The sequence below is a fragment of the Scyliorhinus torazame genome, chromosome 10, assembly GCF_047496885.1.
Source record: "Scyliorhinus torazame isolate Kashiwa2021f chromosome 10, sScyTor2.1, whole genome shotgun sequence".
NCBI lineage: Eukaryota > Metazoa > Chordata > Chondrichthyes > Carcharhiniformes > Scyliorhinidae > Scyliorhinus > Scyliorhinus torazame.
In genome coordinates, this window is record NC_092716.1 from 13857623 (window position 1) to 13929711 (window position 72089).

Here is a 72089-nt window from a genome sequence, read left to right on the forward strand (position 1 = left end):
TAAGCAGGAACTGACGCAGCTCATCACTCACGAAGGAGGAACCCCGATCGCTATGGATGTAAGTGGGGAAACCAAACAAGGTGAAGAGGCCATGCAGGACCTTGATGTCTGTGGCAGAGGTCATGTCAGGGCATGGGATGGCGAAAGGGAAACATGATAATCATCAATGATGTTGAGAAAGTACACATTACGGTCAGTGGAGAGGGGGGGGCCCTTTGAAATCGATGTTGAGGTGCTGAAAGGGGTGGGAGGCCTTTACCAGGTGTGCTCTATCCGGCCGATAGAAGTACGGTTTGCACTCCGTGCAGACCTGGCAGTCCCTGGTCATGGTCCTGACCTCCTCGATTGAGTAAGGCAGGTTGTGGGCCTTGATAAAATGGAAAAAACGGGTGACCCCCGGGTGACAGAGGTCATTGTGGAGGGCCCGAAGTCGGTCTACTTGTGCGCTGGCACATGTACCGCGGGATAGGGCATCTGGGGGCTCATTGAGCTTCCCAGGTCGATACAAGATATCATAATTATAGGTGGAGAGTTCGATCCTCCACCTTAGGATCTTGTCATTCTTGAGTGTCGAATTTTGGAGCCCTGGCGGGTACGGGAGAAGAAAGCCACGGGCCTGCCTGCAGAGTTGAGGGTAGCGACCAGAGCAAAGTCAGGCGCATCGCTCTCCACTTGGAACGGGATGGACTCGTCTACTGTGTGCATCGTGGCTTTGGCAATATCTGTTCTGATGCGGTTGAAGACCAGGCGGGCCTCAGCTGTCAGGGGAAAAATGGTGGATTTAATGAGTGGGCGAGCTTTGTCCGCATAATTGGGGACCCACTGGGAATAATAGGAAAAGAACCCCAGGCATCTCTTCCGGGCCTTGGGGCAGTGGGGGAGTGGAAGTTCCAGGAGGGGGCGCATGTGGTCGGGATCGGGCCCTAGGACTCCGTTTTCCACAATGTAGCCAAGATGGCTCGGCGGGTTGTGCGGGAAACGCATTCCTCCTTATTGTATGTTAGGTTAAGGAGCTTGGCGGTGTGGAGGAAATGTTGGACGTTAGCGCCATGGTCCTGCAGATGGTGACATTATCCAGATACTGGAACGTGGCCCGCAGCCCGTACTGGTCAACCATTCGGTCCATCTCCCGTTGGAAGACCGAGACTCCATTGGTGTTGCCGAAGGGGACCCTGAGGAAGTGGTAGAGGCGGCCATCTGCCTCGAAGGCAGTGTATTGGCGGTCCTCCAGACGGATAGGGAGCTGGTGGTACGTGGACTTCAAGTCAATAGTGGAGAAGACTCGGTACTGCGCAATCTGATTGACCATGTCAGATATGCGGGGGAGCTGCGTGTACCGGTTGATGGTCTTACTGTAGTCGATGACCATCCGGTGCTTCTCCCCAGTTTTGACGACCACCACTTGGGCTCTCCAGGGGCCTCTATGATCCCTTCCCGCAGGAGTCGCTGGACCTCCGACCTGATAAAGGCCTTATCCCGAGCACTGTATCGTCTGCTCCTAATGGCGACGGGCTTACAGTCCGGGTGAGGTTAGCAAAGAGCAGGGGTGGGGCGACCTTAAGGGTCGAGAGGCTACAGACGGTGAGAGGGGGCAGGGGTCCATCGAATTCCAAGGTAAGACTTTTGAGGTGGCATTGGAAATCTAGACCTAGTAGTAGGGCAGCGCAGAATTGGGGGAGGACGTAGAGCTTGAAATTTTTGAACACGACACCCCGTACTGTAAGGGTTACGACACAGTACCCACGGACTTCCACGGAATGTGATTCGGAAGCCAGGGAGATTTTCTGGGTCACGGGTAAAATTGGGAGGGAGCAGCGCCGTACCGTATCTGGGTGAATGAAACTCTCCGTGCTCCCGGAGTCGAAGAGGCAGGTCGTCTCGTGGCCGTTGACCCGGATGGCCATCATGGATTTAGTGTGGTGATGAGGTCGAGATTGGTCGAGGGTAATGGAGGCGAGCTTTGGAAGGTGGGTGGGCTGATCGAGGGTAGTGGAGGCCAGCGTATGATCTGGTGAGCAGGGGTTCCGGGAGACGGTGGGGTGATTCCAAGATGGCGGCCCCCACGGATCGCACGTGGCGGGTGACGTTGAAAATGGCGACCCCCGTGGGTCGCATGTGGCGGGTGGCGTGAAAGATGGTGGCCAAGGAGGCGGCACGCATGGGTCGCACGTGGCGGGTGGCGTCGAAGATGGGGGCGGTCCCCGCGGGCTACATGCAGCACTGCTGGGTTTAGAAACAGGTCGGGCCTGGCAGACTTTAGAGAAGTGGCCCTTCTTTCCGCACCCATGGCAGATCGCGCTCCTCGCTGGGCAGCGTTGTCTGGAATGCTTACTCTGGCCACAGAAGTAACATTTCGGGTCACCAGAGTTGGCGGGTCGCTGCGTGGCACAGGCTTGCGGCACCCCTGGGTCGGGTGATGGCGGCGCCCATGACATCCACAAGGGTGCCGCATGGTCTGAGGTGTAGGCATCCATGTTATTGACGGCCACTTCCAACGAGTCCGAGAGTCGTACTGTGTCTTGGAGGTCGAGTGTACCCCCTTCTAGTAGGCGCTGGTGGATGTAATTAGATTTTATGCCTGCGACATAGGCGTCCCGGATCAGCAATTCGGTGTGCTTGACAGCCGATACCGCCTTACAACTGCAGTTTCGGCCGAGTACCCGCAAGGCACGCAGAAATTCAGCTTGCGATTCTCCGGGGCGCTGTCGCCTCATGGCAAGGAAATGCCTAGCGTACACCTCGTTGAGTTCCTTAACATACTGCCCCTTCAACAGTGTTGTCGCATCCTCGTACGAGGTAGCGTCTCTGATAAGAAGGAAAACATGCGGGCTCACCCGGGAGTTGAGGGTGAGTTGAGCTTGTGGGTCTCAGCGACGGCGGCGGAGGAATCAATGTAAGATTCATAGCAGCTTAGCCAGTGTTCAAACGTGGCAGTGGCGCCGGCTGCTTGGGGGTCCAGCTCCAGGCGATCAGGCTTGAGTGATGGATCCATCTTAAAATTTTAGCTAATTAAATTGATGTACCATCAATGACGACAGACGAGAGTCGGAAGAGTAAACTGTGGCTTTAATCAGCTAAAAGACACCTGCTGGCAGCCCAGAATGAGGGCAGGGCTGGAGGTTAGCTACCTTTATACTTGAGCCCGAGGGGCGGAGCCAGCAGGGACAAACTCAGACATGTAACAAACAGTAAGAACAGTAAGTACCATAAGTAAGAACAGTGTGTACAATGTAATACAGTGGTTCACCACAAGGGTGACAGGGTGATAACCCTAGAAGCCGAGGTCAAAAGGTTAGTAACGGCCCAGGGGAGCCGAAGAGGGAAAGTGGAGGACCAGGTGCAGACGGCAGAATATTAAAATAGTGGGTCTGCCAGAGGGGATAGAGGGCAGAGACCCAACAGGCTACATCACCCAAATGATGGGCAAGCTAGTGGGAAAGGAGGTATTCCCAAACCCACCGGAAATAGACAGGGTGCACAGGTCGCTCCGACCCAAGCACAAAGCCGGGAACCAGCCCAGAGCAATTATTGCCAAGCTGCACCGGTTCGAATACCGGGAGAGAATCCTAAAGTGGGCCCGGCAAATGAAACAGAGCACGTGGGAAGGGAAGACCATAAGGGTGTATCAGGATATTGGGGCGGACCTGGCCAAAAAAAGGGCCGAATTCAACAAGGCGAAATCAGCACTGCACAAAAGCAAGGTAAAATTTGGGATGTTATTCCCGGCCAAACTCTGGGTAACATTTGAGGGGAATGAGCTGTATTTTAACACCTCAGTAGTGGCTGATGAGTTTGTTGGAGTGAACAAGCTGTGGGAGGAGCACACGCAACTGCAATGAAAGACATGGGGACGGAAAAGGAGGGAAAACCGTAACAAAGAGCGGAGGACAGACCGCAAACAAGGACAATGGACTCATGAACTGAGCACATGTGTGTTATGCCTTGTGCGGGACTGTGCTGTCTTGTCTCAGAGCTTGTCTCCTCTCTCAATGCAATGGGGGGGAGCGGAGCAAGGGAAATGAGGGTGAGGAAAGCAAACAGGAGGGCGAGACAAGGGCCAGCAGGAGAAAGGTTAAACAGGGCCAGAACTGGGCGAATACTGGGAGGAGGGCCACCGTACTAGCGAGGAGGGCCAGCACGGGAGGACAGGAAGGAAGGAGGGCCGCGGCGCCCCTCTCAGGGAAGGGGGAGCGCCTAGCACAAGGAGGGGAGGGCGGGCAGAAGGGGGGGAGAACGCAGGGGGTGGACAAAGGTACAGGGCTGGGGGGGGGGGGGGGTGGAGAGGAGTCTAGGGGAGAACTCAGAACAAAAGAGAAGCAAAGAGAAGGGTGAGATAGTCAAGCAGTCTAGACATAGGCCTCGACGGGCATAGAGCAGGGCATGGAACCAAGAGGGCGCCGCAAACAGCCACTCGAGAGGGCACCAGGGCGGAGGGAGACCCCGGAGTGCAGGGGTGCACCCGTGTGGTGTACACAGAGCTGGTGGTCGCATTGGGTGCCCCCTGGGTAAAGGGAAACCCCTGAGCGCTGGGGCCCAACCCCATGGTGAGAGCTGTGACCCTGGCCATTTTGGATGGCCCCCTAGCAAAGGGAAACCCCGGCATGCAGGGGCGCATCCACCTGGTAAGTATGAGTGATCCCACAGGACTGTGGGGTCAGAAACCCCCCACCAGGATTGTTACCTGGAACGTAAGGGGACTCAACGGCCCAGTGAAAAGATCCAGAATCTTCACCCACCTAAGAAGCCTAAAAGCAGACATAATCTACTTACAAGAGACGCACCTGAGGGAGAAGGACCGACTGCTGGTAAGGAAGGGATGGGTGGGACAGACGTACCACTAATGCTACTGGACGAGGGCTAGGGGGGTAGCAATATTAATTAGCAAAAGGACGAGGTTTACGGGAACCAAGACAGTTACAGACCCAGGGGGAAGGTACGTTACGGTCAGCGGTATCCTGGAAGGTGCACCTGTCTTACTGGTAAATGTGTACGCTCCCAACTGGGACGACTCAGAATTCATAAAGAAGACCATGGTGGAAATCCCCGATCTTGAAACACACCGACTGACTATGGGGGGAACTTTAACTGCGTGCTGGGCCCACTGACCGACCGATCAAACCCCAGAACGGGGAAAACGTCTGGATGGGGAGGGAGATAGGGGCCTTCATGGAACAGGGTGGATCCATGGAGGTTCCTGCACCCGGAAGAAAAGGAGTTCTCGTTCTTTTCGCAGGTGCACAAGGTATACACCCGTATCGCCATCTTTGCAGTGGGGAAATCGGTGCTTCCAGGGATCACAGGAACAGACCACTCCGCGATCGTTATCTCCGACCACGCTCCACATTATATGGATGTGAGGTTGGAGACAGGCTGGGCCCAGCGCCGCACATGGAGGCTGGACACGGACCTCCCTCCTGGCCGACAAGGCTTTCTGCCAAAAAATATCGCAGGCCATAGGCGATTACTTTAGTAACAACCAAAACGGGGAGGTCTCAACCTCCACGTTCTGGGAGGCACTGAAGGCCGTGATCAGAGGAGAGATCATAGGCTACAAGACAAGTAGAGATAGGGAAGAGAGGGTGGTCAGGCAACAGCTATTCTGGAAGTCGAGAGAAAATACTCCGAGGCCCCGACCGTGGAGCTGCTGGCGGAGAGGAAAAAGCTGCAAATGGACTTTAACCTGCTATCCACTAGGAAAGCAGTGTACCAACTTGGTCAGACACGGGGGGACCTTCTGCGAACCCGGAGACAAGGCTAGCCGCCTATTGGCTCACCAGCTGAGAAAGCAGGCAGCCACGAGGGAAATAGCGCAGGTTAAGGATAGCAGAGGCAGACTGGTAACAGAACCAAAGGAGGTCAATCGGGCATTCGAGACCTTCTACCGGAGACTGTACACCTCCGAGCCCCCCGACGGGAAGCAGGAATGAAACAGTTCCTAGACAGACTGGAACTACCAGTGGTGGGGGAAGACAGACGGGGGGAGCTGGAAGCACCATTAGACCTGGGAGAAATCATGGAGAGCATCAGCTCCATGCAGGCGAGGGAGGCACTGGGACCCGACGGGTTCCCAGCGGACTTCTACAAAAAATTCGCACCAGGTCCTGGCCCCACACCGAAGGCACATGTTCGCGGACTCACTGGCAGGGGGCACCCTGCCCCCCACGCTAGCGCAGGCCACAATTCACTGATACCCAAAAAAGATAAAGAATTGACGGAATGCGGATCATGCAGACACATTTCACTGCTGAACGTGGATGCAGAAATACGCGCAAAGGTCCTGGCCAAAAGGCTGGAGGGCTGTGTACCAGAGGTGGTCGCAGAGGACCAAACCGGCTTTGTCAAGGGTAGGCAGCTCACAGCAAACACCAGGCGGCTGCTGAATGTGATAATGACTCCCCTGCCCCCCCCACCCCGGGGTGAGAACACCAGAGGTGATCGTCTCCCTGGACGCAGAAAAGGCCTTCGACACAGTCGAATGGAGCTACCTCCTCGGTTTGGGCTAGGAGCGGGTTTCACCACCTGGGTGAGGCTCCTGTGCAATGCTCCCAAAGCAAGTGTCCGAACTAACACCACCAGCTCTGAATACTTCCAGCTACAGAGAGGAACAAGACAGGGCTGCCCCCCGTCCCCACTCTTGTTCGCGCTAGTGATCGAACCCCTGGCGATAGCCCTGCGGGACGCAAAAAGCTGAAAGGGAATCCGGAGAGGAGACAGAGAGCAGAGTCTCACTCTATGCAGATGACCTGCTCCTCTCTGTCTCGAAGCCACAGGAGGGACTGAAGGCAATACTGCAAATACTGAAAGTGTTTGGAACCTTCTCGGACTACAAACTTAACCTGGGCAAAAGTGAGACATTCGCAGTGAACCCAAAGGGGGGAGGGACAGAGCTGAAGGGGCTCTCATTCAAAACGGCCCAGAACAGATTCCGTTACCTGGGGATCCAAACAGCCAGAGACTGGACACAGATCCATAAGTGGAACCTGACCAGCCAAGCTTGCTGGGTTCTGGACATCCTTCTCTGAGGCAATGTCCAAAGTTGTGGGGGTGAGGGTGAAGCCATGTCCAATAGTGGCAATCTTCGGAGTATCGGAGCAGCCAGAGCTACACATGGCGAAGGGGGCCAAAGCCCTTGCTGTCACCCCCACCCATTAGTTAATTAGTTTTGATCATTTGTTTTATTCAGACACGGTTATATGCCTTCACGGTTCAGTATGTGGCACACAGGGGCAAAATTCCACTTTTCTTGCTCTGGGTGTCAATGGGGAGATTAACATTGACTCAGGCACCAGGCCAAGCTCCCCTGTTTATCTCTGAAGTGGCCGACGTGTCATATTTCACATCCAAGCGAGCCTGTGTTTAAGATTTTGTTCAAAACTTGGTACCACCAACACTGCAGCGCTCCCTTAGTACAGCACTCGAGTGTCTGCCTCGGTCTTTGTGTTTAATTCTCAAGTGTGGGGCTTGAAACCATGGTGGGGGGGAGTGCTTTGCACTAATCTCCTTGCTCAGGGACAACAGTGCCTACCTGCCGAGCCACAGCTGCCACAATAAACCCGGTCAATTTTACACTTGCAATGAAGTGTCCTTCATCCGCGGACCTGGAAAATCCTTTCCTTGCCATGCAGCCACAAATTTTGACCTCCATTGCTGAAATATCTGCATTTTGTATCACATGAAACGTTTTGCAGACGTGACTAGCTATTCGGGCAGATAATTTGTTGTAATTACCCTGAGTCATCAATCATCCCCTCCCTGTGTGCAGGATTTTCCAGCCCTTCCCACCAGCAGGATATTCCGGTCCCGCAGAAGGTGACCCCCCCCTCGCGGCAGGTTGCCCCACTGTGGGCGTGATTCCCCCGAAAGATTTCTAAGTGTGGTAGCGCGCGGGCACTGCTGCGAGTTGCCCGCCGCTCAGCCCAGCGAGGCCGGGCAACGCAATACAACGGTTATTGATCCACTTATCGAAGCCCCACGGGGTCCTCGCTGGGTTGGAATGGCCGAGTCGCACAGGGTGGCCCCCCACCCCCAGCGGACTGCCTCACCCGTCTCCGACCACCCCACCCATGGCGGCCTACCAGCCGAGGGTGCTCTCCTCCCCCGTTGCCCATCTAAGCACTGAGGCGGCAAGCCCATTGCTTCTTAGCAAAGATGGTTACTCACCTCCTCGACACCCCACAGAAGTCCTCCACCATTGTTAGAAAGGAGTACTAATCGACACCTTGCTGGGGAGGCTGTCGGATTTGGGGTGTATCCTGCTAATTGTATGGAAATAGTGTTTAAATGGTGATTATTGGCTTCTCACCACGCTAGTGCGGGAGCGGGCCGGACGCATCGCAAACAGTTTGGCGCCTGCCGCAGTTCTCGTTTTTGGCCTCTCTCACTATTCACCGGCCTTGTTACGCTCTCGCTCGAGCGCAATGAGGCCAGAGAATCGCATCCTATGTTTTATTTCTGAAAAGGAAATTAGTAATTTAAATGTTGTTTATAAACCCTTACGAATGCTGCAGACATTTAGAGAAATATTTATTAGCGTTAAGTGTTGTTATAATGATAATATTAGTGTTGAAGAAAACACAATTACATGGTGGCAAAATTGTTTTTTAAAATAATCTGGACCAAACGCATAATTTGTCAGTTAAGTTGATAATTACGTTACAAGTGCCTTTAATGCTCTTCTATTATTAAGCTCAGCTCCTCCTAGATGATCGTTGATTTAGCAGCATTCTGGTTAATCCGTACCAAATGCTTTCTATTTCTTTCATTTGTTTCTGATACTGAGGTCAGCGAAATACATAAAATAAAGCAGCTGTGATCGAATCAATGTTTCACATAAATTTATTGTTACTTCTTTGCTTTTGGATTTTCGAAGCACATCATTTATTGTGGCTTTGCTCCCCCGCAGCCACTTTAACCCTTCATACGCTCTTCATTACTTCATAGCATTCAATGTCTTACGTTAGACATAGGCCTCATTGTTTTCCTTTCCCAAAATATATTATGAACTCACATAGCTCCACATTAAACTGCCTCGACCACCTGGCTGCCCATTCCATTCATTTATATCCATCTGAGGTCCTTTGCGGTCCTCATTATTATTTTTTAAACTTGTACTTCTTGTATAATTGGCAATCTTTGAGATTGTATTGCCTCTACCCAAATTACCTGTTTACATGAAGAATAAAGGTGGCCCCAGCATTGACTCCACTCTTTACCTTTCTCCATCTATTTTCCGCCAAAATCGCATTCGGCGCGGGGGCGGGGAATGGCCATTTACCCGGGAATCCCTCGTGCGCAGTCTACGCGGCGTGGCTAGAAGGCTATTGACAGAGGCTCCCCCGCGATTCTCTGCGCGAAACCGTCTGAGTTCCCGCTGGCGTGGTTCTAACCACGTATCGGCTGTCGGGATCCTCGGGTGTCTCAAACCGTGACCGGCCTGGAGGGGGGTGGGGGGATTGATCATTGGGGGGGAGAGCCTCATGGACGGCCAGGGGCGTGATCGGGCGTCACGGACCCGCGGGCACGCACAATCATCTGCATGGCGGTCCGCGGTGCGAGTCCACCATGTCGCCCGCTGCAGGCCATCGCCGTGCGCAAGTGCGGACTCCCGATCAGACGTGCGGGGCCCCGTATCCGCAGCTAGAACTGCGAGGAGCACTCCGGGGCCCTGCCAGCCCCCTGCAGGTAGGAGAATCGCTCAGGACTTTCTTCAGGAAAGTCCAGAGTGAAACGCAAGCATCAAACCGCTGGCGTGGGGACATAGCCCCATTTTTGGAGAATTCAGCCCCCTATCTTTTGCCTGTCTACCAACTCACTCCCCAAGTTGCTACACATGCTATAATAGAAACTGCCTAAATGTTGTTCACCAGTGTCTTGCTAAACTCCATGGGCTGAATTTTCAGGTGGGCAGGGGACAAGTTACTCCCCTCCCAAAAGAAAACTCAGTCCGTATAATAACATTGTCCCACAGCGATAACATGCTCAGGGCAGTCTTTACAAATTAGGGGCAGGACAAACAGAATGGAGGAAAATTTAATCCATAATACTCAGCATGCTCAGAATTACAACAACAACCAATTGAAGATTGTCCGTCAGGCTCACAGAGTGGCATATTTGCGTGTACTGATAGCAAATATATTATTACATAAGTTCCTGCTCTTTGCGGACACTTTACACACATTGCGTCTGTTTCAGCGAAACAAAATAAGTGACAAATCTGTTAGAGTTCTTTGAGGAGGTAACAAGGAAGTTAGACAAATGAGAACCAGTAAACGTGATTTATTTAGATTTCCAGAAGGCCTTTGACAAGGTGCTGCATAGGAGATTGTGAAATAAATTAAGTGTCCATCGTGTTCAGGGTAAGATCCTGGCATGGATAGAGGATTGGCTGACTGGCAGAAGGCAGAGAGTGGGGATAAAGGGGCCTTTTTCAGGATGGCAGCTAGTGGAGTGCCTCAGGGGTCTGGCTGGCACCACAAATTTCCCAATGTACATTAATAATCTGGAAGAAGGAACTGAAGGCGCTGTTGCTAGGTTTGCAGATGATACAAAGATCTGGGGCGAAATTCTCCGGAAACGGCACGATGTCCGCCGACTGGCGCCCAAAACGGCACAAATCAGATGGGCATCGCGCCACCCCAAAGGTGCGGAATTCTCCGCATCTTTGGGGGCCGAGCCCCAACCTTAAGGGGCTAGGTCGGCGCCGGACGAATTTCCGCCCCGCCAGCTGGCGGAAAAGGCCTTTAGTGCCCCGCCAGCTGGCGCGGAAATGACATCTCCGGGCGGCGCATGCGCGGGAATGCTGTCAGCGGCAGCTGACGGCATTCCCGCGCATGCGCAGTGGAGGACGTCTCTTCTGCCTCTGCCATGGTGGAGACCGTGGCGGAGGCGGAAGGGAAAGAGTGCCCCCACGGCACAGGCCCGCCCGCGGATCGGTGGGCTCCGATCGTGGGCCAGGCCACCGTGGGGGCACCCCCCGGGGCCAGATTGCCCCGCGCCCCCCCAGGACCCCGGAGCTCGCCCGCGCCGCCTTGTCCCGCCGGTAAGGTGGGTGGTCTAATCTATGCCGGCGGGACAGACATTTTAGCGGCGGGGCTTTGGCCCATCCAGGCCGGAGAATCGCGCGGGGGGGCCCGCCAACCGGCGCAGCGCGATTCCCGCTCCCGCCGAATCTCCGGTGCCGGAGACTTCGGCAACCGGCGGAGGCGGGATTCACGCCAGCCCCCAGCGATTCTCCGTCCCGGCGGGGGGTCGGAGAATCTCGCCCCCATAGTGGGACAGGTAGCATTGAGGAAGCAAGGCAGCTGCAGCAGGATTTGGACAGGCTGGGAGAGCTGGCAAAGAAGTGGCAAATGAAATACCATGTGGAAAAGTGTGAGGTTATGCACGTTGGAAGGAGGAACTTAGGCATAGACTATTTTCTAAATGTGGAAATGCTTCGGAAATCAGAAGCACAAAGGGGCTTGGGAGTCCTTGTTCACAATTCTCTTAAGGTTAATGTGCAGGTTCAGTCGGCAGTTAGGAAGGCAAATGCAATGTTAGCATTCATGTCGAGAGAGCTAGAATACAAGACCAGGGATGTACTTCTGAGGCTGTATAAGGCTCTGGTCAGACCCCATTTGGAGTATTGTGAGCAGTTTTGGGCCCCGCACCTGAGGCCTTGGAAAGGGTCCAGAGGAGGTTCGCAAGAATGCTCCCTGGAATGAATAACTTGTCGTATGAGGAACGGTTGAGGACTCTGGGTCTGTACTCGTTGGAGTTTAGAAGGATGAGGGGGGATCTTATTGAAACTTACAGGATACTGTGAGGCCTGGATAGAGTGGACGTGGAGAGGATGTTTCCACTTGTAGGAAAAACGAGAACCGGAGGACACAATCTCAGACTAAAGAGACGATCCTTTAAAACAGAGGTGAGGAGGAATTTCTTCAGCCAGAAGGTGGTGAATCTGTGGAACTCTTTGCCACAGAAGGCTGTGGAGGCCAAATCACTGAGTGTCTTTAAGACAGAGATGGATAGGTTCTTGATTAATGAGGGGATCAGGGGTTATGGGGAGAAGGCAGGAGAATGGGGATGACAAAATATCAGCCATGATTGAATGGTGGAGCAGACTCGATGGGCCGAATGGCCTAATTCTGCTCCTATGTCTTATGGTCTTCCGACAGCCAAATTTCAATCAATGTTGGGCAGTTAACTGTCAGTCACCATCAACTAGTGAATTCTCCATGACAGTGCCTCTCCCAATCAGAGATCATGTGACCACCAATCTCATACAGGTAATTTGTTGTTGTCTTTGATCTTGGCATTTTTGCAAAGTGTCCTGGTGAGTGCAAGTCAAAAAGCTTCACCCTGTGAATACTCAAGTTCTCTACCACCATGTCACTATTTCTGACTAATCCTTCTGTTAAAATTGTGAGGCCAGAACTTTCTATGGGTGTAAGGGGGTCTCTCGGGGATCAGAGTCCCCCAGGGCGTTTCACTCTGGGCAGGGTGGCACTGCTGGTGTCACCTAGGCACTGCCAGCCAAGCACCACCAGCATGGCACCCTGGCAGTGCCACTGCCCATGAGGTGGTGTGCAGTGAGTCCACAGATTCCCTTATAGATGGATTGGGAGGGTCCGGGGGTCATGTCGGGGTAGGGGATCGAGAGATCAGGGGGCCATTTAATAATGGCGACCTGATCTCCTCCTGTACTGAGGAATTCTGGCGCGTGGAACTCCTCAGTGCAGGAAACAGGACTTATTGTTGCCTCAGCGGGGCATTCTCTGCTGTGGCCCCGGATTGCAACAATGTCCCGTTCAATAGTGTGATCTTCCTCGGCGCAGCGAGCGCCGGGTAACACCCGACTAAATACGCTCGACATGGGACTCTTGCAAACTGGTTAGATTCCGCACTGTCCAGTTTGATTCAAATGCCAGAAGAAAACTTTTACGATGGGTGAGCAACCAGAAAGGCTGAACAATATAAATGAAAAACCTTGCATATTCTCCAAAAAGCCAACAGTTCAAAATGATAAAAGCAAATTACAGTGGATTCTGGAATCTGAAATAAAACAGAAAGTAGTGAACAATCGCAGCAGGTCTGAAAGCACCTGTGGAGAGAGAAGGGAATTAACGTTTCGAGTCTGGATTACTATTCATCAAAGCTAGAGAGAACTGGAAATGGGGTCAGATTTATACTGGTGTGTGGGGCGTGGAGCAGTGGGCTGGATAGGGGGCCAGCTATAGGTGGAGATGGACAAAGAACATAAGAACTAGGAGCAGGAGTAGGCCATCTGGCCCCTCAAGCCTGCTCCGCCATTCAATGAGATCATGGCTGATCTTTTGTGGACTCAGCTCCACTTTCCGGCCCGAACACCATAACCTTTAATCTCTTCATTCTTCAAAAACTATCTGTCTTTACCTTAAAAACATTTAATGAAGGAGCCTCTACTACTTCACTGGGCAAGGAATTCCATAGATTCACAACCCTTTGGGTAAAGAGGTTCCTCCGAAGCTCAGTCCTAAATCTACTCCCCCTTATTTTGAGACTATGCCCCCTAGTTCTGCTTTCACCCGCCAGTGGAAACAACCTGCCCGCACCAACCCAACTATTCCCTTCATAATTTTATCTGTTTCTGTAAGATCCCCCCTCATCCTTCTAAATTCCAACGAGTACAGTCCCAGTCTACTCAACCTCTCCTCATAATACAACCCCTTCAGCTCTGGGATTAACCTAGTGAATCTCCTCTGCACACCCTCCAGCGCCAGTACGTCCTTTCTCAAGTAAGGAGACCAAAGCTGAACACAATACTCCAGGTGTGGCCTCACTAACACCTTATACAATTGCAGCAGAACCTCCCTAGTCTTAAACTCCATCCCTCTAGCAATGAAGGTGTGAAGGACAGAAGCCAAAAGGAATGTAAATGGTTGTGATGAAGGCTAATAATGGTGCTGATAGTGGCACATAAAGAGATTAGAATGTGCTGATGGCAGAATAAAGGTGAGCAGTGTGTCAAAGGGCAACTAGGAACAGGAAACAGATGGTCCTAGTGGAGTGGGGGGGGGGGGGAAACAATGGTGAGGGAAAACAGATAAGAGGAAGAAATTAAAATAAATTGATAGAAATAAAAATGTGGTGGAGGTGGAGGAGAGAGTTCACAGTGTGAAGTTTGTGAACTCAATGTTGACTTCTGGAATGCTGTAAGGTGCCTAACCTGAAGATGAGGAGCTGCTCCTCCAGTTAGCGCTGGGCCTCACTGGAACATTGCAGCAGGACAAGGATGGGCATGTGGACATGAGGGCAAGACGGTGAGTTGAAATGGCAAGTTTTCAATTCCTCGGGATACACATCTCCAAAAATCTGTCCTGGTCCACCCACATCGACGCTACCACCAAGAAAGCACAACAGCACCTATACATCCTCAGGAAACTAAGGAAATTTGGCATGTCCACATTAACTCTTACCATCCTTCACAGATGCACCATAGAAAGCATCCTATCAGGCTGCATCACAGCCTGGTATGGCAACTGCTCGGCCCAAGACCGCAAGAAACTTCAGAGAGTCGTGAACACAGCCCAGCCCATCACATGAACCTGCCTCCCATCCATTGACTTGGTCTACACCTCCTGCTGCCTGGGGAAAGCGGGCAGCATAATCAAAGACTCCTCCCACCCGGCTTACTCACTCTTCCAACTTCTTCCATCGGGCAGGAGATACAAAAGTCTGAGAGCACGCACGAACAGACTCAAAAACAGCTTCTTCCCCGCTGTTACCAGATTCCTAAACGACTCTCTTATGGACTGACCTCATTAACCCTGTATGCTTCATCCGATGCCGGTGCTTATGTAGTTACATTGTATACCTTGTGTTGCCCTATTATGTATTTTCTTTTATTTCCTTTTCTTCTCATGTACTTAATGATCTGTTGAGCTGCTCGCAGAAAAATACTTTTCACTGTACCTCGGTACACGTGACAATAAACAAATCCAATCCAAACGACAGGAAGGTCTGGGTCCTGATTGCGGACGGACCGGTCCTGCAAAGTGGTTACTCACTCTGTCTTTAGTCTCTCCAATGTAGAGTAGTTCAAAATGATCCTGTTCTTAGGCCTGTGGTGGCAGAAAACAAGGAGTTCATTTTGTTATTTGCTCAAAGGATTTAGCATCTTCGGTTTGGCCACAATAATCTTGCCCATCCCTAATTTCCCTGGAGAAGGTGGTGGTTAGCCACCTCGAGAATTGCTGCAGACCACCTGGTGTAGGCACACCCACTGTGCTGTTAGGAAGTGAGTCCCACGATCTTGACCCAGTGACAGTGAAGGAACGGTGATCTAGTTCCAAGTCAGAATGGTGTGTGGCTTGGAGGGGAACTTGGAGGTGGAGGTGTCACCATGCGTCTGCTAATAATGATAATCTTTATTGTCACAAGCAGGCTTGCATTAACACTGCAATGAAGTTACTGTGAAAAGCCCCTAGTCACCACATTCCGGTGCCTGTTCGGGTCCACTGAGGAAAAATTCAGAATGTCAAATTCACCTAACAGCCTAAATTCACCTAACACCACGCCTTTCGGAACATGTGGGAGGAAACCGGAGCACCCGGAGGAAACCCACGCAGACACGGGGAGAACGTGCAGACTCCGCACAGACAGTGCCCCAGCAGGGAATCAAACCAAGGACCCTGGCGCTGTGAAGAAACAGTGCTAGCTACTGTGCTACCGTGCCTCCCTGATTACAAGTGTCAGTAGGAAGTTGCTGTATGCAAATATCTTGTCGTTTCCGACATTACAACAGTGCCTATAATTCATAATTTAAAAGTCGAATCTAGTTTTACTGGTGTCCGCACCCACATTGTTTTGGAACCAATGTATAATCCTGGGCATAGACAAGTTGGTGGAAAGGATGGACAGGTGGCAGGACGAAGTTGAATGCAGAGAATGTGAAGTGATTCATTTTGGTTGGAAGAACACGGAGGGACAATATAAAATAAAGAGTACAATTCGAAAGAAGGTGCAGGAGTCGAGGGCACTGGATGTGTATGTTCATAAGTCATTGAAGATGGAAGGACAGGAAGCGAGAACAGTCCACAAAAAAACAAACAGTATCCTTGGCTTCATTAGGGGGATTGTGTACAAGAGCAAGGAGGTTGTGTTGAAATGGTGGAGCCACTAATTTGGCCCCATCGCGGCAGCTGGATCTGAAATAAAAAGTTCAGCTCAGCAACGATGACCATAAAAACATTGTTGATTGTTGGAAAAACCCAGCTGGTTCAATGAGGGAAACATTGCTGTCCTTACTTGACCTGGTCAGGCCCACATGAGACTTCAGACTCACAATAATGTGGTTGACTCTTCACTTCCCTCTGAAATGGCCGGGAAAGCTATCTTGTTTAAGGGCAATTAGGGAGAGGCAGCAAATGCTGGCCTTGCCGAAGCCACACACATTAGCAAAATTCTAACGACCATCCCCACCCCTGTTCACATTAACGAGCACTGGGCTAACCATATAAATACAGTGGCTACAAGAGCAGGTTTGAGACTGAGAATTCTGCAGCCAGTAACTCACTCACTTCCTGATTAATCAAAGCTTGCCCACCATCTACGAATCAGGAAGACTCTCCACTTGTCTGGATGATTGCAGCTCCACCAATATTCATGCAACAGGTCAAAGCTACCAGCTGATTCACCATCTGTAACGTTCCATTCTCCTCTTCCACGTTCAAGTAGGATCTTCTGCATGGCGTGTCTGTGACAACCTCTGGCAGGCCCTTTACGGATCATTTGTTGCTTGCTGTACATCCAGGAAAACTCCAATGTGAAGTTTCACCCAGTGGAAACACATGCCAGGAATTCAGTCAAGTCCTGCCAGATATTCTGTCTGTGAAAACTAATTATAAGCGCTTCCTGTCTTGGAAGCATTTGCAGTATTCCCTGTCTGTACTTCAGCAAAATCCACAACTTGTGTTGCCGTGAATGTAAGCCTCCTTCCTGTTATTTCCTTTGTTCCCGTTTCTTTTCTTTTCTTTTTATTGATTAGTCTGTGGACCCATTATTGGGATGTGCCATTAAGCTGAAACAGCCTGCTGGCCAGATCACTGCGTTCCCAGATTTTGTTTTTGGAGAGAAGAGCCCAAACTCCTCAGCACGGGATGGATCTTGGGAATCGGTTTTGCAGGAAGTCGGTTCGATTTGTTAATAGTTGGGTTGGCCAGGCACAGTGTGCTACCTGGCAACTGTAAGTGATTGGTTGCTGTGTGGTTACTGGTTGTCAAGCAGTAGCTAGTGGTGTCCCTCAGGGATCAGTGTTGGGCCCACAATAGTCCACAATTTACATAGATGATTTGGAGTTCGGGACCAAGTGCAATGTATCCAAGTTTGCAGACGACACTAAGATGAGTGGGAAAACATAAAGTGCAGAGGATACTGGAAGTCTGCAGAGGGATTTGGATCGGTTAAGTGAATGGGCTAGGGTCTGGCAGATGGAATACAATGTTGACAAATGTGAGGTTAATCAGGGAGGGGAGGAGGGTGAGTGCTGGGAGGGGGGGGAGGATGAGTGCCGGGGAGGGGGGGGGGGGGAGGGTGAGTGTTGGGGAGGGGGGGGAGGGTGAGTGCCGGGGAGGGGGGGGAAGGGTAAGTGTTGGGGAGGGGGGGGAGGGTGAGTGACGGGGAGGGGAGTGGAGGGTGAGTGCCGGGGAGGGGGGGATGGGGTGAATGCCGGAGAGGTGGGGAGGGTGCGTGCCAGGGAGGGGGGGAGGATGAGTGCCGGGGATGGGGGGGTGAGTGTGAGTTCCGGGGAGGGAGGGGGGGAGTTCCGGGGAGGGAGGCGGAGGGGGAGTGCCGGGGAGGGGGGGGGAGAGTTCCGGGGCGGAGTGGGGAGGGTGAGTGCCGGGGAGGGGGGGAGGGTGCGTGCCAAGGAGGGAGGGGGGGGAGGGTGCGTGCCAAGGAGGGAGGGGGGGGAAGTTGCGTGCCGGGGAGGGGGGGGGGGGGTGAGTGCCAGGGATGGGGGTGTGAGTGTGAGTTCCGGGGAGGGGTGGAGGGTGCGTGAACGGGAGGGGGGGAGGGTGCGTGCCAAGGAGGGGGGGGGGGGGGAAGGTGCGTGCCGGGGAGGGGGGGGGTGAGTGCCGGGGATGGAGGTGTGAGTGTGAGTTCCGGGGAGGGGTGGAGGGTGCGTGAACGGGAGGGGGGGAGGGTGCGTGCCAAGGAGGAGGGGGGGAAGGTGCGTGACGGACGCCTTGCATGTGGCCTGACACTGTTGCGCACGGTCCCGTCGTCTGCCCGGGGGGTGGGGGGACACTCACCTGAGGCCGACGTCCTATCACCCCGAACACACACACACACACACACACTGGCACTCATCTCACACCACACCCTGCAAACTATTCCCCATGTCTGACACCGTCGCACCCATTGCCTCTACCGCAGACGCCACCTGTGCGGTGTCGGCCTGGGTGGCACGCATGACCGGCACCACCACCTGCTCCTGGACGCAGGTGGACTCAGGCTCTTCGATCGTCCTTGGATCCGTGACTGCATCGGTTCTACGGGTGGGTGTGTTAACTCCAGGAACCCGGGGCCCGTCTGGGCGGCAGATGGTTGCCTGCGCCGGGCTGCCCTCCGACCGCCCGGCCCCTCGGCTGCTCCTACCTCCACCTGCTGTACCGGGAGGGCTGTGTTGTGCGCACCAGTTAGTGTCCCAGTTGCCTAATCGCTAAAGTGCCCAATCGAGGTGAGTGTCTCTGCAGTGGTGGAGGGTGTTGGTGACAGCAGTGGCATAGTGTCGTGCTCCTCATCAGACCCGAAGTCCAGGGTCCCCTGGAGTGGGGAATCCTGTCCATCCATCCTCTGTGTGTGGGTGTCCTGTGTGTGGGTGTCCTGTGTGTGGGTGTCCTGGGTGGGTGTGTCCTGGGTGGGGGTGTCATGGGTAGGTGTGTCTTGGCTGGGTGTGTCCTGGGTTGGTGTGTCCTGTATGTGGGTCTCCTGGGTGGTTGTGTCGTGTGTTTCAGTTTCCTGGGCCAACTGGGATGGGGGCCTGTTGCTATGGCTGCCCTCCTCGTCGCTAGGTGTGGACCGCCGGGGTCGCCGCACTGGCACAGGGTGGGGGCATCGTATGCCAGGCACTTCGGGTCTGTCCCTGTCTCATGGGCGGCCTGGCACAGGATGGGAGCATCATATGCCCAACGGGCCGGGTCTGTCCCTGCCTCGTGGGTGGCCTGGCACGTCCTGGGGGCGGTCGACATCCGCAGGGACGGGTGGGTCGACGTTTGGTCCTGCAATACACAATACAGCATGCATGGTTAGACACGCAGAGGGGGGTGGGGGGTGGGAGGAGGGAGGAAAGGGGGTATGGGGGAAAGGGGGGAAGGTGGGATGGGGGAAAGGGGGAGAAGATGGGATGGGGAAGGTGGGATGGGGAAAGGTGTGATGGGGAAAGTTGGGATGGGGAAAGGGGGGGCAGGTGGGATGGTGGAAAGGGGGGAAGGGGGTATGGGGGAGGGAGATGGGATGGGGAAAGGGGATATGGTGGGGAGTTGGGATGGGGGAAAGGGGAGAAAGGGGAAGGGGGAAGGTGGGATGGGGAAGGAATGGGATCGGGGGTATGGAGGGAAGGAGGTATGGGGAAAAGGGGGAATGGGGAAGTGGGGAAGGTGGGATGGGGAAAGAGTGGAAGGTGGGATGGTGAATGGGGGAAGGGGGGGAAGGTTGGATGGGGAAAGGGAGGGGGGGGGGAAGGGAGCATGGGGAATAGATAGTTACATTTTCTGACCATTTAATTATAATACCCACAATAAAAGGTTACTTGTGTTAAAGTTACAAATCTGGGTGACTGCAGTTTATTGGGCTCAGCCAAGGACCTTGAGTGTGTTCGATAAAACCTAAATTCACGTGTGTTGAGACTCCGGGTCAAGTGGGGCTGGATTTGACCGCGCACCAGCCCAGGGCGGCGTGATGTGAACACCTTTTAGAATGGAAATAAAGAAAGGGATAGGAAGAATGAAAACAGAGAAGCTTAAAAAGAGAAAAAGAAGATTGTGGGAAATGCGGCTGCTAATTCCTACACTGCGGGATCCCACAAGCAACAACAAAGTAACAGCTAGAGACGCTGTTTATGCCTTGTTTAGGAAATCTATTGACCAGGGTGAACTTGCCACCTCTTCTTTGAAATAGATGGGACAGATCCCATGGTGGTTTGAGCCCTCCATCCACCCGAGAGGACAGGTAAGGTCCTGCTTCAAGATTTCACCTGAATGGAAGAGCCCAGGACAAACCCCACACCCCGGCAGTGCTGCACTGGAGTGACAGTCTCGATTTTACACTCAAATCCCCCCGGACTCAACACCGCAAGCCTTCTGACGCCAGACCCGCGGTGCTACCTGCTGAGCCATGATTGCACAACATGAATATCGAATTAAGATCCCAGTAAATCCTTCGCCAGCAAAAAAAGAAGTCGGTGGGGGGTGGGGGTAGAGGGGGTGGGGGGCAGGGGGGGGGGGGGGGGGGGCGCTGGGGGGGCTTATTGACGTCAATTCCCAACAGTAGCATACTGTAAAGGAGAAAAGGAAACAAAAATAGGAAAGGCAACCCCGCCTGAGCAAACGAGGAGCCGTCAGGTATAGAATTATGATACCATATTATTTGCGAATGAGATTGAACTGGAACGGGATCATTACAATCTCTGTCTGTCTCAGTGCAAGTAACTGCAACACAGAATTGATTTTTGAATGAAGCCCACAGTACATGATAAATTTCATTTCATTACCAGTCCTCAGGTTGCTCCATCCAGCTGCTATTATTTATTTTGTCCTATCTTACCTGATTTTATATCTTGCAGCAAAATTGCACTAATTAATCATCTGAGTGTAACCTTTCCTGACTTCTCATTTGGGTGATTTTTTTGTTGTTGTTGAACGGCTAGAATATTCCACTGGCCGCTGACTGGGAGTTTGTTTTCCCCCCTCTCGCTCTAATTGAGCTGTCACTGCCAGCATTCAATTAACCTCATGGTCAGTGCTTAAAGTGGAAAAAGTAAATGAACAAGTCACCCATTTTATCATCTATAGTCGCACCAACTGTATCGTTGCATACCATCCCCCCCCCCCCTCAAGGCAATAACTGGTAAGGAGTCTGAAATTTGACGTTTGGAAAAAAGGACATTTGGAGATGATTTGATTGGAGCATTCAAGTTCATCCCACAGATTGCCTATTTCCACCTCCAGAACATTGCCCAACTTTATTCTTGTCTCAACTCAGCTGATTTTGACACCTTCATCCATGCCTTTGTTACCTATAGACTTAGAGATTCCAATGCACGCCCCGATAGGTAACAAAGGCGTAGATGAAGGTTTAGGAAGGGCCTGTTCCGGTGCTGTATTTTTCTTTGTTCATATTCTACCCCCGTGAACTTGGGGGTCACCCAATTCTCTGCAGCCCACATCCTTATTTGCATCAGGTCCCTGTGGCATCCACCAGCCTAATGCTCACTGACCCATGCTGGCCTCTGGTCAACCAATGTCTCAATTATTAAGTTATTCTTGTTTTAAAACCTCTCCATGGCCTTGATCCTCTCTATCTTTGTATCTCCTCCAGTCCCACAACCCTCCCAGATATCGATGATTCTTTAGATCTGATCCCTGGAGCATCCATTGTTTTATCGATCTGCCACTGGTGCCCATGCCTTCTTCTGCCTGGGCCCCAAGTGCTGGAATCCCCTCCCTGAACCTCTATGACTTTCAACCTCCCTTTCCTCCACAAAGGTACATCTGAAAAGCTAGATCTTTGATCTATTTGTAGCCATATCTTCTTTTGTGGGGTGGCATGGTGGCGCAGTGGTTAGCACTACTGCCTACAGCACCAGGGACCCGGGTTCAATTCTGGCCTTGGATGACAGTCTGTGTGGAGTTTACACTTTCTCCCCGTGTCTGCGTGGGTTTCCTCCGGGTGCTCCAGTTTTCTCCCACAGTCCAAAGATGGGCAGGCGAGGTTATGCAAAATTGCCCCTTCGTGTCCAAACAAGATGTGCAGGTTCTGTGAAGGGACTATCGGGATAGAGCGGGAGACTGAGCTTGGGTGGATTGCTCCTTCAAGAAGGACCAGCACAGACCCGATGGGCCGGGTGGCCTCCTTTTGCATTGTAGTGATTTTATGAATAACAAATTTTGATCTGTAAAGTTGCTTTGAGAAGTTGCTTGGGACTTTTTATTACATTTAAAGATTCTGTATAAATACAAGTATCTGTTGTGATTGTTGTTATGAAGGGTGGAGAAGAAAACAGACACTCTCCTGTTAAGAGCAATTGAGGCTCAAAGCAAAGGATTTGACTAATCCAGTACTCTATAGGCTGGCTTCCCATCTTTTCCTCAGTCAACTTTAGCATGACACTGCTGCCCAGTTGTCCATACTCTAACTCACGCATCACCCAGTACTCGCTGACTCATGCTGGCTCCAGCTCCAGCAACATTTCACATTCAAATTCTCATAGTTGTTTTCAAATCGCTCTGTGAACTCATCCCCCCCCCCCATCTCTGTAACCTCCTCCAACCCTCCAAGAACCATGCGCACCTCCCGATCTAGCCTCTTATAATACCATAAGCAATAGGAGCAGGAGTAGCTTATCATTGTGCCACACATGCCTGCTACACAATTCAGTAACATCACAGCTGTTCTGATCTTGGCCTCAACCTCACTTTCCTGCCTGCCCCTCCACCACACCTGGCTCCCTTGTCGATCGAAAATCCGTCAAATTCAGCCTTGAATGTAATCAATCACCAAGTCTCCACTGCTCCCTGGAGCAGTGAATTCGAAAGAAGAAATTCCTCCACATCCCCGTCATCAGTGTTGAGACCCCTTCCTTTGAAGCAGTGCCCGTCTTGTCTTAGAAAGTCCCACATGTTCGAGGATGAGATGCGTACACTCTGGTTCCATGGGTTCTGAGATGGCCGATCGGTCCAGTGTGAGATTTTCAGATAAAAGCAAATTACTGCGGATGCTGGAATCTGAAACAAAAACAGAAAATACTGGACAGTCTCAGCAGGTCTGCCAGCATCTGTGGAAGAGAAGGGAGCTAACTTTTCAAGTCTGGATGACTCGTTGACACGTAGGAAGATTCAAGTAGATCTTTGGATTTCGGCGGCAGCGGTGCGCAGGGGCCTTCTGGGAGGTGAGTAGTGAGTTTAAAAGCTCTTACCTTTACAGGAGCAGCCCTTTGGATTTCGGCGGCAGCAGTGCGCAGGGGCCTTCTGGGAGGTGAGTAGTGAGTTTAAAAGCTCTTACCTTTACAGGAGCAGCCCTTTGGATTTCGGCGGCAGCGGTGCGCAGGGGCCTTCTGGGAGGTGAGTAGTGAGTTTAAAAGCTCTTACCTTTACAGGAGCAGCCCTTTGGATTTCGGCGGCAGCGGTGCGCAGGGGCCTTCTGGGAGGTGAGTAGTGAGTTTAAAAGCTCTTACCTTTACAGGAGCAGCCCTTTGGATTTCGGCGGCAGCGGTGCGCAGGGGCCTTCTGGGAGGTGAGTAGTGAATTTAAAAAGCCTTACCTGGTCCCGTGTCTGTTCTTCTTTTCTGTTTTATTTGTTTTTATATAAGGCGGGAACCGGAAGTTCGACCTCTGGCAAGTCCCTCCCCCCCACCCCCCCCAACCAATAAATTCTGGTGGAGAGGAAACCCGAGACACTACACGTGTAGTGTCTCCCACCCGCCCTCCTCCTCTAACCTAATAATAAGACCCATTGGTGTAAGGTAAGTGCCATATTATATTATTATATTATTAGCATTGTGCAGGTCAAGGATCGGAGGTGGAGGAGCAGTCTCTGTCAGCGAGAGTACCTGAGAACATCTCAGACACTCAGAAGGTAAGAAGGTAAGTCAGTGATTTTTACTTTTATACCTTTTTTCAAATTGTGTGTGTCGGGGGGAAACTGAAGTGACATCACAGAAAAGCTGTGGCCAGAGTGGCTGGTTGGGATTCTAACCTAAATTTTAAAAAAATTTGAGTATTTGGGAACTAATTAAACATAATAACTGAATTATAATTTAGAGGATATCTAAGCCAGAGATCGGAGAGTATTATAGTTAGCTATCGCATTTCTATTAGAAATCTAGTGCTAGGAAACAGATAGTTGACAGTAACTTTGCAATTTAAAAAAAAAGTATTTAAAAAAAAAAAGACAAATTTTAATTTTAATTAATTGACGCAATGTCAGTTAGAGGGGTGCTGTGCTCTGACTGTGAGATGTGGCAGGTCCGGGAGGCTTCCAGCGTCCCGGGTGGCTTCATCTGCAGAAAGTGCACCCAACTGCAGCTCCTCACAGACCGCATGGTTCGGTTGGAGCAGCAATTAGATGCACTTCGGAGCATGCAGGTGGCGGAAAGCGTCATAGATCGCAGTTATGTAAATGTGGTCACACCCAAGGTGCAGGCAGAGAAATGGGTGACCACCAGAAAGGGCAGGCAGTCAGTGCAGGAATCCCCTGTGGTTCTCCCCCTCTCGAACAGATATACCCCTTTGGATACTGTCGGGGGGGATAGCCTATCAGGGGAAAACAGCAGCAGCCAGAGCAGTGGCACCACAGCTGGCTCTGATGTTCAGAAGGGAGGGTCAAAGCGCAGACGAGTAATAGTAATAGGGGACTCTATAGTCAGGGGCACAGATAGGCGCTTCTGTGGACGTGAAAGAGACTCCAGGATGGTATGTTGCCTCCCTGGTGCCAGGGTCCAGGATGTCTCCGAACGGGTAGAGGGAATCCTGAAGGGGGAGGGCAAACAGGCAGAGGTCGTTGTACATATTGGTACTAACGACATAGGCAGGAAGGGGCATGAGGTCCTGCAGCAGGAGTTCAGGGAGCTAGGCAGAAAGTTAAAAGACAGGACCTCGAGGGTTGTAATCTCGGGATTACTCCCTGTGCCACATGCCAGTGAGGCTAGAAATAGGAAGATAGAGCAGACAAACACGTGGCTAAACAGCTGGTGTAGGAGGGAGGGTTTCCGTTATCTGGACCACTGGGAGCTCTTCCAGGGCAGGTGTGACCTGTATAAGATGGACGGGTTGCATCTAAACCGGAGAGGCATAAATATTCTGGCCGCGAGGTTTGCTAGTGTCACACGGGAGGGTTTAAACTAGTATGGCAGGGGGGTGGGCACGGGAGCAATAGGTCAGAAGGTGAGGGCATTGAGGGAGAACTAGGGAATAGGGACAGTGTGGCTCTGAGGCAGAGCAGACGGGGAAAAGTTGCTGAACACAGCGGGTCTGGTGGCCTGAAGTGCATATGTTTTAATGCAAGGAGCATTACGGGTAAGGCAGATGAACTTAGAGCTTGGATTACTACTTGGAACTATGATGTTGTTGCCATTACAGAGACCTGGTTGAGGGAAGGGCAGGATTGGCAGCTAAACGTTCCAGGATTTAGATGTTTCAGGCGGGATAGAGGGGGATGTAAAAGGGGAGGCGGAATTGCGCTACTTGTTCGGGAGAATATCACAGCTATACTGCGAGAGGACACCTCAGAGGGCAGTGAGGCTATATGGGTAGAGATCAGGAATAAGAAGGGTGCAGTCACAATGTTGGGGGTATACTACAGGCCTCCCAACAGCCAGCGGGAGATAGAGGAGCAGATAGGTAGACAGATTTTGGAAAAGAGTAAAAACAACAGGGTTGTGGTGATGGGAGACTTCAACTTCCCCAATATTGACTGGGACTCACTTAGTGCCAGGGGCTTAGACGGGGCGGAGTTTGTAAGGAGCATCCAGGAGGGCTTCTTAAAACAATATGTAAACAGTCCAACTAGGGAAGGGGCGGTACTGGACCTGGTATTGGGGAATGAGCCCGGCCAGGTGGTAGATGTTTCAGTAGGGGAGCATTTCGGTAACAGTGACCACAATTCAGTAAGTTTTAAAGTACTGGTGGACAAGGATAAGAGTGGTCCGAGGATGAATGTGCTAAATTGGGGGAAGGCTAATTATAACAATATTAGGCGGGAACTGAAGAACATAGATTGGGGGCGGATGTTTGAGGGCAAATCAACATCTGACATGTGGGAGGCTTTCAAGTGTCAGTTGAAAGGAATACAGGACAGGCATGTTCCTGTGAGGAAGAAAGATAAATACGGCAATTTTCGGGAACCTTGGATGACGAGTGATATTGTAGGCCTCGTCAAAAAGAAAAAGGAGGCATTTGTCAGGGCTAAAAGGCTGGGAACAGACGAAGCCTGTGTGGCATATAAGGAAAGTAGGAAGGAACTTAAGCAAGGAGTCAGGAGGGCTAGAAGGGGTCATGAAAAGTCATTGGCAAATAGGGTTAAGGAAAATCCCAAGGCTTTTTACACGTACATAAAAAGCAAGAGGGTAGCCAGGGAAAGGGTTGGCCCACTGAAGGATAGGCAAGGGAATCTATGTGTGGAGCCAGAGGAAATGGGCGAGGTACTAAATGAATACTTTGCATCAGTATTCACCAAAGAGAAGGAATTGGTAGATGTTGAGTCTGGAGAAGTGTGTGTAGATAGCCTGGGTCACATTGAGATCCAAAAAGAAGAGGTGTTGGGTGTCTTAAAAAATATTAAGGTAGATAAGTCCCCAGGGCCTGATGGGATCTACCCCAGAATACTGAAGGAGGCTGGAGAGGAAATTGCTGAGGCCTTGACAGAAATCTTTGGATCCTCGCTGTCTTCAGGGGATGTCCCGGAGGACTGGAGAATAGCCAATGTTGTTCCTCTGTTTAAGAAGGGTAGCAAGGATAATCCCGGGAACTACAGGCCGGTGAGCCTTACTTCAGTGGTAGGGAAATTACTGGAGAGAATTCTTCGAGACAGGATCTACTCCCATTTGGAAGCAAATGGACGTATTAGTGAGAGGCAGCACGGTTTTGTGAAGGGGAGGTCGTGTCTCACTAACTTGATAGAGTTTTTCGAGGAGGTCACTAAGATGATTGATGCAGGTAGGGCAGTAGATGTTGTCTATATGGACTTCAGTAAGGCCTTTGACAAGGTCCCTCATGGTAGACTAGTACAAAAGGTGAAGTCACACGGGATCAGGGGTGAACTGGCAAGGTGGATACAGAACTGGCTAGGCCATAGAAGGCAGAGGGTAGCAATGGAGGGATGCTTTTCTAATTGGAGGGCTGTGACCAGTGGTGTTCCACAGGGATCAGTGCTGGGACCTTTGCTATTTGTAGTATATATAAATGATTTGGAGGAAAATGTAACTGGTCTGATTAGTAAGTTTGCAGACGACACAAAGGTTGGTGGAATTGCGGATAGCGATGAGGACTGTCTGAGGATACAGCAGGATTTAGATTGTCTGGAGACTTGGGCGGAGAGATGGCAGATGGAGTTTAATCCGGACAAATGTGAGGTAATGCATTTTGGAAGGGCTAATGCAGGTAGGGAATATACAGTGAATGGTAGAACCCTCAAGAGTATTGAAAGTCAAAGAGATCTAGGAGTACAGATCCACAGGTCATTGAAAGGGGCAACACAGGTGGAGAGGGTAGTCAAGAAGGCATACGGCATGCTTGCCTTCATTGGCCGGGGCATTGAGTATAAGAATTGGCAAGACATGTTGCAGCTGTATAGAACCTTAGTTAGGCCATACTTGGAGTATAGTGTTCAATTCTGGTCGCCACACTACCAGAAGGATGTGGAGGCTTTAGAGAGGGTGCAGAAGAGATTTACCAGAATGTTGCCTGGTATGGAGGGCATAAGCTATGAGGAGCGATTGAATAAACTCAGTTTGTTCTCACTGGAACGAAGGAGGTTGAGGGGCGACCTGATAGAGGTATACAAAATTATGAGGGGCATAGACAGAGTGGATAGTCAGAGGCTTTTCCCCAGGGTAGAGGGGTCAATTACTAGGGGGCATAGGTTTAAGGTGAGAGGGGCAAGGTTTAGAGTAGATGTACGAGGCAAGTTTTTTACGCAGAGGGTAGTGGGTGCCTGGAACTCGCTACCGGAGGAGGTAGTGGAAGCAGGGACGATAGGGACATTTAAGGGGCATCTTGACAAATATATGAATAGGATGGGAATAGAAGGATACGGACCCAGGAAGTGTAGAAGATTGTAGTTGAGTCGGGCAGTCTGGTCGGCACGGGCTTGGAGGGCCGAAGGGCCTGTTCCTGTGCTGTACATTTCTTTGTTCTTTGTTCTTTGTTAGATGAGTTGTTTGGAGATTTGTATGCTCTCGCTGATGCCTCAGCGTCACCTCTGCCTGCTTCTGATCGAGTCTCTATATGTGTTCAAAGCCTTCATGAGTGAACCTTCTCCATTTTGGTTGGTCAGAAGACTGACCATGAGGTCATGTTGCAGCTGTGCAAAACTCTGGTGCGGCCACATTTGGAGTCTTGCGTGCAGTTCTGGTCGCCGCATTATAGGAAGGATGTACAAGCATTGGAAAGGGTGCAGAAGAGATTTACCAGGATGTTGCCTGATATGGAGGGAAGATCTTATGAGGGAAGGCTGAGGGACTGTTTTCGTTAGAGAGAAGAAGGGTAAGAGGTGACTTAATTTAGGCATACAAGATGATCAGAGGATTGGATAGGGTGGACAGTGAGAGCCTTTTTCCTCGGATGGTGATGTCTAGCACGAGGGGACATAGCTTTAAATTGAGGGGAGATAGATATAAGACAGATGTCAGAGGTAGGTTCTTCACTCAGAGAGTAGTAAGGGCGTGGAATGCTCTGCCTGCAACAGTAGTGGACTCGGCAACATTAAGGGCATTCAAATGGTCATTGGATAGACATATGGATGATAAGGGAATAGTGTAGATGGGCTTTAGAGTGGTTTCACAGGTCGGTGCAACATTGAGGGCCGAAGGGCCTGTACTGCGCTGTAATGTTCTATGTTCTATGAGCCTCCCATGAGTGGACAGGAATGTTTGCTATGTTTGGAGATGTTTTGAGGACAGCCCTAAAGTGTTTCCACTGTCCTCCTGGGAGTCTCCTCACTGAGTTCTGAGAAGTGCTTCAGAAGTCTGTTGTCAAGTGTACAAATTACATACCTTGCCCCGCAGAGCTGGTTTTGGGTGGTTCGTGCTTCAACGCGGTGCACGACAGCATGGGAGAGGATGTTGCTGTTGGGCCACCTTTCCTGTCACCAGATTTGGTGTATCCTGTGAGGGGCACAGCCGATGGCACTTCTCCGGTGTCTTGAGCTGCCTGCTGAATGCTTGCCTACCTCTCTGGAGCATATCTGCTGCCTCACAGTGCCAGGGTCCCGGGTTCAATTCTAGCCCAGGGTGACTGTGTGGAGTTTAAACTTTCTCCCCGTGTCTGCGTGGGTTTCCTCCAGTTTCCTCCCACTGTCCAAAGCTATGCACATTTGGTGGATTGGCCGTGTTAAATTTCCCCTTCGTGTCCAAAGATGTGTAAGGTTAAGTGGGGTTACGGGAATAGGGTGGGGGAGTGGGCCTTGATCGAGTGCTCTTTCAGAGGGCCGGTGCAGACTCGATGGGCTGAAGAGTCTCCTTCTGTACTGTAGGGATTCTATGTTCTATGTTCTATATATGAGTGGAGGGATCATCACTGGCAGGTAAACTATGACCCAGTTCTTCATGTCTCCATGAAGGGAGACATCCTCTCAGCATTTCCCCATCAAGCTCCCTCAGAATCTTATATCTTTCGATAAGATCACCTCACATTCTTTTAATCTCCAAAGAATATGAACCCAACTTGTGAAACCCCAATTTCCTTTGCTTCATTATTGTTGGTTGTGTCTTCAGCTTCTCGGCCTTAAGCTTGCAGATCCCCGGGTAGTCGCTCGAAAGCCTGTTGCCAGCAAAATGCAAGAAGACCCAGGAAAATGGCTCTTAATTGAGCCGATATCTAAATTAGGCATACAGCGCAGAAGGAGGCCATTCGGCCCATCGAGTCTGCACCGATCCATTTAAGCCCTCACTTCCACCCTACCCCCTTAACCCAATAACCCCTCCTAACCTTTTTGGACACTAAGGGCAATTTTAGCATGTCCAATCCACCTAACCTGCACGTCTTTGGACTGTGGGAGGAAACCGGAGCTCCCGGAGGAAACCCACACAGACATGGGGAGAACGTGCAGACTCCGCACAGACAGTGACACAGAGGGGAATCGAACCTGGGACCCTGGCGCTGTGAAGCCACAGTGCTAACCTACTGTGCTGCCCAGGTTCCACCCATTCGGCAGACCACTCCACCCTGCTCCCTGGCATTCTGCTGGCTGCCCACCATATCCTAGTTCACCGTCTGATGATCGGTAAACTCGCATCAATTTTGTCCCCTACCCAGATGTTATGATGTATTTGGAAGATATCGACCTCCTTCCATCTTCCAGTCTGAAAAAATCATTAACTCGCCCTTGCATTCTGTACTTTAACAATCTCTTTTATGCAAGAAAACATGGACTTTGCTAGTGGATTCCAATATGGGCTTATCACGTATCACTTGTTTCCCAAATAAACAATTTAATTTGTTGCAAATGGATATAAAGTAACAGCGTCTTGCAAAAGCTTGAGAGAATGTCCTTGATAATGAACACTTGTATAACATCAAGGTAGGGGTGTAACCTCAGCAATGATGCCAAGTGCTACAACAAACCTGCCAAGAGTAAGCTGGCAGTTCAGTGCCAGCGAAAGCTGCAATGTCGGTCCCAGGGGACAGAGCAGTTGGCATTAAGATGGTTCTTATTTTACCTTCAAGCTAACAACCTGGAAGCGAAACGTTCACTCCAACTCATGAGTTACGGCACAGTAACCTTGAGAATCAGTGAGTTTTTATTTGGAGGTTAAAGGAAGGTGAAGAGCAGAAAGGATTGGATCTGCACAGCCCTTCGTTTGAAATCCGATGATGAGAAAGCCCCAGAATACGAACAGACGTTAATTTTCCATTCAGAATATTCCCCAAAATGGGATAAGCTCCACAATCGAACAAGGTGGCTAAGGATCCATATCGCAAATGGAAACTGCTGAGGAAGACCATTTAAATCGTGCTGATACCTTAAAGCAGATAAAGCTCATAGTCCCCCATCAGGTGTTTCTCAAATTATCCCGTCCTTTTATCTACCCCCAGACATCCATCCCGTTTGTTTCGGAACTTTCTCGCGTGCCCCCTCATTCAGTCAAGTTTTGTCTGATTTTGTTCCTGCGGAGTGCATCAGGACATTTTTCTACATCGAAGGTTCTTTATACATGCAATTGTTACTGTTGTGAGTTTTAAAAGTACGTATGTATAGCATGGCACCACAACGATGAGTTGAAACAGGAGTGTGCATTTGATTGCTTGTTAAGCTGTCCCGGCAGGCAATAGACTCAGCAATAGGTGTTTGCAGTTTGTTTTTGTGAATTGGCCGCGCTATTGTTTTGGGAAGGTACCCCTCCCTCGCACCTTGGCGTGCTTTCCGGAGGCAGAGGGGGCTCGGCATTGGTCGCCGACAGGATCTCAGTCCTGCTAATGTCCACAGTGTTTTGCACATCCCACAGCTAGGGACCTGCCCCAAGGGGGTTGCATTCAAAGGGACCGGAAGATATTGCCAATAGGAAGGGCTGGGAAATCCATAATTCCTGTTCAGCTGTCCAATGATGAGTCGGTTAGGTGGATTGGCTATGCTAAATTTCCCCTAGTGGGGTTACGGGGAGGGGGTAAATGTTGGGCCTCGGTGGAGTGCTCCTTTGCAGGGCCAGGGCAGACTCGATGGGCCGAATGACCTCCTTCTGCACCAAATTCTATTATATGATTCTATGAACTCCCTTTTAAAATTGTTATATGCCTTTGTTCACCCCAAAGAGAAAGGTTACAAAGTTGTCAACACTCTGGATTCTTTCAAACATGATGAGGGGCTAAATTATGAGGTGTTGCTCATGCAATCTAAGATAGAGGACTCCAAACACTCTGCTGATGTCGGTACACATCATGTAACACTTTACTGGCAGGGATGTGTTCTCTGATGCTTAACACTCCTCCCCCTTTACTTCACAAGTACAACGGCAATGATTTGACATTTATACAACAGATCCACTGATGCATTATCTTTATACACATGAACACTTCACTAAGACAGTCCCTCAGGTGGATGTTATTCCATTTGCATTGAATTCAGTGATCTGGATCCTGGCTACTTGAGCCATTGGAAGTGTCCTCATTCCCTTCAGTCGGTCATGATTCCTCGGACGTTACCCTAGTATCTGTCACTGGAATGTCCTCAGAAACATGATCTGAACTTTTCTCTGTTTGGTCTCTGTTCTGAGGTATCGCTGTCTAGATAGTCCATGATTTCACTTTGTGCAGCAAGTATCTGATCAGGATGATGTCACCAAGCTCTTTCATCATCTGTCAGGGCGGTGTATGACATTTGGACCTGTCTTTGCGAGGATCACAGCAGATACTCATTTCTCAATGGCAATCTAGTTCCTAGCTAGCACCAACTCTCCCTGGTTGAATACTCACTTGTTCGAGTTTTTCTCCCTCCTAGCAATTTGTGCTGGTTATTGTCATTGGACAATCCCAGAAGTATCAGGTGGAGTTAACAGATCAAACTGTGTTTGCAGTTTCCTTTTGAACAAAAGCATTACTGATGAACTCTGTGTTGTTGCGTTTGTGGCGTCCTTCGACTCATTGTTGGACTTATGTAAGGTATCTTTAATCTAATTTTCTGCAGTTTCGGATTCTTCTGACCAGTGCCCCGCCTGTTTGGCACAAAGCAAAGTGCGTAAAGGCATCAATCGTGTTGTTAAATCTAGCATAAATTTACCATAATAATTGATCAATCGTAAAAACAACCTTAATTGAGTCACATTCTGAGGACGTGGTGCTTCTAAGATTACCGACGTTTTCTTGAGTTCCTTGTGTAAACCATCTTTCTGAATGATATGACCCAGATAATTTATAGATGACTTGAAAAAGCCACAGTTTTCCTTTTGAACTCTCACTATGTGGCTCTGTAAACGCTTCAGAGTAGCTTCCATGTTCTTCAAGTGTTGCTGTTCATTTGAACCCGGTGTTGAGTATGTCATCCAAAAAAGATTGCACTCCACTCAACCCACTTAGAATTTGGTCCATGGATCTCAGAAGAAGTGAAGGTGCAGCTGTTATTCCAAGGGGATGTCGTCTGTAATGAAATAGACCTTTGTGCATCACATTGGTGAGTAGCGGCAGTGATTCTACAACCGTATTAATCTGCAGGTATGCCTGTGAAAGATCACTTTTACTGATTTTCTTCCCTCCAGGAACTACAGCAAACAAAACTTCAATCCACAGCAGTGGATAATGACATGTACACAATATTAGGCTGCAGTCGCTTGTCTTCTGAGTGGTCTTGAACTTTGTCTACTCTACACGGCTTGTCTGTTTTGATGTGTTTTTTCTTGCATATTCTTGGTGTTGGAGACGTTTAGTGAGTCCATCATGCCTTGGCAATATGGCCCTTTTTCCATAGAATCCATAGAATCCCTATTATGCAAGAGGCCATTTGACCCATGGAGTCTGCACCGACACTCTGAAAGAGAACCCTATCCCACTCCCCGTCCTATTCCCGTAATGCCGTAGCCCTACCTAACTTGCACATCCGTAGGCACGAAGGTGAAATTTTAACGTGGCCAATCCACCTAATCTGCACATCTTTGGATTGTGGGAGGAAACCGGAGCAGCTGGAAGAAACCTATGCAGACATGGGGAGAACGTGCACACAGACAGTGACCCAAGCCGGGAGTCGAACCAGGGACCCTGGAGCTTACAGTAAACACCTTCCCCTGAATAGCTTCAGTGCAGAGTTCACAAACCAGCCTATCATGAAGAGTATCATCAAGTGTTGCACCAAACTTGCTGAATTTTGCTAACCTTATTAAAGTTGCTACAAATTGTAAAAATACTTTCACCATCTTCCTGACTACAGCAGTGGAACCAAAACCTTTCTACAATTAACAATAGTCTGGGAGAGAAATGCCTTCTAAAACTTTCATTCGTTCGATGAAGGTCTTTTCTCCTGGTATTGCCTGGCGAATTAAATCTTGTAGCAGCCTAAAAGTTTTATGCCCCACCGAAATGAGAAATGTTGCGACCTTTAGGTTCCCAGTGCTTGATTTTCCATGAAGTATAATTGGAAACTTTCCTCGTGTGTTCCAAGTCTTACAATATTCATGAAATGCATCCATGGCGCCGGGTCTTCTTGCCATTTTGGATCCCGGCTGCTGGGGTCTATTCGGCAACCAACTTCCTCCCTTCCAATTGTTTTGAAGGTGTGGCACAAACGATTCCACTATTCACAAGCAACTAGGATTTTTTTTCTTTGCCCGACTGTTGTTTGGTCTTTCCCCGAATATTGCCCTGTACAGTGTCCCAAGCCTGGGATGTGTCCAATGTGGGCACAGTTGGAAACCTCGGCCATCTCTACCAGCCTCCTCCAAGGACTGAACTGAGGTTTTCAATGTGCAGTTATCGTCAAGATTTCTTCGAAATCTCAGTGCATCCGTTATCTGTATTGCAGTGCTCTGTGTACGCTGTTTAACCAGGTTGAAATTTTCGCATTAATAAAGATTCAAGTTTTGAAAAAGAACGTCACTGTTCTCGGCAGGAAAGCATTCTGTCTGTGTGCACGTATTTCACCAGAAACCAACCTTCCTTGTCCATTGCTTTAGGCAGCAGCTGCTATATATCATTTTCACAAAGGACACACTGGAGAGGCAATAGGTCAATATGATTTCAATTATTTTGTTTTTGGCCATGATGGGGAGTAACATAGGAAGTAGATCTTCTGTCGCAGGCATTGAATCACATAACAGGTAGTGAGAAAAAGAAATCCTGCATGAGCTTAGAATGTGGTCCCATTACGCTTGGTGGCACAGTGTTAGCACTGTTGCTTCACAGCATCAGTGACCTGGGTTCGATTCCCGGCTTGGGTCACTATCTGTGCGGAGTCTGCACGTTCTCCCCGTGTCTGCGTGGGTTTCCTCCGGGTGCTCTGGTTTCCTCACACAAGTCCCGAAAGACGTGCTTGTTAGGTAAATTGGACATTCTGAATTCTCCCTCAGTGTACCCAAACAGAAAACTCCAGAATATCTGGTCAACATAACATTGCTGTTTTGGAAGTTGACTGTGTACAAATTGGGTCACAACTTCACAACAGTGCATCATGCAGATGATACAGATATCTGTAGAGGGACAGGTAGTATTGAGGAAGCAGGAGGGCTGCAGAAGGGCTTGGACAGGCTAGGAGAGTGGGCAAAGAAGTGGAATAAAATGTGGAAAAGTGTGAGGTTATGCACTTTGGAAGGAGAAATGGAGGCATAGACGATTTTCTAAATGGGCAAAACACTTCAGGAATCAGAAGCACAAAGGGACTTGGGAGCCCTTGTTCACGATTCTCTTAAGGTTAATGTGCAGGTTCAGACGGCAGGTAGGAAGGCAAATGCAATGTTAGCATTCATGTCGAGAGGGCTAGAATACAAGAGTAGGGATGTATTTCTGAGGGTATATAAGGCTCTGGTCAGACCCCATTTGGAGTATTGTGAGCAGTTTTGGGCCCCGTCTTTAAGGAAGGATGTGCTGGCCTTGGAAAAGGTCCAGAGGAGATTCACAAGAATGATCCCTGGAATGAAGAACTTGTCGTATGAGGAACGGTTGAGGACTCTGGGTCTGTTGGAGTTTAGAAGGATGAGGGAGGAGCTTATTGAAACTTACAGGATATTACGATGCCTGGATAGAGTGGACATGGAGAGGATGTTTCCACTTGTAGGAAAAACTAGAAGCAGAGGACACAATCTCAAACTAAAGGGACGATCCTTTAAAAGAGAGATGAGGAGGAATTTCTTCAGCCAGAGGGTGGCGAATCTGTGGAACTCTTTGCCGCAGAAGGCTGTGGAGGCCAAATCACTGAGTGTCTTTCGGACAGAGATAGATAGGTTCTTGATTAATAAGGGGATCAGGGGTTATGGGGAGAAGGCAGGAGAATGGGGTTGAGAAAAATATCATCCATGATTGAATGGCAGAGCAAACTCGATGGGCTGAGTGGCCCAATTCTGCTCCTATGTCTCATGGTCTAAGTGTCAGCCTATGAGATTGGTCCTGAAGCTACAAACTTTGGACGAAAAGGCATGCCGCACTCTGAGCTACAGCTGGAAACCTACTCTTAGGGGTAGGTATACTCTTAGGAGTAAGAATACGCTTAGGAGTATCGACAGGCAGAGCAAACTGGGCGTACAGGTTCACAAATCACTGAAAGTGGCAACGCAGATGGACAACGCAGCCAAGAAGGCATACGGCATGCTTGCCTTCATCGTGTGCTGGCTGTAAAGCACTTGGGTCATGAAAGGCAATTTATTAATACAAAGAAGTGCTATCCCACCTTGTCATGTGCTCCGGCACATTTAAAGCTGTCCTATCAGCTGGGGGCAAAGTAAGAAATCTGTGCTCACGTCAATAGAATGCTGACCCCAGTCCTGGGAAGAAATTGCCCAGCCCAGTCTACATTACTGCATTCAGCTTTTTTTTTTCCTGTTCCATCAGCAGTTCATTTTAAACGACATTAGAATGCCCGAGATTACACTGGGCCGATTGCCAAGGGGCCATTGAGGCGTAGCTGTGTCTTTTTCTTCCCCGGCCAGATCCCTTCGCTCCTTGCCAAGTGAGAGAATAGGTCAATTTCACTATCATTGACTCTCACTCTGCAAACAGTCGAGGGACATATCCATAAAGACCTCTTGTGGTGACATGTGTGCCCAGTGCATCCATTTAATTTTCAACTACAATTCCAACTGTGATGCAGTGCTTAGTCCCTGCGCTGCTAATCATCCTCCCTCCCTCTTCCACCCTGTTTGATGCAAATCCAGATATTCTGTCCTGCTGGTGTGTAACTGTCAGGATAATTGTACTCAGTTCTATCAGCAACATCTGGGCCATAAAATGGTACAGCACCGAAGGAGGCCATTCGAAGCACCACGCTTGTGCTGTCTCTGGGAAAGAGCTAAAGTTCGATTCCTCTGTACTTTGTTCGTAACACTGCATATGCTTCTGGTCAAAGTATTTATCCAATTTTCTTTTTGATGTTACAATTCAATCTGCTTTGACCATCCTTTCCCGCACTGCTTTCCCGAAAGGTTGTCCAAGCAATGAATGACTTCCATACGTTCCATGCCCTAGACCAGACCCCCACGTTTTTGATTGGTTCCAGTTAAGGACCTGATGCACTATCAATTACGACGAGACGAGAGTAGAGTGTAATCGAGGCTTTATTACGCAGAGATGTGTAGCCTCCCGCAGCTGCTGCTGAAATGGCTGCAGCTCGGAGAGCCCACACATTTATACTCCGCCGACTGGGCGGAGCCAGCAGGCAGGGATCTACCCCCGTACCTGTAGTACAGGGGCCTTACCGTAATACGCTTCATATGCGATACATACAATACAACAGTGGTGACTACCACATTCACCCCCTGTTAAAAAAGAGTCCAGCGGGGGTGGTGGAAGGCTGTTTACATGTAGGCGTTTAACGTTTTAGGAAAAGTTTATAAATTCAGACGATCGGGCACCTTGATCCGTCGTTGCGAGCGCTGCAGTCTCGGTGGTGATTCAGGCGTTGGTTTGGTCGTCGGTGACTCCGGGAGCGTGTCGACCGCATCTTCATCCCCGGGTGGGACCAAGGGGAGGACGGATGGTCCTGGAGCGGGGGCTGTGGTGGGGTGCGCTGGGGGGGAAGGAGGGTGGCACCGGGGTGGGTTGTTGAGACACAGCTGGCGCCAGTTCCCTGAGGGAGACTGTGTCTTGGCGGCCGTCGGGGTACGCTACGTAGGCGTACTGCTGTTTCGCGTGAAGTACCTGTACTCTTTCGACCAATGGGTCCGCCTTGCGGAGCCGCATGTGCTTGCGGAGGAGAATGCGTCCTGGAGCTGCCAGCCACGTTGGGAGTGAAACCCCGGAGGTGGACTTCCTGGGGAAGGCAAAGAGACGTTCATGGGGGGTTGCGTTAGTCGCAGTGCAAAGGAGCGACTGAATGGAGTGGAGGGCGTCGGGGAGGACCTCCTGCCAGCGGGAGGCTGGGAGATTTCTGGACCGTAGGGCCAGCTGGACGGCCTTCCAGACCGTCCCTTTTCTCCCGCTCCACCTGCCCGTTTCCCCGGGGGTTGTAGCTGGTCGTCCTGCTCGAGGCAATGCCCCTGCTGAGAAGGAACTGACGCAGCTCTCGCTCATAAATGAGGATCCCCGGTCGCTGTGGACATAGGCGGGGAAACCGAACAGAGTGAAGATAGTATTAAGGGCTTTGATGACCGTGGCAGACGTCATATCGGGGCATGGGACGGCGAAGGGAAATCTGGAATATTCGTCGACCACGTTAAGAAAGTACGTGTTTCGGTCGGTGGAGGGGAGGGGCCCTTTGAAATCCACGCTGAGGCATTCAAAGGGGTGGGAGGCCCTCACCAGGCGCGCTCGGTCTGGCCGGTAAAAGTGCGGTTTGCATTCCGCGCAGACCTGGCAGTCTCTGGTGATAGCCCTGACTTCCTCGATGGAGTAGGGCAGATTGCGGGCCTTTATGAAGTGCTAAAAATGGGTGACCCCTGGGTGACAGAGATCGTCGTGCAGAGTCCGGAGTCGGTCCACTTGTGCGCTGGCACATGTACCTCGGGATAGGGCATCGGGGGGGCTCGTTGAGCTTACCGGGGCGATACAAAATCTCGTAATTGTAGGTGGAGAGCTCGATCCTCCACCTCAAGATCTTATCATTTTTGATCTTACCCCGCTGTGTGTTGTTGAACTTGAAGGCAACCGACCGTTGGTCTGTGAGGAGAGTGAATCTCCTGCCGGCCAGGTAATGCCTCCAATGCTGCACAGCTTCTACTATGGCATGGGCCTCCTTCTCGACGGAGGAGTGCTGAATTTCAGAGGCATGGAGGATACGAGAAAAGAATGCCATGGGCCTGCCTGCCTGGTTGAGAGTGGCGGCCAGAGCGATGTCTGAGGCATCGCTCTCGACTTGGAAGGGGAGCGTCTCGTCGATCCCATGCATTGCGGCCTTGGCGATGTCGGCCTTGATACGGTCGAAGGCCTGGTGAGCCTCGGCCGTCTGTGGGAAAACGGTGGAGTGGATGAGTGGGCAGGCCTTGTCCGCAAATTTAGGGACCCACTGGGCGTAGTACAAGAAGAACCCCAGGCATCGTTTGAGGACTTGGGGCAGTGGGGAAGGGGGTGTTCCATGAGGGGGCGCATGCGATCAGGGTCGGGCCCTAGGACTCCGTTTTGAACCACATAGCCAAGGATGGCTAATCGGCTCGTGCTGAACACACACTTCTCCTTGTTGTAAGTTAGGATGAGGAGTTTGGCGGTGTGGAGGAATTTGGAAAGGTTAGCGTCGTGGTCCTGCTGGTCGTGGCCGCAGGTGGTGACGTTATCCAGGTACGGGAAAGTGGCCCGCAGACCGTACCGGTCAACCATTCTGCCCATCTCCCGTTGGAAGACCGAGACCCCGTTAGTGACGCCAAAGGGAACCCTAAGGAAGTGATAAAGGCGGCCGTCCGCTTCAAGCGCGGTGTAGGGGCGGTCCGCCTTGAGAGTGGGGAGCTGGTGGTAGGCAGATTTCAGATCTACTGTCGAGAAGACCCGGTACTGTGTAATCTGATTGAGCATATAAGATATGCGTGGGAGGGGGTACGCGTTGAGCTGCGTGTACCGATTGATGGTCTGACTGTAGTCAACGACCATCTTGTTTTTCTCCCCAGTTTACGCCTTACCGTATCGGGGTGGATGAAGCTCTCAGTGCTCCCGAAGTCCAGAAGGCAGGATGTCTCGTGCCCGTCGACCTTCACTGTCATCGACGAGGTCGCGTGGTTATGCGGTCGGGACTGGCCGATCGTGATGGAGGCGAGACGCGGCTGGTCGGTGGCGGTTGAAGGCGATGAGTGGCCCGATGAGGTGCCCGACGAGCAGGGGTCCTGAGGCGGGGAAAATGGCGGCGCCCTCGGGCCACAGGTGGTCTGAGGCGAGGAAGATGGCGGTGCCCACGGGTCGCATGTGGGGGTGCAGGGACAATAGCAATGATCGAGCTGGCCTGGCACACAGCATCGAAATGGCCTTTCTTCCCGCAGGCCTTGCAGAGCGCGCTCCATGCCAGGCAGTGCTGCCAGGGTGTTTTGACTGTCCGCAGAAGTAGCACCTGGGTCCCCCGGGGTTGGTTGGTTGGTTGGCGCAGGCCTGGGGTTGGCTGGGGGCGATCGCTGGTGGGGTCCACGATGGGGTGTTTGCTGGCGAGGTCCACGATGCCCAGGAGGGGTGTGCCGCGCGGTCGGGGGCATACACCTGTACATTGCGTGAGGCGACTGTGAGGGAGATCGCTAGTTTCTTGGCCGCCATGAGGTCGAGGGTACCCCCTTCTAAGAGTCGCTGGCGGATGTAAGCTGACCCTATGCCCGTAACAAACGTATCTCTAATTAGAAGTTCCGAATGTTCAACGGCCGAAACGGCCTGGCAATCGCAGTCCCTTGCCAGGGCGTGCAGGGCACGCCAGAAATCTTCCACAGTCTCACCGGGGAGTTTATGCTGCGTGGACAGAAGGTGCCTGTCGTAGATTTTGTTGGTCTGCTGAGCGTAGTTCTCCTTCAGTAGTGCCATTGCCTCAGCGTAGGTAGGTGCGTCCTGGATGAGGGGAAAGATATTGGAGCTCAGCTGCGTGTAGAGGATCTGGAGCTTCTGTGCCTTGGAGGGTGGTTCTGTCGCAGATCCGATGTATGCTTCAAAACAAGCTAGCCAATGTGCGAAGGCCGACTTGGCATTGTCTGCTTGAGGGTGCAGCTGCAGGCGATCAGGCTTTATGTGGAGATCCATCGTTATAAAATTTAAGCGTAATAAATTGATGCACTATCAATTACGATGAGGCGAGAGTAGAGAGTAATCGAGGCTTTATTACGCAGAGATGTGTAGCCTCCCGCAGCTGCTGCCAAAATGGCTGCAGCTCGGAGAGCCCACACATTTATACTCCGCCTACTGGGTGGAGCCAGCAGGCAGGGATCTACCCCCCGTATCTGTAGTCCAGGGGCCTTACCGTAATACACCTCATATGCGGTACATACAATACAATAGGGGTGACTACCACAGGACCAATAACGTTTTGTTTGAGGTAGACCGAGTTTGAGATCCCAGACACTTGTTCAGTGAATAAAGATTCCATAGTTGGGATTTTCCAGCCCATCCAGCAGCCGGGATTTTCCTGTGCCGCTGAAAGTCAATTTTCCGCTCCCACACGTGACGAGTCATCCCCCGAAAATCCCAGACACAGGCTTTGAACAAACAAAAATAAACTTTACTATGCAAGGTCAGCAAGACCTTTGTGGGGAGCACGGTAGCACAGTGGTTAGCACAACTGCTTCACAGCTCCAGGGTCCCAGGTTCGATTCCCGGCTTGGGTCACTGTCTGTGCGGAGTCTGCACGTTCTCCCCGCGTCTGCGTGAGTTTCCTCCGGCTGCTCCGGTTTCCTCCCACAGTCCAAAGATGTGCAGGTTAGGTGGATTGGCCATGCTAAATTTCCATTTGTGTCCAAAATTGGGTGGGGTTACTGGGTTATGGGGATGGGGTGGAGGTGTGCGGTTGGGTATGGTGCTCTTTCCAAGAGCCGGTGCAGACTCGATGGGCCGAATGGCCTCCTTCTGCACTGTAAATTCTATGAAAAAAGATAAAACAATTTACAATATATATCTTGTACTCTAACATTCGGGTTTAAATAAAGGTGTATATGAATTAACAGGCAAACCTGTGGTCACACACAGAACATCACACAATATATGGCAGATGCGACAAAGATGGAGTACATGGATTTCTCAACAACCCAACCAGACATCAAGAAACACTCTTGAGTCAGCCTCAATAAAATTCTGTCCCTCTCTCTCTCTCTCTCATGAGGGATTCCAATCGTCACCATCGCAGATCGAACCTGGGAATTCACTCCAAAAGTCATCCCAACTCTGAAAGTACCAATAATGGCCCACCTCGCACAGTTCCAAACTTGTCTGCCGAGATTGCATTCCCCTGGGTTCCTGAGGAGACACTCAAGCACCAACTCACCAGCACAATTTCAGACCTTCAGCTGTGCTGAGCAGAACACTGCTGCTCCAAAGACCTACTTTCGCCCATAAGTCCTGGAATACGGAGACACTAAAATTCAGTTGCCTCCTTCACTTAAAGTCTGCTGCCCCCGCAGCCCTTTACCTGTTTGGAGCCTGTTTCTCCACTTCTCTCTTTCCAGGGCGGCACGGTAGCACAGTGGTTAGCACTGGTGTTTCACAGCGCCAGGGTCCTTGGTTCGATTGCCGGCTTGGGACACTGTCTGTGCAAAGTCTACACATTCTCCCCGTGTCTGCGTGGGTTTCCTCCGGGTGCCCCGGTTTCCTCCCACAAGTCCCGAAAGACCTGCTCGTTAGGTGAATTGTGTGACATTACGTATAATGCCCAGCACATTAAGGGTTCATGTGATATTTCATCCTACCACCAGATGGAGCTGGGGAGCAGACCTGTAAAAAGGAATGCCTTTCAGACTTCTGGGAGAAAGCGGGAGAAGGTTCGAGAGGTTAGGAGGAGAACGTGTGTGTGAGATAGGTGTTAGTATAGTGTAGATTGTAATTTTAGTTTATAACATTGCTCGCTTTAGGAATAGTGTTCGAATTGTATAATAAGTAATGTAATAAAATTTAGCTTTGTTAATTTAACTTAGCTTTGTGGTATTTGTGTACACTATGTCCAGGATCCATCCTGAGTATGAGCATTACAAAGAACACTCCAAATTGGACATTCTGAATTCTCCCTCTGTGTACCCGAACAGGCGCCGGAGTGTGGTGACTAGGGGATTTTCACAGTAACTTAATTGCAATGTTAATGCAAGCCTAATTGTGACACTAACAAAGATCATTATGAACTGACATGGGACCATTTGCTGTCCCGGTCCCCTCTCTGGGACTCTTCTTCTGGGTTCTTCTCCCTGTCTCCTCTGGCCTTTGGAAGCTCGCCCTGTCCCCTGCCTGGCACACTTGTCTTCGATGGTGGTCGAGTCTGAGTTACATGACCCAGGTTTCTGCAATTTTCTTTCATTACGTGCAGGCTCGATGTGCCCATCCTCGGCCCCAAAGACCATACAAATTGCAAAGCTGGGTCGGTGCAGCCCACTCCCCGGCCTGTGCACATGCAAAGGCTCCTGGGCCCATCGGAAGTTGACATTCCTGACCTCCTCCCACAACACCGAGTTGAAGTTTGATTTTCATAACACATCTTCCAAGTAAGCGGTTCAAACAATTGTGTGTGTGCGCAGCCAGCAGCACTGAGGAATGAATTCACTGTGTTATAACCCAGAAGTAAGATCATCTAAATCCCAATTTATTATATTTGAGAAGACCAACTTAAAAATGCGGCTGAACAAATTGAAAACAAATTTACCGTAATGATTTTTTTGGGGGGCTGAGCCAAATGATAGCATGTCTGAAATCTTTTCAATTATCTTTCTTTCAGGTAGTTGATGTATTTTTTCACCCTCTGTAATAAAAATTAAATCCCATCCCAAAGGACATTCAGCACTCTTTGTAATTCAGCTTTCAACGCCAGGAACCAATGTCACTCAGACAATAGATGCAGTGAAGAAAAGATAAGCAGGAACATGATACCAAGTTGAATGACAAAGCGAGTGGAACCAACAAGATGGCACTATGTGGGCTGCACAGCATTTACAACGGGCCATTCAGCCGAACTGGTCTATGCCAGTGTTTATGTGCCGCAAGAGCTTTGCCCCACCTACTTCACCACACTTTATCGACGGAGAGTGAGATTCTCCAGTCGCACGCGCCCCATAAGACCATAAGACATAGGAGCAGAATTAGGCCACTCGGCCCATCATGTCTGCTCCGCCTTTCAATCCTGGCTGATACTTTTCTCATCCCCATTCTCCTGCGTTCTCTCCATAACCCCTGATCCCCTTATTAATCAAGAACCTATCTGTCTCTGTCTTAAAGACATTCAGTGATTTGGCCTCCACAGCCTTCTGCGGCAAAGAGTTCCACAGATTCACCACCCTCTGGCTGAAGAAATTCCTCCTCATCTCTGTTTTAAAGTGAGAAGTCTTACAACAATAGATTAAAGTCCAACAGGTTTGTTTCGAATCACTAGCTTTCCGATCGCAGCTCCTTCCTCAGCTGATGAAGGAGCTGTGCTCCGAAAGCTTGTGATTCGAAACAAACCTGTTGGACTTTAACCTGGATTTGCAAGACTTTTTACTGTGCCCTCCCCAGTCCAATGCCGACATCTCCAGATCATGGCTACCATCTGTTTTACAGGATCGGCCTATTGTTTGAGATTGTGTCCTCTGCTTCTAGATTTTCCGACAGGTGGAAACATCCTCTCCACGTCCACTCTATCCAGGCCTCGCAGTATCCTGTAAGTTTCGATAAGATCCCCTCTCATCCTTCTAACCTCCAACGAGTACAGACCCAGACTCCTCAACCGTTCCGCATACAACAAGCTCTGAGATGGAAATTCCTGTCTGAGCTCAACGGACCTTTAAACGATCCGTCACACTTTCTATCCGGCCCGTGATTAATCCCATGGCGGGGGGGAGGGGGGGGGGGAGTTACCGGAACAATTAGTCTTCTCTCCCCTTTTCTCAGATGCAGTTACCAAGCTTCCACTGAAAGACGTCTGGCTATTCACCTCAACATTCCCGCCAGTTTCTAAGTAAAGACGGTTTTGTTGCTGAATTCTCCTCAGTTCCAAAGAGGAGTCATATAGACATTGGGGGTGGAATTCTCCGGCCTCCCAGCTGCCTGTTTCCCGGCAGTGGGAGGTTCCTCGCCGTTCAATGGCAGCGGGCTTTACTGCTCCCGTCTCTGCCAATGAGAATTCCGCGGGCCAGGGGCGGGGGCGGGGGGGGGCTGCTGCTGGTGGGAGCAGAGATTCCCGCCGCTAGCGAACGGCCAGAGAATTAGGAACATAGGAACAGGAGTAGGCCATTCAGTCCCTCGAGCGTGTCCTGCCAATCAATGAGATCATGGCTGATCTGTGACCTAATTCCATACCCATACGCCTTTGGCCCATATCTCTTAATATCTTTGCTCAACAAAAATCTATCTCAGACTTAAACTTAACAACTGTTCCAGCTTCAATTGCTGTTTGTGGGAGAGAGTTCCAAACCCCCACCACCCTTTGAGTGAAGAAGTTCTTCCTAATGTCTCTCCTGAAAGGTCTGGCCCTAATGTTTAGACTGTGCCCCCTAGTTTTGGAATCTCCAACCAGTGGAAATTGTTTATCTTTATCTCCCCTGCCTTTCCCTGTTAATATCTTGAGGACTTTGCTCTGATCACCGCTTAACGCCTAATTTGTGTAATCTCTCTTCGTAACTTAACCCCTGGAGTCCAGGTAACATTTTTGACAAAGAGTCATCCAGACTTGAAACGTCAGCTCCCTTTTCTCTCCACAGATGCTGTCAGACCTGCAGGGGTTGTCCATTACTTTCTGTTTTTGTTACATATTCCATATTCCGCAGTAATTTGCTTTTGCTGGCGGACTGGGGTAGTCCTGGAATTCCCTGGGGGTCTCTGAATTCCCCAGGATGTAGCTATCATGCATGATATGGAGGCGGTCGGTGCACACGAGTTGGACGATTAGGGGGCAGAACCCTTTTGGTTGATGAAGGGAACTCCCTGATGTCACAGTTCTCCAGGTGACATGCCCTGTTGATGGCCCCCTGACCTGAGACATCCCGGCGATGTCAGCGAATCCTGCAGCGCGGCCATCTTGGTGCGCCTGATCCAGCTTGAAGTGGATGTAGTAGGAGGCCCGGGCATTCAGAGCATCCCTCGCCTCTCAGAATCACTTGTAGGCCGAGGATTAACAAATGTCACACACGACCCCACTCAAAGCCTTAAATGACTGAGTGGTGAAAAGATTCAGGGCTACCGCGAGCTTCACGGCCACCGGTAGTGGGTGTCGTCCTTCTCCACAAGGTGCAAGGCCCGTAAGGACATTATCTCCTTGGTCAACAGGAGTTTTTAGCAGCACATGGTGTCCGACAGCTTGTTAAAGGACAAGCATGTCCTGTACACCCGGGGTCTCCTTCTCTGCTGTCTTCTTCCCCCTATCGGCCTGATGGGCAGCCAGAACTTGGGCCTGGCCAGCAGTCCCATGTTGTTGTGGCACAGGCTCCAGCCTGGGTTGGTCCTGTCTGAGTCGGCGACGTTTGTCAGCCCCCAGAGCAGTAATCGGGATGATCGCCAGCTCCATTGGTTCCATCTCAATGCACCTCAATAATCAGGGAGGAATGGGAGAAGGAGAGAGAGAGACAGTCAGTTAGGTCATTCATCACATGACCCTCAATCCCTCCCAAAACCCCTTGTCCTCATGACCCTTGAGGCTGAAAACCCAACACCATCTCCGGTGGCCAGCGCAACCTCTATTAACTGCTGCCCATAACACATTGTCGCTTCCATTGCCTCGGTCACTCCACATGCCCATTCAGAGTCACCAACGTGCCCCCGCCTGGTTGTTGCCTTCTTCCAGATCAGCAGCAGAAGGGTTGCACATATGTTGTGGCACATGGATGCCCATGTTAACCTGAGGGCTCCTGGGTCCCAATGCAGTCGGTTGGCCATTGCTGGAATATGCTAACCTCTCCCTCCCAATGCCCGGCATCTAACCTTCAACCCTTGACAACCCCTATCCCTGATTTGAGAATTAGGGAAGCTGAGTGTGGTGAAGCATAAATGATGATGGCCAGTTGGTAGAATGAACAATGGCTCGCAGGAATGTTAGAAGGTACAGGTGCTCTCAAAGACAGAGAAGGGCAAAACTAATAGACCCTGTGGATACTAAGCAGTGGACATCCCGCAACTGATTTTGACTGTCATGTCGTTACACTTCAGGCACCTGGGCAGACTGTGAATGGGCATGGAGAGCATTGACCTATGACTTAAATCCCTAAGGTGGTACCAATTTTGCACCACTACTCCCCCACCCATCATTCACAAGCATGATCCTTGGAATGAAGAGCTTGTCATATGAGGAGCAGTTGAGGACTCTGGGTCTGTACTCGTTGGAGTTTTGAAGGATGAGGGGAGATTTTCTTGAAACTTGCAGGATTCTGAGAGGCCTGGACAGAGTGGACGTGGAGAGGATGTTTCCACTGGTCGCAAAATTTAGAACCCGAGGGCACAGCCTCAGACTGAAGTGACGGTCCTTTAAAACAGATGAGGAGGAATCACTCCAGTGTGAAGGGCCCAAGAAGATCGCTAACCAATTTGTGCAACCAGAAAATCGTCCCCATCATGTGAGTTGACCAAGAACTTGATTAATAGGTAGATTTTAAAGAGCATCGTAAAAGAAGTGAGAACAATCTTGGAAGGATATGGGGCTAGAGGAAATTACAGTGATTCCAGGGTGGATTGAGGCCATGAAGAGTTTCGAAGCCAAAGATGAGAATTTGAAATTCAAGGAGCGGGATTTTCGGGCCGCTCCTGCCGGCGGAATCCCCGTTGGCAGCGACGGGACTGGAAGACCCTCCCAGTGCCAAATGGCGGACTGCCTCTGCCGCGGAAAAATGCGCCACGGTGGAGGGGCAGAAAACTCCACTGAAGATGTGGCTTGACTGGGAATCATGGTCAGTCACCAAGCACAGGGGGTGATGGGTGAGATTGAAGACACAGGCAGAAAAAGTTTGTTGACCTCTCAAGTTTACAGAAGCCAGAACGTGGGATATCAGCCAGGAGTGAATTGGAATCGTCAAGCCTGATTCAAATGCACTGACTACGGATAATAGAAGAAAAAGAGACATTATTTTCTTTGCATCAATCAGCTCTCGCTGCCTGCTGGGTGATTGACAGAGCGAAGCTTTCAGCAGGCTGCTTGAATATCAATACTACAGCATCTTCTCAACTGAAATTATCCCAACATGCAAAAGATTTAGTTCAGCGGCAAGTCAACCGGATAATGGTCACCGCTCACCCCCAAATATCATTCTCACAGCACTGACTGAAGGTAGAATCCATAGAATCTCTACAGTGCAGAAGGAGGCCACTCGGCCCATCGAGTCTGCATCGACACACTGAAAGAGCACCCCACCTAGGCTCAGTCCCCCACACTATCCCCACAGCCCCACCTAACGTGTGCATCTTTGGACTGTGGGAGGAGACCAGAGCCCCAGAGGAAACTCATGCAGACATGGGGGGCGGGGGGGGGGGGGGGGGGGGGGCTGCGTGCAAACTCCCTACAGTCACCCAAGGCCGAAATGAAACCCGGGTCCCTGGTGTTGTGAGCCAGCAGTGCTAACCACAGGGAATGGAGCATTGTGGAAGGTGCTACACTTCCAACCGAGGGACCCTGTCTGCCCTTCCAGGTGGATTAGAAAGGAAGGAAGGGAAGGAAGTATTGAAAGGAGAGAAACAGAGGGAAAGAGGGAGAGAACAAGGCAGAGCAAAGAGAGGGGGAGAAATAGAAACAGAGGGAAAGAATGAGCAAAAGAGAAACAGAGGGAGGGAGAGAGAGAAAGAGAGACGGAGAAATGGAGAGAGAGAGACACTAAAAGAGAGAAAGAAAGAAGGATACCCGGATGGAGGTGTGGGATCAGGGAGTCATCCGAGTTTAGAGAATGAGATATCAGCCAGTCAGGGAGGGAGATATTCGGAGCTGGAGGGAGGGAAATTGAGAGAGTGTTATGGAGGGAGATATCAGTGAATAGGGAGGAAGACATCAGAGGTAAGGAGAGACAGGGGTCACAGAAGGAGGTATGGAGGTCGGAGAGTTATCGGGGGATGGAGAGGGAGATATCAGTGAGTTTAGGAGGGAGCCATGAGGAAGTTGTTGGATGTTTGAAGGGAAATCGAGTAGTGTGAAATTCAGGGCCAAGGCCTGGAGGTTAGAGGTCAGGGATCTCTGGGCCGGAAGCCGCAGCAAATGGGATCAGTGAGTGTGGTAGGCCCTTCCCTTTCTATTTATGTAGATGACAACCTTGGTTAGTGATAGCTGAATATCTCAGAGTTATAACCTCCACGGGACCGAGGAGGGCGACCCGGTCGATCTCCCCGCCAGTTCGTGGAATCCGTGCTCCTCCCGCTAAGGTGCAGAAGCCCAACCACGGAGCTCGTTAATTCCCCAAGATAAAAGAGGGTACCGGCATCTCAGGATGGTCCCGGCTGTGACTTGGAGTGTTCCTTATTTGCTTTATTTCCTAACTGTGAGTAGCCAATAAATTACTTTTGACTGAACTTTTCGGGGCTCCTCATTGACTACAATGCTCAGGCTGAATAATGTAGCTGCAAGCATAAACATCTTGATCATCTTCATCCATTATTGGAGGGGGGTGGGGGGGGGTGGTTGTGTGGGGGTGATGTTATTGGCACAGTTTCTTTTTTGATGGTGAACTTTTAGGATGTCTGTAGGTGATTCTACTCTGGGTTCAATCCCACTTCAGAGACTTGCGCGCATAAGTTAATGCTGATCTGTACCCTTGCAGATGCTGCCTTACAGATAGGGCATCAAAGAAAGGCCTTTTCTACTGTTGAGTGGATGCAAAACAATCACAATGTGCTCTTATTTTGCTCTCCCTAATCCTGGCCAATATTCACTGCTCAACGAAAGCACATTATGTGACCATTATCACATAGCTGTCTGTGGGAACTTGCTGTGCGCAAATTGATTGTTGTTTCTCTGACATGACAAATGCTCTAGGACATGACATGTAGAGCAACTAATCCCTGATGCACAATTTCACTTCCAAATAATTAGCCGTACAGCAAGAGCAAACCAATACGTTATTCGTGTCGTCATCCGATGGCCCACACGGAATTGGCTCCTTGCTCTGGGGATTCGTTAAGAGGGATGATGTGGGCCCTTAAACAGAGCTGCTTATGGGCAGGAGGCAGTCACCAACAGGAAGGAGTTCAGATTATTGACCTGTGTTAGGAATGAGTGAATAGAGCGAAGCAGAGCTATTACGCCAGCAATTCTTTCATCACAACTTTTCCTCCACTAACTCATCTCTCCACGGCTAGCCGAACATCCCCCCCCTCACGCCATTCTCCCCTTCCTTGACCTGGCTCAGAGGGGGAATCAGAATTCACTTAAAACGCCTGTTGCTTTCTCACATTGAACTTTGACATATGAAACTCTGGGCTCTAAGCGATATTCCTCTCTTTGTCCTGGCCAACTCTCATTTATAATTCAGACAGTGACAGCAGGAAAGATGAAATTGGCTTGCTATTTTGCACACAAAAAAAATTTGTAAGCATTTGTGACCATCACCGCAGTGGCTTACAGACCCCTGCTGAAAGTTGGCATTAGGAAGAATGAGAGCAGTAAGCAGTATATGGTTTCAGTCGGTCACAATAGTCTCGATGCAGGCTTGGAAGGCAGTTTTTTTTTTTTGTTCAATAAAGAGGCATTGAAAGGAGAATTGCATTGCAAATGAGTTTCAGTTTTCCTTTTGAACTGCAGCCAGCTACCCGGAATGTATAAATCCTAACCATCGTGTCAGTTCAGTTCAGCTGGTCACATTCATGCCTCTCAGTCTAGTAGGTGATGCCTTCAAATCCCATTCCGAGATCCTGGGCTAGATTCTGTGGCCCTGAAACAAGACCAAATGGAGGGGGGGGGGCTTCTTAACCTGCCCATTCCGGAATCAGCCGTGGAAAATCACAAACCGGCGCACCCTGGCAGCCTGCCGATGGAGGTGCGGTCGCAATGGTCTCCCAGTTCTCGATTCCAGCTCCTGGCACAAAAGTGTCGAGAAGAGAGAGGAAAATGTGGATTTATATTGAGACTTTCGCAAAGCCAGATCACTTCGGACGAAGCAAAATACAGCAGATACTGAAAACCTGGAATAAAAAACAAAATTGCTGCAAATGTTCACGCAGGCAGTATCTATGGAGAGGAACAGAGTTAGAATCTTACAGTCGTCCCGCCTGCAGGATCTTGTGACCCCGCCGATGTCATTGGATGTTTGAACAGCTCGTTGCATTTTCCGACCCTGCCAAGGTGGGATATTAAAGTCCCACCCAGTGTTTCGGACTGACATATCTGGACGGCACGGTAGCAAAGTGGTTAGCACTGTTGCTTCACAGCGCCAGGGACTCAGGTTCGATTCCCGGCTTGGGTCACTGTCTGTGTGGAGTCTACACATTCTCCCCGTGTCGGCGTGGGTTTCCTCCGGGTGCTCCGGTTTCCTCCCACAAGTCCCGAAAGACGTGCTTGTTAGGTGAATTGGACATTCTGAATTCTCCCTCTGTGTACCCGAACAGGTGCCGGAATGCGGCGACTAGGAGATTTTCACAGTAACTTCATTCCAGTGTTAATGCAAGCCTACTGGTGACACTAATAAATATTATTATCCTTTCAGCAGAAGTGATATTCTGAGTGATGATCTAGTTCTGATGGAAAGTCACCTTGATCCAAAACATTAATTCTGGGCACGATTTTTAATGGCCTTGTCGCGTCCAACTAGTGAAGTGACGAGGCCGTTGAATCTCACTAAATTGCCCTTACTGTCCAAAAAGGTTAGGAGGGGTTATTGAGTTCTGGGGATAGGGTGGAAGTGAGGGCTTAAATGGGTTGGTGCAGACTCGATGGGCAGACTTCTGCACTGTATGTTCTATATTCTATGTTAGCTGGAGTCGTCTCATGATATTCGCAACACTTGAGGCACCTCATGAGATTAAATGAAATCTCATGAGATGTCGCAATGTGGATCTTTCCCTCGCTGAGCGAGACCCAGGTGAGCATATTGAAATGAACCATTGGGTTTGTTTAAATATGCCTATGCCGCACTTCCCCTTAGGCCCAGGAACTAAGGGCCTCTTCTGTGAGACCTCATCATGCCACCATTTGGTACTGGTTTCCACAAACGTGGACCAGATGTAACGGCAACTGCGAGGGTCTCCCAGGCCATCAGAGCCCCCTGAGCAGGGGGGGGTACCCTCACATTCCCATTGACACTTGGGCACCTTGACACTGCCAGAGGGTGCCTTGCCCTGAAGAGGTGGGGTGAGGGGGTCTCGACGACCCCACAAGAGGTAAGTTGATTTCAGTGGCGGGGTCCAGAGGCAGGGGTGGGGAAGCTGAGGGGCGGTTGAAAGATCGGGATGTAATTTAAAAATAGCGGCCCGATCTGGGAATACCTTTCGTCTCCTGCCGAGCTGCAGGTGGGGAGGAACTCCCTGCTAAACACGCCCAAAGCAGGACTCTATTTCTGTCCCATTAAACGGGCCTGTTTCTCCCCATAGAGGCTGCCTGATCTTTGAGTATTTCCAGCATTCCTTTGTTTTCATATCTCTTGGGAGCTTTTCAGCCAATCAAATGCTGATTAAGTTGTGATCACAATTTTAATGTTCAGGCGTGGGCCCTGAACATCTTGTAATCTTTATTGCTTTGCAGGTGGTGACCTTTGGGTTTTTAATACTCCCTATTCAGGGTTTTTTAGCACAGGACGGCATGGTAGCACAGTGGTTACCACTGTTGCTTCACAACGCCAGGTTCGATTCCGGCTTGGGTCACTGTCTGTGTGGAGTCTGCACGTTCTCCCCGTGCCTGCGTGGGTTTCTGCCGGGTGCTCCGGTTTCCTCCCACAGTCCAAAGATGTGCAGGTTAGGTGGATTGGGCTAAGCTAAATTGCCCCTGAATGTCTAAAGGTTAGGTGGGGTTACTGGGTTACGGGGATAGGGTGGAGGTGTGGGCTTAAGTTGTCTGCTCTTTCAAGGGCTGGTGTAGACTCGATGGGACAAATGGCTCCTTCTGCACCGTAAATTCTCTGATCTGTAAGAGATTACGGTTCCAAGAATGAGCAACGTCAGTTATGAGGATAGATTGGAGAGGTTGGGACTGTTCTCCTTGGAGAGAAGAAGGCTGAGAGGACATCTGATAGAGATGTCCAAAATCACGAGGATGCTGGGCAAAGTAGATCGGGGGAAATTGTTCCTGCTCGTAAAAGGATCACGTACGAGAGGGCACAGATTTAAGGTCTCCAAAAGAAGCAAATACGATGTGAGGAAAAACGTTTTCACATGAGTGGTTCGGGTCTGGAATGTTCAACCTGGAAGTGTGGCGGAGACAGGTTCAATCGAGACAATCAAGAGGGCATTAGTGATTACTTGAATTGAAACAATGTGCATGGGTATGCGGTAATGGCACAAAGCCATAATGTTCGTTTGGAGAGCCGTGCAGACACGCTGGGCCAAATGACGTCCCTCGGTGCTGTAGCAATTCTGCGGTTCCATAGACAAGGATTGTAATCTCTGGAATTTTGTAGATTTAGGTGAAATTTAGTGCAGCTAGATCACTTTTCCAAGGTCTCAAGGGGAATAGGTGGAGTAGGTAGAGAGGAACTATTTCTGGTAGTAGGCAAGTCTGGGTCTAACGGCGTAGAGCAAGACCTTTCAGGACTGAATTAAGCAAGATTTCTCCACACAAAGCGGGGCAGGAGATTGAAACTCTCTTCCATCAATGGCTACCTACGCTAAATCAACTTTAAATTTTAAATCTGCGTTTAATCGATTTTTATCATCCAAAGTTATTAAGGGATATGGGGCAAGGGTTATATAACGTGAGATCATAGATCACCATGATTTAATTGAATGGTAGAACAGACCTTTAGGGCTAATTAACCTTCTGCAGTTCCTACGCTTGGTAGGCAGTTAACACTTGAGAAAGCTGCGTGGCTCAAATTGATGAGCCAATGCGTGTTTAACTGTGTCATGTAGATGATTGACAGCCTTGTCTATCAAAGCCAGCAAGATGTGAGAGAGGTTTGAATAGTGAAGCAGAGCAGCAGAAGGTGACAGAAGGCCTGGCGCACTAGAGTCCTGGCAAGGTAAGGGCTGGCCTGTATAACAAAACAGCGGCTTGGCAGAAGTGGCAATCCTCAGAGGCAATTTATACCTTGGGAGCAGGAGAGATAGTGAGATGAGAATCCTTGGCAGTGTGTGGAAGCTGTCAGAAGACACCCCAGGGAAGAAAATTTAAAGAACAGAAGTATCAGGAGGAGGTTAATTTCACCCTTCCAGCCCACTCTATCATTCAGTAAGATCATGGCCGATCCTCTATCTCAATTACACCTTCGCTAGTCTATCCCTCAATTAATATCCTAAAATCAATCAATCTCTGCCTTGAATACACTCAACAATTGAGCATTCACAGTCTTCTTGGGTGGAGAATTCCAAAGATTGACAGCACTTTGAATGAAGAAATTTCTCCTCATCTCAATCCTAAAACATTGACCCTTTATTTTGAGACTATACCCGCTAATCCTAGACTATCCATGCAGGGAAACTATGCCTCCATGATTGACTCTGTCAAGTAACTTTAAGAATGTGAATATGTTTCATTCAGATCACCTCTTTTTCTCAGAAAATCTAGGGAATGCAAGCCTAATCTACAACATCTCTCCTGACTGGACAATCTATTATTCCAGGAATCAGTCCAGCCAACCAATGTTGCACTCTCTGTAAGGCAGCCATGCACTTCCTGAGGTAAGGGGATCAATGCTATAGCTGTGATCTCATCAAGGCCGTATACAATTTTAATAAGACTTCCTTAATCCTATTCTCCAAAGCCTTTGTAACAAAGAGTAGCATGCCATTTGCCTTCCTAATTGCCTGTTCTGTTAACTTTCAGTGTTATTGTGTGCAAGAATGGCCAGGACCCTTGTCACGTTCTTCTTCTTTTCAGTGTAAATGCACTAATCATACACAAGAATTGGTGAAAGAATACTGTGTGTTCTTTATCTGAAGACTATGGGCGGGATTTTGCGAAAACCAGCGGGGCGGGCAACTCCAGCGCGAAGGAGTGGCGTGAAATACTTCGGCATCAGGCCGCCCCGGAGGTGCGGAATCCTCCGCACCTTCAGGGGCTAGGCCGGCGCCGGAGTGGTTTGCGCCCCGCCGGGCTGGCGCGGAAGGGTCTTGGCGCCACGCCAACCGGCGCCGAAGGGCCTCCACCGGCCGCACGAGTTGGCGAATGCGCGGGAGCGCATCCCAGCGCATGCGCGGGGGGGGTTCATCTCTGCGTCGGCCATCAGAGGACCACAGCAGCCGCCGCGGAGGAATAGAGTGCCCCCACGGCACAGGCCCACCCGTGGATCAGTGGGCCCCGATCGCTGGCCAGGCCACCGTGGGGGCACCTCCCGGGACCCGATGTCCCCGCTCCCCACCGAGGACCCCGAAGGCCACCCGCGCAGCCAGGTCCCGCCGGCAAATACCTGTTGTAATTTACGCTGGCGGGACCGGGCGAAAACGGGCAGCCACTCGGCCCATCGCGGGCCGGAGAATCGCCGGGGGGGGGCCGCTGCAATGGCCCTCGACTGGCGCGGCACAATTCCCGCTCCCACTAAATCCCCGGCGAATTCGGCAGCCGGCGGTGGCGGGATTCACATACCAAGTGTTGCCCCCAAAGTCCACCCAAGGGCCTCCCTCCTCCACAACCCACAATGCCAAATCTGCCTATCCCACCCCCACCAAACCGCATCTTCCCCCACCACCCCCCCATAAACCTGCTACACAAAGGGACATCACCTCAGAGACCCTGAAATGAAGGGACCTCACCCCAGAGACCGCTATATAAAGGGAACCTCCCCCAGAGACCCCCAAAATAAAGTGACACCCCCACAGAAAACCCCTAAATAGGGAGACCTCCAGAGACCACCTAAATAGGGGGACACTTCACAGAGACACCCAAATAGGGAGAGCCCCCTGAGACCCCCTAAATAAAGGGACCCTCCCAAAGACCCCCCAGAAAAGAGACGTCTGTCTGAAAGCTAGAGAGCAGTCAAGACAGGGGTAAGTGGAAAAATTACTGTTGTAACACTCACCTGGACATACAATTGCTGGCTCAGACAAAGGAAGCATCACGTGTCAATTCCTGGAAAGAATACACCAGTGATCTGTGTTTAAATCCCACAGTTGACAGCCTTGCTTCCTTCATCTCTTTCATGGTTCAATGACTTTCAAATGCGCTGACCACAATGTTTACAAACATCAATCACTTCAAAGAGAGTTAACTGCATTCCAGTCACTCCCCTTCAGGTTTGAGTGATTTTGAAGTGCTCAGCTGGAAATTGACAGCACTTAATTCTCTTTGAAGTGGTTGATATTTTCGGTGGTCTCTGGAGGGGTCATTTTATTTCGAGGGTCTCTGGGGGCCTCCTATTTAGGGGCACTCTGTGGGGATCACTTTATTTGGAGGTCTCTATGGGGGGGTCCCACGATTAGGGGATCTCTGGGGGTTTCCCTATTTAGGGGGTCTTTGTGTGGGGTCACTTTATTTAGGGGGTCTCTGGGGGTCCCTTTATTTAGGGGGTCTCTGTGGGGGAACATTTGTTTGGAGGTCTCTGGGGTGTCCCATATGTAGGGGGTTTTCCTCTTCAGGTGGTCTCTGTGTGGGGTCATTTTATTTTGGGGGGTCTCTGTGTGGGGTCACTTTATTTAGGGGGTCTCTGTGAGTGTGTTGAATCCCAAATTTCTTTCTCCGTCAGTCTGGCCTCAATAAAAGTCGAGATGGATTTGCAAGTAAAAAGAAGTTATTTTATTCAGCTTACAAGCTACCTAGTCCACAGTGATACAGATAACATGTTGCTTTCTGCAGCCCAGGGAACTAAGTGAAGGTCCCAGACAAAGAGATCAGTACTCATACATTCAAATGGCATCAAGTTTCACATACTCGACACCCATAGGTCATCCTATGTCCCTCCTGACTTGTTTGATCTATTCTGATTGGCTCACTTCCAATCCCTTTCTCCGGCCCCTATCAATGCAGCATCACTCTCATAGACACACCTCTTCCTGCTTTTTCCATACGGTCTAAAATCCTTTGTCTCTACTTGCCAGAATCAAAGTGGCTTATTTCTACATTACATTAACTAATATCTCTGAAGTAACTATTTTATATCACATTCGTCAAGTGGTCCCTTTATTTAGGGGATCTCTGTGGGGCTACCCCCAATTTAGGGGGTCTCTGCGGCAGGTCACCTTTGCTAGGGGGTCTATGTGGGGGTCCCTTTATTTAGGGGTCTCTGGGAGGTCTCCCTATTTGGGGGATCTCTGTCATAGGTCACTTTATTTAGGGGCCTCGGGGTGTGCATGGGGGGCCTGGTGGGGGTGGGCTGGTCTGACATTGTGTGTGTGTGTGTGGGGGGGGGGTCGGGTGGCCCTCGGGTGGACATTGGCAACTCCCTGAAGGGGCAGCCCACGGCGATGTTCACCACTTCAGGGCCACCAGCAGTGACCGCTGCCCATGTGATTCCCGGCCCAGAGGACGGAGAATCACGCGGGCCCGGAGACTCTGGTGCACGGCCGCTAAGTGGATACAAATGGGTCGTTAGGACCAAATTGCATACATTTGCATTCTCCTGCTGGTGCCGGCATGAACCCCAATCCTGCCGTTGGCGGGGGGGGGGGGGGCTGGCGATCCTCTTTTTGCCCCGTATGTCAAATTCTCTGTGTCACCGGGAACCCTGCTACCGGTGGGCTGCAGAGTATCCAAGCCCAAATTCCATCAACCATGTTCTTGCCTATTTACCTAACCTGTCTGAATCCTTTTGCAAGCTCTTTCTACAGACACAGTTGCGTGGCAAGTATGTTACAGGACTAGTGATACAGAATAAAAAGCGAGCATCAATGAAACTAACAGATTGTCTTCAGAACCTTTCATACATGCTGAAAATACTCAGCTGGAAACTTCCTCTGAGTTACTAAACCCATAAATCAACTCTTAATCATCAGCAAAGTCCCGGACAGTGATGTGGACAATGCTATCAAGTGGCATTTATTCGCCAACAACCTGCTACCAATGTACATGTGGACAGTAGTTTGAGATGCGCATCCTTAAAGGTCCCTACGCATCATATCACGACACGGACACACGATCCAATCCTCATTAAAGCCGTGGAGGGAAAATATGGAGCGAAGACCTGAATTGAGGAGGTGAAGTGAGAGAGACATCAAGGAACTCAAGTTCCTGGGCAGCACGATAGCACAAGTGGCTAGCACTGTGGCTTTACAGCGCCAGGGTCCCAGGTTCGATTCTCCGCTGGGTCACTGCCTGTGCGGAGTCTGCACGTTCTCCCCGTGTGTGCGTAGGTTTCCTCCGGGTGCTCCGGTTTCCTCCCACAGTCCAAAGACGTGCAGGTTAGGTGGATTGGCCATGATAAATTGCCCTTAGCGGCCAAAAAGGTGAAGAGGGGTGATTGGGTTACGGGGATAGGGTGGAAGTGAGAGCTTAAATGGGTCGGTGCAGACTCGATGGGCCGAACGGCCTCCTTCTGCACTGTATGCTCTATGTTCTAAAACAGAAGACAATTGGAATCTAGGATAAAAATCTCTGGTACTTTGTACAAAGGAAGACGATTGTGGCTGTTCGAGGCCAATTATCTCAACGCCAGGGTATCCCAGCAGGGGTTCCTCAGGGCAGTATCCAACACTTTAACATCTTCAGTTTAATCAGGAAACGGAGAGTCCACACCAAATAAGATAAGAAACAATGTTTTATTTTCACAAACGATATGTACAATACCCAGGAGATCCGACCGGGTTCCTCAATAGGTCGGTGCCTTATCCGCTGACCTTTCATACATTGGTTAATGAGATAGCCCGCCCCCAGCGGGAAACCTCATTCTCTGCAAGGAACATGGGGAAGACGAGCATTCCCACCCCATAGATTCCGTGTGGGATACTACATTCAGCTTCCCGCAATCATAAATCCAAAATTGGGATGTTTGCTGACCATGGCAGTATTCGGTACCATTCACAACTCCTCAGGTATTGAAGCCGTCCGTGCCCATGTGTGGCAAATTCTGAGCAATATTCAGACTTGGGGCTAAATGGAAAGCAGAATTCACATTACGTAAGTGCCAGGCAATGAAGATCTTCAAAAAGAGAGAATCCAATCGCCTCCTCTTGACTTTTAATGACATTACTATTGCTGAATTCATATAGTGTCACTATTGGCCAAAAACATAGAAATATAGAATTGCTACAGTGCAGAAGGAGGCCATTCAGCCCATCGAGTCTCTCAGAAAGGGCACTCTACCTAAGCCCCTCCCCCACCCTATCCCCGTAACCACATTATTCCACCTAACTGGCACATCTTTGGACACTAAGGGGCAATTGATCATGGTCAATCCACCTAACCTGTGCATATTTGGACTGTGGGAGGAAACCCACACAGACATGGGGAGAAAGTGCAAACCCCATACAGCCAGTCACCCAAGGCTGGGTCTCTGACGCTGCGAGGCAGTAGTGCTAATCGCTGTGCCACCGTGCCAAGTCCACTGGACCAGTCACGTAAAACCGTATGGCAACAATAGAAGGTGAGGGGTTGTTTATTCTGCAGCAAGTCACTCACCTGACTCCCCAGAACCTGCCCTCTATGAACAAGACATAAATCAGGAGCATGATGGAATTTTCTGCACTCACCTGGATGAGCACAGCTCCAACAAGACTCAAGAAGCTCAACACAGCCAGGACAAAGCTTGAGTACCACTCCATCCACCAGCTTAAACATTCACTTCTTCCACAGCTGGCACACAGAGGCAGGAATGATATAACAATGATGCACTACAGCACCGTGTCAAGCCTTCTTCGACAGTGCCGTCCACCCGAATGGCTCTTACCGCCTCGAAGGACAAGGGCAGCAGGCGGAGGAGAACACCACCACCCTCTTAACCACATACCATCCAGATTTTGAACGATAATGTAATTTCTCTACTGTCGTTGGATCAAAATCCTGGAATTTCCTTCCTGAAAATACTGTGGGTGCAACAACACCAAGATGGTGGCTCGCCTGCACCTTCTCAAGAGGAATTCGGGATGTGTAATCAATGCTGTCAAATCCAGTGATGGCACAGCCTGTGCATTTCAGAAAAAAAAATGTTTTCCCACTTAACCTTGTGTTGTCAGCAAATCTGGACAGATTATAATTGGTTCCTTCATCTACGTTATTGATATAGATTGTAAACAGCTGTTGCCAAAGCACTGATCCTTGCAATAACACAATAGTTATAGCTTTCCAACTCGAAAATGTCCTATTTATTCACACAATTTTATACTCCTGGACAGGTGGGTTTGCAGGTACTGGTTTGCATTACAGGTAATGCCCTTTCGTGGCATTACCGACCCGATTCTCCTCCCCGCCATTGCAATTTTGTAAGCGGGAGGATATTTATAGGCCACGTTCTGTCTCTGTCGCTATTTCAAGGGTGATGGGCTGAAGTTGGCGACAGATTGAAAACCTGGCAGGGAACACTGCTCGATCCTTATTTGGGGAAGGTGGGGGTTACCCCCATGAAGGGTACCTCCTTTAATAGGAGGCCCTTGCCCAAGCTGAAAACACCCCCACCTTTTTGCCCTCTCCATGCCAGTCCCTGATCCCTCTCACCTCCCCCCCCCCCCCCCCCCCACCCCCCAGCTTCTCAGAACTGCCAGCTTGGCCCAGGCGATACTCCACCTCCCACTTACCTCACTTCTAGCTCCAGTAACAAATGCTGGGGAGTTACTCTGGTCCCAGCAATGTCGGCTGCTCTCTGTGGGGTGCTGTTGGGACCAAGAGCTACCCGCCATCAAGGTAATGAATATTTCACTGGATGTGAAATCACTGCGGGACCCCCTTCCAATTACGCCCATGTGTTCTGCCTTCAATTCTATCCATTAGCCAATCATCAAAGCAAGTGAATATATTACCCCCAACCCATGAGGCTGAATACTGTGTGGCACCTTAATGAATGTTTTTTCCCCCAAATACAAATATATAATCTAATACACTGGTTTCCCCTTATCTAGTCTATCAGTTACAGCCTCATGAAGCTATAATAGGTTTGTCAAACACAATTTCCCTTTCATTGGTTTTCAAAGAGCCCTAATATCACGTTGTAGCTATTTCCCTCATGCTGATGTCAGGCTAACTGACCTATAGTTACCTGTTTCCCTCTTTTCTTGAATAGAGGAGTTATGTTTGTTCCCATCTTACATATGGGAAATGTTCTAGAATCTAGAATCCGTTTGCTGGCGGTGAAATCGGCAAAGGCAATTGGGCGGAGAATAGGTTCCGACGCTAAATATCGCAACGGCCGCCGATTTGATGGCAAATCGCTATTCTCCGTCACCTCGACAGCGGCGTCAATGTGACCCGGAACGCATGGACAGTCGGCACCGTTTGCATAGCATTAGCGGGCCTGACCCGGAATTCCCCGGGATGCTCCGCCACAGAGGGCCGTGTTCCCGACGCCGCTGTTCACTTGTGCTTTTGAAAATCGTGAAACAGGCACCGTGGCTGCTGAGGGGGAGAGAGGGGGTACGGAAAGTGTCCAACATCGCCATAGTGTGCTGACAGTTGTGCCACTGGCTGGGGGGGTTTCTGCCGGGGTCAGGGGGAGTAGCGGGGCATGGCAAGGAGGTGGGCTGTGGGGTTGGGGTGGACGGACACGGAACACCATTGCCGCAGCCGGCATGGCAGTGGTGCAGCTGCGCACACCGCTGACTGTCAACTGTGAACTTAGGGCCATGGGCCGTATAGGTGTCCCCCCAGGGCACCCCTCTCGGTGCTCTCTGTCTGCAGCAGACCCATCAGCTGTATGGGTGCGCTCCTGCACAACCAGTGCCATCTTGTTGGCTGGGACGAGTGTGCATGGGGAGTGAAGTGTGTATATGCGGCTGCAGCTTGTCAGCCTCCCGAATCTGGCACCGTTTTTCTTTGAAATCGAATGTGTTCAACGTGATGCCGGGCTCGCCCCTCCATCCCTGCTGAATAGATCCAGGTTAGGCAGCAATTTTGCAGTCGAGAAAGTCCACAAATTCTGCATCGGTGTCAACATTTAAGTCTGGATTCTCCATTTCTGAGACTTTGGGCTGGATTCTCCAATTCTGCCGCCCCAGCACCGATGCCCCCGGCTTTACCTGTGGATACGGTCACAGAATGGCCGAACCCATGGCCACGCATGCGCACAGCGACGGCCTGCGGCGGCCACGCCGGGCAACATGGCACCGGCCGGGCGCAGACCCAGCCTGGCAAAAACGGCCCCCCTTTAACCCCCGTCGCCACCCACGAACCAACCCCCACCAATGCCCCCAGCTCCCACCGAAACCCCCACTGCCAGCGGAACGGCTGCACCCCCCCCCCCCCCCCCCCCGCGACTGTGATGGCTCTGGACACGGCCCGCAGCCGGCACGCCGGGTTCCCGGCTGCTGGGACCACACGTGGCCCGCACCGTCGGGGACTCGGCCCATCAGGGGCGGAGCATCGCGGGTGGGCCTGCCGATGATGCGCCAACGCTGTTGAAATGGCACGTGGCGTGTGTCACAATGCCGGCGGTTTGGAGGGGGCGGAGCATGCCAGTCCGTCATAAAATGGAGCCGGCCCCGATTTTGTCGCGAAATTCCATTCTGCGCCCGAAAGCTGAACCCGATTTCGGCATTGGGCTATGGAGAACCCCGCCCTTACTCTCATAAACGGAGAATCCCACCCAGGGAGTTTTGGAAAATCGAAATCCGTGGCCGGAATTCTCATCCCACAGCACCATATTTCTGGTGTGGCGCGCCCCCAGTGTTCCCCGCCTCGCCAACCAGCCGATGGGATTTCCTATTGTGGGCAGCCCCACGCCGCGGAAATGGAGAATCCCGACAGCGGAGAATCCAGCCCCATGCCTCCACTATCTCTGTGGCTCCCTCTTTCAAAACTTTAGGGATGGAACGTCATATCCAGGGGATGTGTGGTCCATTTCCATCCCATTAATTTCCCTCGTAATGTTTATTTATGAATACTATTAGCTGTGAGTTCCTCCTTTTCACAAGACCCTTGACTCCGTACTCCACCCTGAAAACAGATACAAAGGATTTGTTTAATATCTCTACCAGTTCTTTATTGCCCATGAACATTTTTCTTTCCTTTAAGGGAAAAATGCTTACTCTAATTCTATGGTTCTTGCTAATCTCTTTCTTTATACGTACCTGAAGAATCTTTACCATCCTTATAGTTTCTTTCTCCTCAAGGATTAAAGAAATGTCGACGCAAATGGCTGAGAAAGTGTTGGCCTTCAATCGCTCCAAATGCAAAGTCAGCTCTGTTTGGTTGGGGATCATACTGTGTTCTTTGAACAGCTAAACCGTTAATCAGCTTATCTGGAACATATACTACTCAACAATTCACAATGAGAAAAAGTCATTCTGGGTTTAGTTGCGGAAATAATTATAATTTTACTGAATTTAGATGTTAAAAGTTATTTTTTATTCTGCAGAGTCAGCTTCAGGCTTTGTGAAGCGTATGATGGTCTTTTATTAAAAATAGATACATGCTTAAATGCGTGGAGGCAGACTACCCAGGAGTATAGCATTAAAGAAGATTAAATCCCTTGTCTGTATCAGAATCATAGAATTTACAGTGCAGAAGGCCATTTGGGCCATCAAGTCTGCGCCAGCTCTTGGAAAGTGCACCCTCCTTATGCCCATGCCTTCACCTTATCACCGTTTTTCCATTTGTGCGGTTTGAGCTCGCCAACACTGACAGCCTTAAGGCCCTGCAAATTGTGCAACGCAGAATTGGTATAGGGAGAGAATTCTGGAACTTTGGGCTCAATGCAGCTGAAAGCATGGCCCCCGAATGGTGGAGCGATGAATGTTAGGGATGTGCAATATTCCACACTTCTCAATGGAGGAAAATGCAGAGTGAGGCAAGGGGGATAAGCCCTTGAAGACAAAGATGAGAATTATAATATTCAGGTGTTGCCGGACTGGAAGCCAATGTAAGTCGGAGTGCCCAGTCCGATGGGTGAATTATTATAAGGTCCACAGCCAAATACGAAAGATGTTATATGTCTCCTAATTATTAAGAGTGGGTTTTTCTTACTTCTTCATTCAAGGGATATGGGGATTTGTGGCAAGGCCACTAATTATTACCCATCCCTAATTCCCCCTTAAAATGGTGGTGGTGAGCCACCTTCCTGAATTGTTGCCGTCCATGTGGTGAAGGTGCTCTCACAGTGCTTTTATGTATGGAATCCAGAATTTTGATCCAGTGTCAAAGTGGTGTGTGACTTGGCGGGGTACTTGTAGGTGGTGGTGTTCACATGTACCAGCCCTTGTCCATCTAGGCACTAACGATCATGTGAAGTGTGCAAAGAAGCCTTGATGGGTTTCTGCAATGCATCTCGTGGATAGTATACACAACGGCCACTTTGTGCCAATGGTAGAGGGAGTGTACACTTTAGGTGCACATTTTAGGGCAGCACGGTAGCACAGTGGTTAGCCCGGTTCGATTCCCGGCATGGGTCACTGTCTGTGCGGAGTCTGCACGTTATCCCTGTGCCTGCGTGGGTTTCCTCCGGGTGCTCCGGTTTCCTCCCACAAATCCTGAACGACGTGCTGTTTGGTAATTTGGACATTCTGAATTCTCCCTCAGTGAAACCGAACAGGCGCTAGAATGTGGCGACTCGGGGCTTTTCACAGTAACTTCATTGCTGCGTTAATATAAACCAACTTGTGACAATCAAGATTATTGAAAACATTTTCTAAAAAGGTGTTGATGTGGTGACAATGAAGTCTTTTTTTCCCAAATGGTGTTGAGCTTCTTATACATTCGTGGAGCTGCAGCTATCCGGGCAAGTGGACAGCAATTCATCTCACTCCTGACTTCTTCCTTTTTGATGACAAACAGATTTTGGAGGATCAGGAGTTGAGTTACTCATGACAGAATTCCTAGCCTCTGACCTGAGGCACTATCTTACAACAATGGCAAAAATACTTCACTAGCTGTAAAGCACTTCAAGGCATTCGGTAGTCATAAAAAGTGTCAAATAAGTGCGAGTCTTTTCCTTATTTCTTCTCATCCATTAAATGAAAGAGAACATGCATTTAGGCAATGCTTCTCCAATAGGTCTCAAAGCCTATGGTACATATAAACGTACATAGAAAATAGAAGCAGGAGGAGGCCATTCAGCCCTTTGAACCTGCTCCAATATTCATTTTGATTATGGCTGATCATCAAGTTCAATATCCTGATCCTGCCTTCCCCCCATATCCCTTGATCCCTTTAGTCCCAAGGACTATATCTAATTCCTTTTTGAAATTACACAACATTTTTTTCCTCAACTATATTTTATGGAAACAAATTCCACAGATTCACCACTCTCTGGGTGAAGTAATGTCTCCTAAACTCATCCTAAAAGGTTTGCTCCTTAACTTCAAACTATGACCCCTAGTTCTGGACTCCCCCACCATCGGGAACATTCTATCTGAATCTATCCTATCTAATCCTGTTCGAATTTTATAAATTTCTATGAGATCCCCTCTCACTCTTCTAAACTCAAATGAATATAATCCTAACCAATTTAGTCTGTCCTCATATGACAAACCCAAGAATCAGCCTGGTTAACCTTTGCTGCACTCCTTCCATAGCAAGACAAGGACAACAAAACTGCCCACAATACACCGGGTGTGACCGCACCAATACCAATACAATTGTAGCAAAACATTTCTATTCCTATACTCAAATCCATTTACCTTCTTTACTGCCGGCTGTACCTGCACGCTTACTTTCAGCGACTGATGCACAAGGACACCAAGGTCTCGCTGAGTATCCGCCTCTCTCAATTTACACCCATTCAAATAATAATATGCCTTCCTATTTCTGAAGCATCGCTACATCCTCCTCATAGCTCACCCCCCCATCCAACTTTGCATCATCTGCAGATTTGGAGATACAACATTTAGTTCCCTTGTAAAAATCGTTAATATATAATGTGAACAGTTGGGGTCCTAGCACAGATCCCTGCGGTACCCCACTAGTCATTGCCTACCAATCGGAAAAAGACCCATTTATTCCAACGTTTTGCTTCTTGTCTGCTAACTAGCTCTCTTTCCATCTAAAGATCGAACCCGGGTCCTTGGCGCTGTGAGGCAGCAGTGCTAACCACTGCACCACCTTGCTGACCTCTCTCACCCAATCTATATACAGATTGAAGTCACTCATAAATCAGCGGCGGGATTCTCCGATGCTGAGGCTATGTGTTGACGCCGTCGTAATCGCCGGAGCGTTTTACGACGGTGTCATCTGGCCCCCAGGATCAAAGATCCCACGGCGCACAGAGGACTAGTACGACACTGGAGCGCCTCACGCAGCTCCAGCTGCCGATACGGGCGCCAGCACGGCTGGCGCGAGATCGCGCATGCGTGCCACAGCCGGTGCAGGTTCGCGCATGCGCATGGGTAGCCTTCTCCGCGTCGGCTCCCGGGCAACATGGCGGAGCCCTACAGTGTCCCGGTGCAGAGGAACATAGGACCCCCCCCCCCCCCCCCCGGGATAAGCCCGCCCGCCGATCGGTAGGCCCCGATCGCGGGCCAGGCCACCGTGGAGGCCCCCCCCCGGAGTTGGATGCCCCCTCCCCCACACCAGGACAGCCCCCGCAGCATGAATGCCGATGTCCCGCCGGGTTGGACCACACGCGAATGGCGCCGGCGGGACTCGGCTGAACTGGCGGGCATTCGACCCATCGAGCGCGGAGAATTGCCGGGGGGGGGGGCCGCATTGAGCGGCTCCCGACCGGGCGGCGCCGACCGTCCCAATGCCCCAGGAATCTGAGACCGTCCCCCTGACACCATCTCTTCAGCCACGTTGGTGCTGATTCTCTGGTCGCCGGAGCAGCGCCGTGTGCTCCAAGCATTTAGGTACAAAATCTTAAGGCTCCTCCTTTTAACGTTCTTTAATCCGCCCCTACTATTTTTTACGGTGTCATTATCTGAGAAAGTTCCTTGGTTTCTCTGCCGATCACTCTTTGTTCTATTTTTCTCCTGTTCTTGATTCCCCTGCTCTGAATCCTGACATAGGTTCCGATCCCGCTGCTTTATTAGCTTTAACCACCCCTAACCACCCTCCCAAGAACCCCCCTAAAGGACATCAGTCCCAGTCGTGCCCACGTGTAACCTGCCCAGTTTGTATAGATCCCACCTCCCCCAGAACCAGTCCCAATGCCCCAGGAATCTGAAACCCTCCCCTTGACACCATCTCTTCAGCCACATATTCATCTAATATATTTGGCTATTTCTACTCTGACGAAGACTGGTAGTCATCCTGAGATAACTACCTTTGAGTCCGACTTCCCAACTTTCTTCTTAACGCTCTATATTCTGCTTTTAGGACCACATCATTTTTTTACTTCTGTCATTTGTACCAATATGTACCAGAACCACTGGCTGTTCACACTCCCCCTTCAGAGTGTCCTGTAACCACTCCGAGACATTCTTGACCCTAGCACCAGGGAGGCAACATGCCATCCTGGAGTCTCGTCTGTGACCACAGGAATGTCTATTTACTCCGCTTCCAATTGAATCCCCCATGAAATTAAATGAAATGAAACTCGCTTATTGTCACAAGTAGGCTTCAAATGAAGTTATTGTGAAAAGCCCCTAGTCGCCACATTCCGGCGCCTGTTCGGGGAGGCTGGTACGGGAATTGAACCGTGCAGCTGGCCTGCCTTGGTCTGCTTTAAAAGCCAGCTATTTAGCCCAGTGTGCCAAACCAGCCCCATAACTATTGCATTCCCACACTTTTCACTCCTCCCCACTGCAGCAGAACCAGCCACGGTGCAACAAATTTGGCTGCTGCTGCTTTCCCCTGAGAGGTTATTCCCCTCAACAGTATCCAAAACGGTAAATCTGTTTTGCAAGGGAAAGACTGCAGGAGATTCCTGCACTGCCTGCCTCGCTCTCTTGCTCTGCCAGGTGGTCACCCATTCCCTTCCTGCCTGTGGGGTGTGAGCCAGGTGCACAGAGAGGTACAGTGAAGGACGCTCTCAATTAAAGGTGACGGCCATTTTCCACACACTGGGATCTCACCATCAGAAGTGAAGATCAAGCATTCCATTTGCATTTGGGCAACTCATGCCAATGGAGAGTCATCGGGCAAGATGCCCGATAAGGGATGGTATCCTTAGTGTCAGGAGCAAATGAGCACAAAAATGGCCCCTTTGTCATGTGTAAGCAATACAATGCATTTCCGGAATATAATTAGTCACTTCAATGGCAATGCTTGGCAAACAGAAAGAGAAAATCCTGTCATGCTTTATTTGGCATGAATATAAAATCCCCCAAAGCGGTTAATGGAACTCGCTGTTGCCTTAATCTCAGGTGTAGCCAATCGGCCTCGCACGACAATTGAGCAATAAGTATTTTCTGACAGTTTCTGCCCATGGTGACTGTTCTATTATCCGTACAACTGTAGGACAATTACCATACTATTTCTGTTTACTGTTTCTGAGTTGTGTAATGTAGAAGTATTCTCTCTGCGAATTGTGTTTATGGCAGTAAACCTTGTTCATTGTGGTTCTGGTAGGCGTACAAGCTATTTCTGCTCACTATTCTCATGCAGCTGCACTCAGCATGCTGATAGCAGTCACTAACCTTCTACGCTGATAAGTAAATAAATCCAAATAACTTGCATTTATGTCGCATTTTTTTAACACCGCAGGCCATGCCAACATGCCAGTGAAGTATTATTGAAGTGTAGTCACTCTAGTGGGAGATCCTGTGTCATCCCTATCCCTGGGCCAGAAGCTTCGGTTTAAGCCCCATTTCAGGGGTTGTTGGCCGTGTAAAATGTGTGCATAACATGGCTGATGCTCGATCAATAACTCCAGAAGCGAGATTGGATGACAATTGAAGGCTTTATTGGACTAGATGTTTCCCCCAGCAGCGCAGGTACAGAATGGAGCTGCTAGGGAGACACAGACTCTTATACTCCGCCTTACTGGGCGGAACCAGCAGGCAGGCTTCACCAATGATCTTCATGTCTCAGGTACCTCCCACACCAATGGTCTTACAGTCTCAACCTAGGTACCGTAATACCCCTAATACAGACTACCACAATGGCCAAGCAGTTTGATTATCCGACAGCAACGCCTTCCCATACCCCTGACGGCAATCAGTAAAGAGCAGCTTGACTGGTCAGCTATGCTGCAGACTGCAATGGCAAACCACTGCAGTATTTTGGCAAATGCAATCGTGGTCCAATCCAATGGAAGTCCAACACCCTCTTTAATACCGAGAGAAGGACGGGGAGGAGGAGTCACTGTTGGAATGTCGGAAAGACAACAGCCAGATTACGCGGACGATGAGATAATGACTGGATAATCGATGTTTTAATGGTTCCAAGGTTGGTTTGCCAAGGCACCATGGACATCCCCCCCTGATTCTCATTGAAATATTGCCACGGCTTGAGAATGCACACAGGACCTTAGTTTAATATCTCATCCAACTCTGACCATGTCGCTTTCAGTCAGAGGAGTTACACAGAATGCTGGAGAGCACAGGTAAAGATCCTGGACGGGATTCTCCAGCGGCCAACGCTGGAATCGGGAAATTGGAAGGGGAATCGGTTTTGAAGCCGAGATTGTTTCAAGCCAAATCCCGATTCTCCGGTGCCTCGACCGCGGCGTCAATGAGTTCCACATTGTACAGTAAACGGCGTTGGCATATCATTAGCGGCCCTAACCCAGTATTCTCCAGGACCTCCGCAATGCTCCGCCTCCACTGGGACGAATTCTCGACGGCGGATTTCACTTGTGCTCTTAAAATCGTGAAACAGACGCCGTGGCTGCTGAGGGACGGAGAGGGGGTAGGGAAAGTGTCCAACATCGCCATAGTTTTCTGACAGCCGTGCCGCTGGCTGGGGATTTCTGCCAGGGTCGGTGGGTATAGCGGGGGCTGGACAGGAGGTGGGTTGTGGGGTCAGGGTGGACGGGCATGAAGTACTATTGCCACAGCCTGTAAGGCAGCTATGAAGCTGTGCACTCTGCTGACAGCCCACTGTGAACTTAGGGCCACAGGTCATATAGGTGTCCCCCCAGGGTACACCCCCTCGGTGCCCTCTGGCCCCAGCCGACCAATCAGCGGGATGGGCGGGTTCCAGCGCAACCTGTGCCATCTTGTTGGCTGGGATGAGTGTGTGTGGGGAGTATAATGTGAATGCCACTTGCAGCTTGCTGACCTCCCCAGTGTCAATCACGGACCCGGCGAATCCCGCACCATTTCTCATTGGAATCGATTGTGTTCCACACGGCGCTAGCCCCTTATCATTCGCTGAATCGGTCCAGGTGCAACGCCTGTCATAGAAGTCCACGAGTCCTGCCCCGGCGGCAACACTTAGGGCGGGATTCTCCGGCCGTGTTCGTCCAGTGACTGGAGAATGCCGCCTGAGGTTAATGGAGTTTTCCATTGTCGGCGGTGGTGTTCTTGCGGAGGGCGGGGCAGGAGAATCCATCCGTTAGTCTCAGGTACGAACAAGTGTGGCCCAACGTGTGTTTATGCTCCACTGAATGTCCCTCTCCACTTTATTACACCCCATTATCATAAACATCTGCGATTTTCTGCCTCGTGCACTTCCCAAGCTTTCTCTAAAATTCATCGGTGTGTTCACTTCAACTACCTCATGCGGTGCCAAGCTCTACATTCTCAACACTCTGAGTAAGACAGGTTTTCTTAATTTCCTTTTTGGAATAACTTTAGTGACGGGCGGAAATTTATGGCCTCCTGTTTTGGAAGCAGCATATCAAACCCCTTCATAATATTAAAGAACTCGATCAGATCACGTCACCTAAAGAAAAACCTGTTCCGTTTTTCCTGATAATACTGTCCTCTCAGTTCTAGTAAAACACTTGTAACTTTTTTTTGACATTTTCTTCAGTGTTTCTGCATTATTTTTCTAAAAAACGGAGGGAAACCACGCCAGGCTCAGATATCAATTTTGTGTGCTCAAATCCCTGGTGTGGGATTTGAAACTACAACATTCTGACAAGAGTGCTACTGCGGAGTCACTGCTGACACCGCGTTGATCCAACTGAGGAATATATCACACTTAGATGATGCAAGCATCCAAAAAACCCTTGCTTGTGATTGATGGAGACCAAATATTACTCCACAACATAGCTGCGGCATTTCTCAGGGTAGTGTCCGATGTCCAACTATCTTCAATAAACGTCCCTCTTTCATAAGGTCAGAAATAGAGATATTAATTGATGCTTTCCCTGCATTGAGTCCATTTGTTAATGTTCAGACACTGAAGCAGCCCATATTAGCAAGATCTGGACGATATTCAAGCCTGGGCTGATAAGTGGCAAGTAATGTTCATCCCACACAAGTGCCAGGCAATGACCATTGTCAACAAGAGGGAGTCGAACACTTGATATTCAAAGATATTCCCATTGCTAAATCCTCACCAATCAAAATCCTTAGGGTCACCATTGACCAGAAACTGAAATGGACGAGCCACATAAATATTGTGGCGACGAATTCTGCGGCGAGAACTCAACTCCTGATTCTCCAAAACCTGTCCTCTATCTACAAGGCACAAGTCAGGAGTGTGATGGAATACTCTCCACTGAAATGAATGTGCGTGGCTCCCACAACACTCAAGAAGATCAACAGCAGCAAGGACAAAGCAGCCCAATTAATTGACACCCGATTCACTCACTCCAGCATTGGCACCCTAACACTCACCATGGCAGCTGTGTGTATCATCTACAAGTTACAGAACACAACTCGCCAAGGTTCTTTCAACAGCACCTACCAAACACATGACCTCTACCATATAGAACAAGAAGGACAGCAGGTGCATTGGAACTGCACCCCGCAGGTTCCTCTGCAAGACACTCACCATTCTGACTTACAGTCCCCAGTCCGTCACTGTTGCTGTGCCAACATTCTGGCACTCCCTCCCTAACAGCACTGTGGGTATACATACACCGCATGGACTGCAGCGGTTCAAGATGGAGGCTCACCACCACCTTCTCAAGGGAAATTAGGAATGGGCAATAGATGCTAGCCCAATGCTCACATTCTCAGAACGAATATTAAATAAAATAGAAGTTGCTGTTTGTGGTTATTTACTGTGTGCAAATGAGCATTAAACCTGACGGACCACCTGGAATAGACCCAGGCGACAACGGCAAACCCAGTCGGGTCTACCATGCAAATTCCTCCTAACTAACATCTGGGGGCTTGTTCCAATGTTGGGAGAGCTGTCTCACAGATGAGTCAAGCCTGACATAGTCACACTCACAGAATCATACCTTGCAGACAATGTCCCAGACGTCACTGTCGCCATTCCTGGGTAAGTCCTGTCTCACAAGTAACGTAAGTACATTATCAGTAACTAAAGAGTGACAAATCCTTGTATCAACTCCCTGCCCTCTATCGACTTTTCATTTTTTTCGG